Source organism: Sorex araneus, chromosome X, assembly GCF_027595985.1.
Source record: "Sorex araneus isolate mSorAra2 chromosome X, mSorAra2.pri, whole genome shotgun sequence".
Lineage (NCBI taxonomy): Eukaryota > Metazoa > Chordata > Mammalia > Eulipotyphla > Soricidae > Sorex > Sorex araneus.
Window position 1 is genome coordinate 236,282,509 of NC_073313.1, and position 72,089 is coordinate 236,354,597.

General features: G+C 37.1%; 1 protein-coding gene across 1 annotated transcript; it reads left to right on the forward strand.

Moving 5' to 3' along the window:
• Nucleotides 1-32,125: 32,125 nt before the first annotated feature.
• On the forward strand, nucleotides 32,126-58,548 carry CD28 (CD28 molecule). Its single transcript, XM_055123300.1, is given in 5 exon segments — nucleotides 32,126-32,205; nucleotides 50,680-51,036; nucleotides 51,293-51,313; nucleotides 51,316-51,416; nucleotides 58,420-58,548. Coding segments are annotated over 5 exon segments (663 nt in total). The 5' UTR covers nucleotides 32,126-32,150.
• Nucleotides 58,549-72,089: the final 13,541 nt, after the last annotated feature.

The window sequence follows — 72,089 nt, forward strand, 5'->3', positions numbered from 1 at the left end:
TGGACAGTGGACATTGGACTTTAAAATAGATTAGATGGAAAATTAGAACAAGGAAGATGAGAGATAATGGTAAAATGGTAAGTTTGGTTCATTGTAGAATTTGAGTGTAATGCAATCTTCTAAGGCATTAGAGATTATTAAATTGAAGAATCAAAATCTTGAAATCAAGATGATAAAGGAGATGTACTTAATGATAATGACTGGATAGGCCTGGGTACTGAAGTCTTGTAGAGGGACTTCTTTATAGGAATAAATGAAAAAAATATATGGGGGATCAGTCTGTATAGGAAGAACATTAAATCACTAAGAGTTATCTCAGAATTAAAGCTGGAGGAAGGCTCAAGGTATAAAGAATTATAAGTAGTGGAATTCAGGGTTGGATAGGCTCCAAAGTAGTGAGCAATATGAATAGCCAATGCTAGAAAGAATGCTGTGGATAAAAATGATTATACCTGGGCATTAAAGGCAGAAGTGTCATGTTGGAATAGACAGGACTGTGGGGAAAAGGGAAAAGTTGTTTCAGGTCATAGAACAAATGAAGGCTAAATGCAGGAAGGCTTATTGAGCTCAGTGGGTATATGAGGGGTGGGATGTCACAGGGGTTATTTTGTTTTTTAGTTTTCATGTATAAAAGAAATTAATGCCTGACTGCTGCTGCCTTTTAGAATTCTTTCAAAGCACTAATTTATACTGGTAGTATCCTGGGAGCTAGAATTCATTCTTGTACTAATGCTTTGATGCTATGAGAAGTTGCCTGTACCTTGTAAATGTGGGGAAATAGTCAAGCATAGTAAAATGCAAAAAGGCAGATAGAAACAGATCAAAAAGTTATAAAACAAAACTTGAATTTGCACCTAAGTTCACCAGGCTTCGTTTACTTTTCTGTTATACCTCAGATTCTTTATCTTTGAACCCTGATCTTAGAGCTTTTTATCTCAAAACATTGCGCCTTCAATTTAAAAATGTTTTTTTCCATAGAGGTACAAGTAAACTAAAATAATTCTGAACCGTTCTACATGACTTTCCATTCATTGCTTTTATAACACACAATAGCAATTCACTGATTTGAGAAGAGATAATTACCTATGATGAAACCTGTATACAAAGTTTCCCTCGCTATCTGAAAATAGAGTGCTCCTACAAAAACATTTGAAGGTTTACGATTAACAGAGGAATTACTATTAACTTTTATTTAATAATTAAAAGTTAATTACTATTAACAATGAATTACTATTAACCTTTGTACAAAATTAATATTGTCTATTATTAGAGAATTAATATTATTATTATAATATTCCCTATGTTTCCAGAAGTAAAATATAAATGACAAAATCATGTCCCAAACACAAAACCCAAAATCTCATTGATGTGTAGTAAATTCAGGAATGTTACTATAGATACACAGTCTGCATAAAGTAATTCCCATGGAAGGGGGATGGCTATGCTATGTTCCCTCATCTGAGAGCTCAATGCTGCTATAATGACATTCTACAAAATCAACACTGAGCTCTAATTTTGTGTTAAGACTTTTGGAATAAAAGACAAAATCTTTGTACTTATTTCAGTTACCAAAAAACAGGTCTTTCATAAAAATGAATTTTTGTAAGGTCGGCTTTCAAAAAGTAGGGAATGCTCCTAAGGATGACCTGGGCAGTCTTCTATTTCTTTAGTTAGAACAACACAGAAGCCAAGTTATCATAAGTTTCTAGGTGAGAAGAAAAACAAATAAGGGTAATTTTTATGTGATTAAAGTTTAGTAATATCAGGCTACATATGCTCATAGTGTCCATTTCCAAAAATTGCCTATTACTTTTTTTCTTTTTAACACACTTTATTGAAATACTATGGTTTACAAAGTTGTTCAAGAGGACCTTTTTGTTGTTGTTATTGTTATTTTGTTTTGTTTTTTGCTTTTTTGGGTCACACCTGGCAATGCACAGGGGTTACTCCTGGCTTTGCACTCAGGAATTACCCCTGGCGGTGCTCAGGGGACCATATGGGATGCTGGGAATCAAACCTGGGTTGGCCACGTGCAAGGCAAAAGCCCTACCCGCTGTGCTATCACTCCAGCCCCACAAGAGGATTTGTTAAAGGAATTCAATGTTCCAATATCAATCCCACCACCACTGTCACCTTCCTTCCACCATTGACTCCATTTCCCTAACCACTCCTCAAGCCCCTTAGCAAGTCCTTTATAATTTATTGTATATTGCTTGTTACCATTAAATGGCTAATGGAATGATCAAAAATTTATTTTCGTAGAAGAAAATTTGTCAAAACTGTTGTATTTCACCTTAAGGGACATTAAGTTCTTGACTGAGGTTTTACTAAGCTGTTGATGCAAGTTAAGTATTCTGTGTTAATGTTTTTGTTAGTCAACATTGCTTGGCTTTCCATCCAATTAACTGGATTATATCCCATCCACTCTGGCAAGCTACTACTGGGATGTCAGCATTGTGAAGTTTGAACATGTTGTGAGGCTGCAAATGTGGCTGCATTCTTGAGAAAATCCAGAATAATTTACTGGGCAGTTAACTGGCAGTTAAATATTTAACTGGGTGGCTGTTGGATCTTCCAGCAGTATCAAGAAAGGGAGGAGGCCTCTCACCCCACTCCGAGAAGGCCTGGAGTTTTCAGCAACAGAATCCCGTGTACCTGGAGTTTTCAGCAGGTTAGATCTTCCGTGGTACTCAGTCCTAAGATGGTGCCTTCTGTTATTCTTCATTGCTTATTTCCACTAGTGGAAATTGTCAGCTCATCAAAGGTATCGCTGAAAAATTTAAACAAAGAGAGTCTTTATAACAATGTAAATAGGATTAAGGGAAGTAACAAAAATGATGAAGCACCTGGGGTACCCCACTGCACCTCAGTGTTGGGATGCTATTACTGCTCTCAGGCTTTATGGGAACAAGGAGAGTGACTAGTATCCCAGAACCCAACAAGGGGGAGGGTCATCCAACAATAACTTTGACCATCAGTGAAGGAATGTGACCACGGCCCAATCTTCATCAGTCAAAGAAGGAACATAAAGAACAAATATCCCAGTCTTCTTCTTTCACAACCAATTGATGGAAGCTAGAAGGCAAAAAGTGCCTTAATAATCACTTCAGCTTCTTGAGGTATGAAAATTTCAAGAATAGATTTGGAGAAGAAAAATAAGTAGCATCTTTCTTCTTCTTTTGACTTTTCTATACCCTAAAAATTAATGCATTTTAATTTTTTTCAAGAATAGCACTTTATTAAAATTTCAAGAATAATTAATTTTTTCAGAATTTTAATACAATTAAGATTCCAATTTTAATATTTAATATTAATATTTAATATCAAGCCACTGTTTTGGACAGTGCTAAATAAACAGAACACATGGGGGGAATAATCCAAATAAATGGCAATAAAACATAACACTATGTTTATGTTTATGTTATGTTTATGATATGTTTATGATTGCTCAAATTAAATTGTAAGGGAACTCAATCTAGCAACTAAGCTCACAATTAGCCAGCCTTCATTAGACAGTCTCAGATAGCACAAAAGCCATGGGGAGGAGTGTCTACTACCATAGGATAAGAGAAAATTATTGTGTGGTTTCCGTGGACAATTTTCTCCTCTTCCTTAAAAAGAAGATTGGGAAGAAAGAGCCGGCAAAGATGGTAATATAAAGTCTAGCATGTGTGTTGGAGGCAGTTCAGGCTAAAAAAAAAGGATGATGACATGGGGTCACACGTGCCTATTTGTTCTTCCCAAACTTACCAGTCAGAAGAGTCTCTGTATGGTTTTGGAACCAAGTGACTTCATGACATTGGAGGGCATTGTCTCATTGTCTTTTTTCCACCACATTTCCCTTTCATTTATTCATTTAACTTCCATTTAGGAATTATGCTCTCTACAGATGCTGAAAATGCAGATGAAAATTATGCAACCTATTCTTGGAGCATCATAACAAGAACTGCTAACAGCTATTTTGCATATCGCTTAAGGAAAGATATATTTTCTCATTCATTTTTCATGGAACATTCCCAAGCAAAATAGTCAACAGATATTAATTTTATTTTAGAGATTAAAAAATTGAGTTTAGCAAGGTTAAGGGACTTGCTTTAAGCCACAAAAATTAGTTGTGGAGTAGGACTTAAATCTTTGGCTGCAGAACTAGGATCCTTTGCTCATTCCCATGTAACCAGCCAGTGCTAGACAGGCCTGTGAACAAATAATTACAGTGTAATGAATGAGGTAAGTGCTAATGGAGGGATGTACAACGTGTTAAGGGAGAGGAAGGAGTGACTAAATAAGCCTATGTGTATGACATTTGTGCAATTTCCCTTCTTCATTGCCAGAAATGAGCATAGTGGAGTCTTTTCAGGGCGTACTTTATTATCACTATACATGGACAGATATAGAGCTCAATTCATGTTGCCCAGGTGCCCCTCCCAACTATAACAGCACTTAAAATAATTTTGTCCTGACATCTTGGACTGCCTCCAAGAGCTCTGTTCCAACTTTTGGACAGGCAGAAACAGGAAGAGGATGTCCTAATGTTCCCTAACCAGAGAACTAAGTTGGAATTTGGAATAGTTTTGTGATAAAAATCATTGTTAAGATTCTATAACTCCATACTGCATGTATTAAAACTGTATTACATACCAGTCACATTTATGTGACTAAAGTCAGTTTAGAGATTGGTTCAATTTCTTTACTTCCACTTCCATAGTTTGCGGCTATTATTTAAATGATTGTTTTCTTTTCATAAATTGGAACTTTATGCCTCAATGATTTCTATTTTGCTTTTACTTTTTCATAATTTAGTAGCAACATATCACAGTTTATGCTAATAATACAAAGTAAATTCACATTTCTGTTCCTTTTGTCTAGGTAGAAATTGCATCGATCTGGTCCTTTTTATTACTCATACAGACAAGTTGTGATATATTGAAGAGCTATTCTTTGGTTTTCAGATCAATTGATGCTAGAGTAGGCAACATAATGTTTATCTGACCAGACTGGACAGTGTAAACAGGTGTTGCCTGCTTCTGCCAAGTGATGGTCTATTCATGCCAGGATGTTCAGCACATCCTGCCATTCAGTGTAAACACCAGGTGGAAGTCTAATCCATTCAGTACAGAGTTCCTCACTCTTTCCTCTTTAATGAATGAAAATCTCTGGGAAGTCCCTGCTCAGGATTCTCTATACCTATTGAAGTCAGTGAATATCATTTCAAAATGATTCAAGAAGATATTTGGATCAGTTACTTTCAACCCTCTTATATTCACAACATATTTCTTAGAGTGATCTCTAAACTCACAGACAAATCCTAAGTGAACAAGTAGCTCCTTTCTTGAACGAGGTTACTCTCCCAGGGTTCAAGGGATGGAGAAATCCTGCCTTCTTTCCAAAGTCAAAACATCCTGCTAGAGGGAAATTCCATGGTAGTGTAAGGAAACTAGACAATTTGTGGTGACCATAATGTAGTACATACAGATGTCAAATTATAGACATGATTTGTCTATATATTATACTTGAAAATTAATCATGTTACAAACCAGTGTTATTTCAATTAAAACAAACTGCTAGGGTGCTTTGTGCTACCTATGCCTCATTATATTATTCTACGTTAGGGACTGTAAGAAAAACAAGATAACAAGTTATATCATCCTTAAAACTTGGTATAACTATTAGGTCTTAAGGTAATCTAAGTTGCAGTTTTGGCCTACAAAAAAAATGGTAATGTTAATCAGACCCAAACCAGATGCATTATCAGGGATGTTCCAAGGAGTAAGTGTAACACCGTTTACTGATTTGGCCAGGCATCGCCACACAAAGATGCATGGGCACCATAGTACTATTCTCATTGCCTTGTCTAACTTGGGGATGCTAGTAAATTATACTGGCACAGGTGGTTGGATGAAAGGAGTAATTTTGGAGAAGGGCATGGCACAAAGACTTTGTGCAAAAGAGACTATATATTCTGATAACTTATTCATAATAAAAGAATCTGAAAATTGATCATTGTGGCAAACAACTGGTTCTCTCCCTATTTAGATCTTCTATCCCTTTCCATATAAAAATAGGATCCCCAGTCTATACCTTACAGACTTGAAATCCTTGCTGGTCATACCATTAAGTTTTGGCTAATGGCCTCTATATAGAAATGATCTATATATAGGGAAGGGGCAGGTCTCCCCTTTCTGTTACTATCTTATGATTGATCTTATGATTGACTGGAAAATGAGTACAAAGATGTTCAAAGAATAGCAGTATCCAAGCATAGTGGGCTTTCAGGATAGAAAGCGCATGAGTCTCTTGAGCTGTGAGCTGCCCTTCTAGTCATAAACTATCTACTCATACACTGTTAGAAAGAGAAAGGAAGCAATTTCAATGCTGTATGAAAGCCACTACTATTTTGAGCCTCTGTCAAAGAAGTCAAGACTTTATCTTGAACCTGAGACTTTGAATTAATGTAAAATGGTAAAGTATAATGGAGGCAATTTTAGTTGAGAACATTGCTTCATTAATTCCAGTTACCTGTTTTGACTACAGGAGTCATCTCAAATGTAGAGCCAGTAGTGAGCCCTGAATACAGCCAGGTATGGCCCAAAAAACGACAAAAAGTTCTCTTTATGTATTCATAAATGTTTCCATAACAAGTTTTGAATGTTCACAGCCTTAATTACTACCTGAGTAGTAATTAAGCACTCCTACTATACTATTGGGAGAGCCTGGCAAGCTACCCGTGGTGCATTTAATATGCCAAAAACAGTAACAACAAGTCTCACAATGGAGATGTTACTGGTGCCTGCTCGAGCAAATCGATGAGTAACAGGATGACAGTGACACAGTGATACCTGTTTCAACAAATAGTAGTTTTATTCTTCTGATAACTCTGTGTCTTCCTTTTAGGATAGTGCCTTATGGGGGCTACAAAGAGGGAGAAGGGACTAGAAAATTATGGGCAGAAATCTAAACATTTTACTTAGACTCACACATCCTGTAAGAACTGTGAGTCCCTGATTACCAACTTTGTCATATATTGCTGGTTCTTCCCATGAATGAGGTCTGTAGGAATAGGAATACTTTCTCAGACATGACTACACTGTTTGAATTTGTTACTAGGACATCTGTGGAATTTCCATAATATATCCCAGGAAAGAAATTCTAATTTTTCTTTGAGCTACATTATTCTTTAGCCAGAAATACAAGGCAACTACTGTTTGCTGTGGTGTTTTGGCAGAAGTCTGGAGTGTGGCCTGGATCTGGTAAACCACAATCCAAGAATAAGGCACCATTTACGTACAAAATTGTTGAATTTGGGTAGAAACTAGGTTCAGTGATGCTTGTGAAGCCACTGTCTTGCAGGGTCAAAAAGAACTTATTTTTCAAGTCAGTAAGCTTCACTGTTTACTGGTGACTACCAAAATAATTATTTCCTGTGTGGGTCACTGGGAATGAGGTAATCTCAAGGAAAATGTTCCATTGTGCTTACTGGGCCGGGCAATGTAACAACCCCAGACATTCCTTTAAAGAAACAGCAATCGGATTGAATGGCAAGATCTGGCTCATATACTTCATGGAGAAGATTCATTTTCTAATCTTTTTTCAGGATTTTTTGTGAGATGAAAAATGTAAATGTCCACATACACTTGAACATATCTGTGGGTGCCCTTATCCTGTTGGGTCATTTAAAATTTTGTAGATTTTTTTCAAGGAAGAAGATAATGTTCTCTAATTCTCAGTGTAAATACAGAAATTTCTTGGCAAGTTTAAGTCATGGATAATGGCATGCTTGAGAGTCCATTTCATTTGCTTTTTCTTCTCAGCCCACACTGTGGTCTATCACTAAACTGAAAGTCCATCAATCATCAGTGGATATGTGTAAAGCTTCAAGGGAGATAACATCCAAAAAGGAGCCACCACTGTAAAACCAATTTTCCTGGCACTATGACACAGAAATAAAATGGTTTGTGAGAGGTTCCTGGCCAGTCAGGATGGCAGCATCTTTGAAGTGCCAACCTTTATGGTTCTAGGCATTAAACAACTCAACTTTCAACTGCTGTTCTCCCTAGAGTCAGAAAAGAATGATCTATACCAGTTGTAAGATATGGCATAGCCAATTGAGTGAACTGTAACAACTGGATCAACAGGTGTTAGGCAATCAAACCAGGCCAGATAGTTCACACAGCAGAAGAATGATTACAGATACATACTACCTGCTACATTGCCATGTCTTGCCTTCCATTTCTGGTATGGTAAAGGAGTTAACCATATTTATTAAATATAATAGAACTGCCTATACTATAAAAGAATGTTTATTTCTTCCATTCACTAAATTTTTATTGAGTATCTGCTATGTGGGCCATTGTGTTGGAATACTAACGTGTACAAGCCATTTATATAACCTGTACACTTAAGAAATTTAATATATGATGAGAGAGATAAAAATTGTCAATAGAATAACTACAAATTGTGGGCATGAGAAAAATTAAACTTTATGTCAAGAGCAGTATCTCAGTACATAAGCCTTTGAAGGGGGTGGGATGAATGGGAAAAAAGTTTTTAGACAGGAAATAGTTTGAGTTAAGAGCCTGAAGTATTAAAGAAACAAGTGTTTCTGAAGAAAACAAAATGGCATTGATGGCCAGGAAGACAGCTCAAGTAATATGCACATATCTAGCACAAAGACCTGAGTCTGATGTCCAGCACGTTTTGGTCTCCTGAGCACTGCAAGGTGTGATCCCATAAAAACATTTCAGGTCTGTAGCAGAGGGAAGTAGTGGGCAGAGTGTACCCTAATGGCAGGAAGCAAGAAATTTTGGATCTCCTATAAGCATGGAATATTGAATGAGCTTGAATGTGTCCCTTTCACTATGTTGAAGTGTCAGCTCTTATATATTTCAGATTCCTGAGTGGAAAATTAGGAAGTTAAAATTCATTTAAAATATGGGAGGAAAACAAGTGGAACTGCAGAAATTATATAATCCAAGAATCTGGCCAAAACTGAAAAAACCATGGTTGTGAGAGACCATCCAAGCCCAGTCAGAAACTGGAGCAGTGGCTAAAGAGAACATGCTTACTCTATAGAGACTTTGTTTTACTTTTTTATTTTTGGGTGCTACACCCAGGTATGCTCAGGGCTTATTCCTGGCTCTGCACTCAGGGATCATTTCTTGCAGGGATTGGGGGTGTGCCAAGAATAAAACCTTGGTCGGTTGCATGAAAGGCAAATGCCCTACTGCTGGGCCATCTCTCCAGTACCAAGAATATTGGTTTAGAAGGTCTATAGTGGTACAAGCACATTATTTTCTTTGATATATCAGGTTACAAGGCTTCTGGGAATTTTTTTTAATGGGTGTTATAAAGGTGCTGCCAGATTGCAGTACAGAGACCACAAAGCATACTTTGCTTGGTGTGTGTGTGTGTGTGTGTGTGTGTGTGTGTGTGTGTGTGTGTGTGTGAATACATGTGTTCCATTGTGGGTATATCAGCTCTGATGGCAGCAAGGGGTATTTGTACCGTCTTATTAAAGGGTTCTTAACCAGGAATCTTATGTAACCATGAACAAGCAAAAAGTGACACCTATATTTTCACCAGCCACTCTCTAACTAAAATCTAACATTTAAATGATATATTTAGACCACTATTGCTAAAATAGTAATTTTAGCAATACTGTGACTTTATCATTAGTAAAAAGCAAGTCATAGAAATTTTCAAATCATATTATGTTTGCAACACTCTTCTCAAAATATTACTTATGTTTATCTCTACCTCAAAATTATAGTGGTTATCACACCACAGTTAAACCTTGTTATTGAATATAATGATAAAGCCTGTTTATTACTGAGTTATACAGAACATTTTAAACTGTATATCAGTACTTTTGGTTTTCTTGGCTACCCTCTGTATTTTACTTTTGCATTCCAAAAGTAGTTTTATTTTTTCTATTTTCATTTCTTTTTATTTAATCACCGTGATTGACAAAGTTGTTCATCATATGGTCTTTTCAGGCTCATATACTCCATGGATATGTTCAAACTCAATGTTTGAACACCAGTCCCACCATCAGTGTGAACTTCCCACCACCGATGCTCCCAGTTTCCTACCTGCTTCTTCAAAGCCTGCCCCCTTAGCAGGCACAAACAAATTTTATTGCTAGGTACAAAAAATGGCAAACAGAATTAGCAAAAAAAAAATCAATAATAGTCAATTTGTGATAATTATTAGATCTCACAATGGTGTTACTAAAATCATTGAGAATTTACTGAGTTGGTGGGTGCTGGTTGAGTGTTTTGTGTTATTGCTTTCACTTATTGAGCCTTATGGGCTTTTATGCAGCTTTCCCTTCAGATATGATGAGTTCCTACTAAGTTGTCAATGCTGTTGAATTTGGAGGTGCAGCCTTGTGCTCCACGAACTCCAGGAGCTATGGAGCTGGGACAATTTGGAGCATTTGCAACTTGATGAGGTTTAGTTGTGGAGCTGGACCCTTTACATGCCTGAGACTGTCAGGCCTGGGTGAGAGCTGCTGGCTTTCTGGTAGGGAGGGGAGTCTTCGCACTTTCATTCTGAGAAGGCCTCAGAGTTCTCAGCTTGGAGATTGATCTACGGTAGGGCATTCAACAGCTTGGTGTCATTTCCTTCAAGGAATAATTGTGAGAAGCTTGGGAAATGGCTCATAGGTCTGGAGTGCAAAGAGAGAGAGAGAAAGAAAGAGAGAGAGAGAATGTGTGTGTGTGTGAGAGAGAGAAACCACACGAGAGAGAGAGAGAGAGAGAGAGAGAGAGTCACTGTGAGATACACAGTACACAGTTACAAAGCTGTTCATGATCTGGTTTCAGTCATACAATGTTCCAATGTTCCAACAACCACCTATCCACCAGTGTACATTTCTCATCACCAATGATCCTAGTTTCCCTCCCACCACCCCAGCCCCACCCCAAGCCTGACTATGTGACAGGATATTTTCTTCGGAGTACATTCTTAAGATTCAGAAGGGTCCAATTCTATCCCCGGGACCATCATGTGTGGCTCCAAAACCAAGAAAGAAAGATGGAAAGGAAGAAATTAAGGAAGAAAGCAATGCCAGATTTCTCTGACATAGTCCTGCTAATTGGCTAACATAATAGAAATATGAGGGGCAAAATATCCACTGGGGGGCAAAATGCCCAATTTCATGTGAGGAATTTTAAATATTCTAATTAACTAGGAAAGAAAAGAGGCAATTAGAATAACTTTCTGTCAACCTCCCTATGTGCAGAAGCACATATATATTTCCATTTAACTTCAGGAATGGAAGTTTTTAGAAATAAAATGAGAGTGACAGTGCTAGAGAGACTAGAGACAGAGCTGAGAGTCCAGGCCTGTGATAACAGACACAGGAAGTACATTTCCACAAACTTTCGATGTAGAGTTCTGGGAACAGAATGAACACAATTTTCTGGAAACTGCATAGAGGCCTGGAGAAAGTCCATTTAGCCAGTGTGCTTTGTTTCATTGGGCTGTCACCTCCAAGTGCTGAGAGATGGACATCCACAAGCACAATGCAATCAATTACCTAGTCTCCTCCCTCAGCTGAAAGAGGGGTGTGATACCCAGAAGTCTAGATTTTCAACCCCAATAGGAAGTCCTGAGAAATCTACCTGGTTTCCCAAAAGTTTGAGGTGATGCTTAAGAAATAAATACTTCTTTATGCCCCTCTGCTGAAATGAAAATCCTTCTGTTTCTGCATCTTAAAGGGAGGAAAGTGGTGGGAAGAAGAGATGTTTGCTTCTTTCTTTAGGCATTCTAAAAATTGAAGGGGATGCTTAGGCCAATGTCTTACCAGCATCCTTTCCTCTTCTACCTCATAAACTGAAGAATGGCTCTGGAGTTGCCTCTCTCACTCATTCACATAGTTTAGTGGGAGCTTACTCTGAAGGCAAGGTTTAATAAAATGATAGCTAAAAAGCAATGAACAATGAATCAAATTCAAGTAAGTTCACAGTCTCCAACCTGGAATTGTCCTTTAGTGCTTTTTTTGCTACTACCTAGATTTCCTCATCTACAAAACACACCACTAACCATGACTCTAAACCCAGGTTTGTGGATTATGTGTGTCGATCGAAAAGTCCCTGGTCATGAAACCCTATTATTAAGAGTATTTTAAATCATGCTGCCTAAAATAAAATAAAGTATTAAAAAAGAGAAATACTCTTAGTCAATGGTTTCTATTTTCCAAGACGAGTGTGACAGTCTCAAAGAAGTTTCCTTTGTTTAAAAAAATAATTCAACATGAGGGATTAGCATTATACTAGCTTCACTTCCTACCATCATTTCCTTTTTTCCTATAGATTTTCCTCACATGTTTTTCATCTTTTGTCCTGCAATGTCTTCCTGCCCCAAGCATGAACACTTGCTTCTGTCTCTTCCACCTTAAATAAATTTTTCCTTCTCCTGACTGCTGCAGAAGGTGCCCCATTAGACACCTGCTGCTTTCTGTCCCCAATTTTGGGGCCTGACTTTTTTTAAAATTTATTTTATTGAATCACCATGTGGAAAGTTACAAGGTTCTCAGGCTTATGTCTCAGTTATATAATGCTCAAACACCCATCCTTTCATCAGTGCCCATAATCCACCATCAAAAAACCCCAGTATACCTCCCACCTCCAACCCCCACCCCCGCCTGCATAACTGAAAAATTTCACTTCCTTTTCTCTTTACCTTGATTACATTCCCTATTTCAACACAAAACTCGCTATTGTTGTTGGCGTTTCAACACACAACTCACTATTGTTGTTGGAATTTATCCCCCCAAAATACGGCCCTACTGACAGGAAAGCATTTGATAATTAGTTTTCCATTGATGAGAATGAAGAGATATGAAGTTGCGCGGCCGTAGTCGCGCGGTTTAGGATTTCTGTATTTTAGTAATTAAGTTCAGGGAGATTTATGTTGGAAATTGCATCATTTCTCTTCCTGGGGCAGCATGGGGCTGAGGCTTAGTTCACAGTCTAGAGACATGGCTGCAAGCACTTGCTGGGACCAGAAGTAGTGTAGCTGGCTCTGAATCTTGGTCATTCAGCAGCAAAGCGGCCATGCAAAAGCATGCCACCCGGTCAAATCTTGGCAGAGCGCGAGCCGGTATCGGCCCCAGGGGCCTGACTTTTCGAGTAAAATGTTCATTTAGTACTAAAGATTGCCTCCATATGCAAGGTATGTGATTTCATACGAAAGTCCATGACTGGAATGATAAGCCTGTCTAATGTTGGGGTGCAACTTGTAGAATGTGGCTAAGAGATGCCATTCTCTGGCAGTTCTTTATCAGTGATGCTTTTATCTCCATAAGATCAACTCCTTTGCTTTTCTCATCCCTCTTAATTGAAAAAGAGAATTAATGAGTAGAAAAGTATTATTAATGAGTAGAAAGGAATTATTTGCTAGCCTCCTAAAACTTTAGCAATGAAAAAAATACTGAGATTTAAAGAACAGGTGGAAAGAGATTTAAAGAACAGGTGCAATCTGATCTGTGTTCATGGTTTTATTATAATTCTGGTCAGGGAGTCTTTCCTATATTCCTCCTCTGTCCTTCCCATGCTCCAATCAATCTGTATTAAAACTCTTTGAAAGCCTGAACTACATCTCTCTCTCTCCCTCTCTCTCTCTCTATATATATATATACATACATATACATATAGGTATACACATATATATATAGCACTGTAGCACTGTCTTCCCATTGTTCATCGATTTGCTCGAGCAGGAACCAGTAACGTCTCCATTGTGAGACTTGTTGTTACTGTTTTTGGCATATCAAATACATGACGGGTAGCTTGCCAGGCTCTTCTGTGCGGGCGGGATACTCTTGGTTGCTTGCCTGGCTCTCCCAGAGGGATGGAGAACTTGAACCCGAGTTGACCACGTGCAAGGCAAACGACCTACCCACTGCGCTATCGCTCCAGTCCATACATATATATGCATACATATATATATACATATATACATATGCTCTGTTGCAACATCAGAAGGTATATATATGCATATATGTATATATACACATATACATATGTATACACACATATATACACATATATATGTATATACACATAGATGTATATGTGTAAGTATATGTATACATGTGTAAGTTCGGAGCCTCATGCATGAAGGAACCGGCAGTGGAACCCAGGTGTGCGGGACCCAGGGTTGAGATCTCTAAGGCTGCTCAGTCGGGATTGGGCCACTTCCACCCAGATTCCTCATTTTCCAGTAGCTAGGCAGTCACACCCAGAAACTTCCCCCAGCGCTGTGAAATCCCATCAGTGGCCAACATCCAGAGACTATAAAACCAAGCTCCCGGAAGAGAGTCTCTTGCCCTGCATCTGACTGTTTTCACCAGGGTCTCTCGAAGGGGGTGGGTTGAGTTTTCCTCCCCACCCCAAGCAGAGCCCCAGCAGAACCCTGCCACAGCCATGCTCAAGGGCACCCTCCACATGTTCGGATGAGCCTTACGCATGAAGGAACTGGCAGAGGAACCCAAGGTCCTGGAAGTGCGTGGCTGTGATGTGGCCACTGGACATCTGATAGCCTAGTTCTCCCTCTTGGAGAACCTGGAAAGAGAGTTTACTGCTTGTACTGGGAAGAGCCTGGCAGTTCCCTCCCCTCCTCTCCCCTTCCTTCCCTCCCCTCCTCTTCCCTCCCCTCTCTTCCCATTGTTCCCTCCCCTCCCTCCCTGTTCCAGTCTCACTAAACTGCTTATGGTTCCCTAAGCCGGCAATAACTTTTAAGACTTTGGCAAATTATTTTGTCAAATAAGAATGAAGTTCTTATTTGGAATGAGTGAAGAAGGAAAGTCCCTTTCTTTCCCATAACTCATCTGGCTAATTTTGTTTATCCTCTAAATCATAGCGTTTTTGCTCTGAGAAGACTCTGTAAGCCTACGAGGGGCGTCTTCTTCAGCCTGCCAACTTAAATTCTTTGGGAACAGGGTGGAAACAGACAAGCCTGCTCATCTGAGGGCACTGTACATAGAATTGTTCAGTATTCATTTTCAAGGTTACTATTCTGCTTTGAAACCTGCTAAACAATTTTACGTTTCCTAGCATAAGCCTATAATAATTTGAAATTGAAAAACTGGACAGATTTCCTACAATAATAACAGCATGTGAGAAACCAATATTGACTAGATTCCCAATGCAGATAAATTTTCTCTGAATTTCCAATTTTTATCCTTTTCTTTTTGTTTTTTTGCTTTTTGGGTCACACCCGGCAATGTACAAGGGTTCTTCCTGGCTCTGCACTCAGGTACTACTCCTGGCGGTGCTCAGGGGACTATATAGGATGTTGGGAATTGAACCTGGGTCGGCCAGGTTCAAGGCAAACGACTTACCCACTGTGCTATTGCTCCAGCCCCCCTATCTTCTTTTTTTAATGAAGAGAATGATAAATTGGATTTTAGACACTGCAAATCTGGGTAGACTACTTAGTAATCGAGACTAGTGTAAGTTTGGAATTTTCCTCGTTGTCTCATGTATAAAATATATATTATGTATTGTGGTATTACTGCTTATATCTGGACAGATACTTAAAAGGTTCTATATTCACTTGTACCTTAAGTAAGGACATACTTTCTTTTTTCTTGCTTCTATTGCTTTTGGCTGCTTTTCCTATTCTGGTTATCATCTTTATCCCTCCCCTTACCCCATCAAGTTTCATTCCCTCCTTAATATTTCTAGTAAAAACTTAAGTCTTTAGTTTTTAAAAAATTTTTTTATTAGAGAACCACTGTGATGTACAGTTACAAACTTATGAACTTTTGTCTTTGCATTTTACTCATACAGTGATTATTTACCCATGCCTCCACCAGTGCCCATTCACCTCCACCAATGATCCCAGTACTCTCATCACCCCCACCCCACCACCTACCCCCCCACCCTGCCTCTGTGGCAGGGCATTCCCCTTTGTTCTCTCTCCTTTTGGGTGTTGTAGTTTGCAATAGAGGTATTGAGTGGCCATCATGTTCGGTCTATAGTCTTCTTTCAGCTGGCATCTTCCAACCCGAATGGGTCCTCCTGACATCCTCTACTTGGTGCTCCCTTCTCTATCTGAGCTGCCTTTTCCCCTAGCATATGAGGCCAGTTTCCAAGCTGTGGGGCAGACCTCCTAATTCTTATCTCTACAACTCTTGGGTGTTAGTCTCCTACTATGTTATTTATAAAATTTGTATATAAGTGGATCTACATGGAAAGTATCATGTTAAGTGAAATGAGTCAGAAAGAGAGGGACAGACATAGAAAGATTGCACTCATCTGTGGAATATATAGTCTTTAATTTTTATCATTCAAAGTTAGTAAAGTGTATGCATGTGTGTACATGTGTATGCTTGTGTATATGTTTGTGTATATGCACAAGCACACGCACATATGTAGGTGTACCAAGATGTGAAAGTATAATAACTTGGAAAGAAAAGTGCCGCATTATTCAAAATTTATAGAAAAAATTAAGACTTTAAAACTTGGTATCATTTCATTTTAGCTTTGTATTACATCTGACAAAAAGCACATGCTCATTAAATTTTAGTGACGGTTGTTATTTTATTTTACTCTTTTGGTTTTGGTGCCATACCCTGTGGTGCACAGAGTTTATTCTTGACTCTGCCTTGAGGGATCACTCCAAGCAGTTCCTGGGAACCATATGGCAATGCTGAGGATTGACCCAGGGTCAGCTCCATGCAAGACAAACACTCTACCTACTGTACTGTATAGCTCGGGCCCCAACACATGGTTACTTTAATTAATTTTATTATTAACAGTAACAGGTCTCAGCATTTGAAAGCAAGTTATTTTACAATAGTAGCAGAGCAAGTGTCTGGAACAGTCTCCTGGCCTAACATCCTCCACTTCCAGTGGAGATTGTATATAGTAGCTGAAACTGACCAAGCTACTTTTGGGACAAACAGAATCCCAAAAGTTCAGAACAGAGGTCAACAGCTGTTACTCCTCTCTGGCATTCTAGAGATGTGGATAGATGTATTCAGACTGACCTTCCTCATTCAATGAGTGTGGGAACTGAGAGGAAAGGGTTGGAGGAAGGGAAATACAGTAGTGGGAGAGTGATGAGAGCCCCAGGGGGGCCCAGTAACACCAGAGACTATTGAAATCTATGTTAAAGCGAACAGTTCTATTTCCTGAAGTCTGTGCTAAAAGACATGTTACGGGATAAATACCCTTAAAATTATTCCAGTAGGAGGAAAACCAGGCATGACAGTTTTCCCAAGGCCGGGACAAGATTGCACTTCCTGAAGAGGTCAGAGGTTGCTGCCTTGCCATTCCACTGATTGCACAGTAGGGAATAGAAGAGGGTCAAATCAGGTTCAAAACAAGATGTGGAGTGAAATAAATTCCTTACCTTGCCCTCCCAACCCCAGTCATATTTAATTAACATTCTTGTTCCAGAAAATAGCCAAATGTCCAAGTGGCTTCAAAATAAAATAAAACATTCAGCCCAATATAGGGGCCTTTGTACCTCAGTGTAATGCCAGCAACAAGTCAGACATCTGGTCTTCTATAAGACCAAAAGTACATGGTTCAGTGAGACTTATATTTATATTTTCAGAGAAAATGATTTGAGAATAACATAGAAGGCTCTCCTGATAACAGTATTTTTGAGTCTTAAAAGTTTAAATTGTTATAATGGTTTAGCTATAGTCTGATATGTCTATCTTTAAAGCTGGAGATTGATATTGTCTTTATCTGTTTCCCACTTCTATTTTGTCCCCAAGATTATTAAATGAATGAACTTCTTGTCATGGATTGGCCTAAAGCTCAGAATAGCATTGCTTGGGCCCATGATGTATACTTGCTACATATCATAAACCCTTGTTTTCATCAGAATTAATTCCTTTAGGATGATGTCAATGCTGCACAAATTTGTTTTTTCCTCTTGACTAGTCTGTGTGAGTATAGACTCAGCAGGCAAGAAATGAGAACCTCATATTCTTGACAAAAGAAGACTGAATTTGCAAGGCACATTGATTATTCTCATGGAGTTTTTATGAAGTCAGTGGGGAACATGTTCTTATTAACATGCTACATTTTTCTTTTAGTTAATTTTCTGATGTAGAGAATGATATGTGTGCATGTATTTCCCCTCAAGATAATCATAGAAACAAAACAAAATTTCATTTACCTCAGCAAGTAATAAAATAAAAATTGCAAATATTTGATACATTGTATATCAAATATTTAAGATAATTTTTGATTGGGACTGTGTCTCATTCTCCCATGATATAGGAATCAAAAGTTCACGTATTTACATCAGATTCATTTGAGTTCAGACTCTTACTTTGCTAATTACTTTGAAGTAGTAGGTGAAATTGCTTAATCTGTGCTTTTGTCTCCTTGCCTATAATGGGGATATTAATACCACCAACTTTATAGAATTATTATAGAGATTGAATGTGATAACATATGCACAATAAGAGTATAAAACCTGCCAGCAGCAAGACTTTAGCAAATGTTAGCTGTTGCTTTTAGCATTTAAAGTCATAGGCTTGTCTTGTCTCTGCAAGCAGTTAAAAAGTTTTTAAGAGATTATTTAATCTATTTTAGCCTTAATTTATATGCAATTCTTGATAAAGCTTCCAAGATTATGTCTGAAAATTTATCTTTTTGTAATACAGGCTTACTGAATAGGACTAGACAATCAATATGGCAGTTTCTTTTTACTTTTAGCTTCTTTTAGGTTTAGCATATTTTTTGCAGGCTTTGGTCTTGCTAGTTTGTGACACAGCTTTCTTATCTTTGTATTTGAGTATTTTTTAAAAAATATAATACTTCAAATTTTTTTCATAGCAATATCTGGGATAATTTGCATAGGTCAGATAACTTCAGATTTCATTATTTTCCACAATTACCATGTAAGTATTTGGGAAACAGATTTGGGAAAAGGAAGAGATCTGAGAAAATTTGAAACTAAAATGAAAGGCAAGCTTCTAGCTGGCATTTAGATTAAAGAAGATATTCTTATTAGGCTTACACTATTTAAGTTAGAGAGGACTTCAAGAATTTCTTATATTTGACTGGCTTTGACAATTGTAATTCTTGAAAAATCTTCAGTATTCTTATAGCATATACTTGTATATGTTGCTATTAAGGGGTTATGCCTCAAGAAAGATTACTGTGCTATTGTCTAAAATCAGGATTCTGGTAGCATGCAAATTATGAAGTAAAATCAATGTACATACAAATATACTTAACAAAATATTAGCAAACTGAATCCTACAGTACATCAAAAAGATCATGTACAATGATCAGGTAAGATTTATCCAAGGGATGCAGGGGTGGTTAATATAAGGAAAAATAAAAACATATAATCATACGATACAGAGAAAGTTCATGAAAGAAACAGTACCTTTAAGGATAAAAATATCCAATAAAAATGGGACAGAAAGAATTTCCTCAATATAGTTAAAGCTGTTCTCCATAAACTCATAGTTAACAACATATTCAGCAGTGAAAAACTGAAAGCTTTCCCTTTAAGATCAGGCACAACAAAATCTAGAAACAATCTGAGTGCCTGAGAACAGAAGACTGGTTAAAAAACTGGTACATCTACACAATGGAATACTATGCAGCTGTTAGGAAAGATGAAGTCATGAAATTTGCTTATAAGTGAATGGACATGGAGACTATGATGCTAAGAGAAATGCGTCAGAAAGAAAGGGAGAGATATAGAATGACTGCACTCATTTGTGGAATATAAAATAACATAACATGAGACTGACACCCAAGGAGAATAGAAGGACAGTAGACATAAGGACCAGGAAGATTGCTCCATAGTTGGAAGCCTGCTTCATGAGCTTGGGGAGAGGTGGTTGGAGTAGAGAAGGGATCACTAAGACAATGATGGTTGGAGGGATAGATTGGGATGGGAGATGTGTGCTGAAAGTAGATAAAGGACCAAATGTAATGGCCTCTCAGTATCTGTATTGCAAACCATAATGTCCAAAAGTAGAGAGAGTAAGAAAGAATTTGTCTGCCATAGAGGCAGCGGGAGGGGTGAGGGGGGGGAGATAGGGATACTGGGGACATTGGTGGTGGAAAATGTACATTGGTGGAGGGATGGGTATTCAATCACTCTATGACTGAAACTCAGACATGAAAGCTTTGTAACTGTATCTCATGGTGATTCAATTAAAAAACAACATTACACAAACACAAGATTACCCACTATCACCACTATTATTCAATATAGTAAGGAAAGTTCTTGTCATAGAAATTAGACAAGAAAGAGATATTAAGAGCATCCAGAAGAAGTCAGACTATTGCTATTGGAAGATGACATGATACCAGATTTAGGAAAACCAGCCCCTCCCCCACCTTGCCACCACCACCAACTCTTAGAAACAAAATAAAGATAAATAAACACACACATACCTTCCTCTCCCCTAAAAAACTCACAGTAACATGGCAGTCTACAAAATCAACATGGAAATCCATGACATCTGAGACAGATTTTTTTTAAATTCCCTTTTGTAATTGTGCCTCAAAAAAATATCTGGGAGTAAACATAAAAAGAAGCAACTGGGAGTAAACATAAGAAAAAGAAGTAAAATATTTATTAAGAAAACTATAAATCACACTAGGATAAATAAAACCCACAGAAGAAAAGGAAAACACATTTACTTACTTATGGATTGGAAGGATTAATATTGTTAAAATGACAATCCTATTAAAAGTAGTATACAGATTCAATGCAGTCCCTAAAAGATTCAATGCAGTCCCTAAAAGAATACCCACAATATTTTATATTTTTTAAATTTCATATACTTTTGTTTGCTTTTGAGCCACACTCAGAAGTGCTCAGGATTTACTCACAGATCTTTGTTCAGGGACCACTCCTGGTGGGGTTTAGTAGACATATGTGGTATTGGAGATCTGACCCAGGATTGCCCTGAGCACGGCAAGAGCCTTACCTACCTGCTTGCCTCTAGTAACATTTTTAAAAGACATAGACAAAATGCTTTTCAAAATTATATGGCATAATAACCGCCCACATCCTCCATCACCACCTTGTCCCCCTGCTCCCCTGCCCCCCAGCAAACCTAGAACAAAAGATGGGAGGATGGAAGGCTTTTTCCCCTAAATTTTAAATTATTATAAAGCTATAATAGTCAAGAGAGTGTGGTACTGGAATAAAACTAGACACTCAAACTGGGATGCAATAGAATTGAGTGCTGCAGGTATTTTGACAGCTAATCTTTGACAAAGAGTATGACCGTGAAGCAGTGAAAGTGTTTTCAACAGATGGTGCTGGGAAAACTGGTCAAACACACATAAAAAATGCTAAGTGAAATGAGTCAGAAAGAGAGGGACAGACATAGAAGGACTGCACTCATTTGTAGAATATAGCAAAACATCACATGAGGCTGACAGCCAAAGACAGTAGATACAAGGGCCAGGAAGATTGCCCCATGGCTGGAAGGCTGCTTCATGAGTGGAGGGGAGAAGGCAGATGAAATAGAGAAGGGATCACTAAGAAAATGATGGCTGGAGGAACCAGTTAGGATGGGAGATTCATGCCGAAAGTCGATAATGGACCAAACATGATGACCTCTCAGTGTCTGTGTTGCAAGCCATAATGCCCCAAAGTAGAGAGAGAGTATGGGGAATATTGTCTGCCATGGAGGCAGGGAAAGGTGGGAAAGGGGGGTTATACCTGGGATATTGGTGGTAGGGAATGTGCACTGGTGGAGGGATAGGTGTTTGATCATTGTGAGATTGTAACCCAAACATGAAAACTTGTAACTATCTCACGGTGATTCAATAAAATTTTTAAAAAATGGACTTATATTCCTATGTTATACCATGTGCAAAAGTCAAATCAAAATGGATTAAATGCCTTAGTATCTGCCTGAATTTATAAATTACACACACATATACATGCATGTATATATATGTATATATATATATATAAATTTATAGTACCGTAGCACTGTTGTCACATTGTTCATCGATTTGTTTGAGCGGGCACCAGTAACGTCTCCATTGTGAGACTTGTTACTGTTTTTGGCTTATGGAATATGCCACGGGTAGCTTTCCAGGCTCTGCCATGCAGGCGGGATACTCTTAGTAGCTTGCCAGTCTCTCCAAGAGGGATATAGGAATAGAACCCAGGTTGGTTGCATGCAAGGCAAACGCCCTACCCGCTGTGCTATGGCTCCAGTCCATGTATATATATATATATATATATATATATATATATATATATATATACACACAATGTTGTGGAGTCACATCTGGCGGTGCTCAGGGTTATTCCTGACACTGTGCTCAGTAATCACAACTGGAGGCTTGGGGGAAATATATGCAATGCCAGGAAATAACCCCAGATCGAGGGTTGACAACGTGCAAGGCAAACACCCTATGTGCTATTCTCTCTGGCCCTATAAATTATATTAAGGAAAACATAAGTAGAACCCTTTGTCACACTGAATCTATTGGCATATTTAACTTAAATTCAATGCCATTGACCAAGAAACCAGAAGAAAAGATTAACAAAAGGGGTTACATCTACTTAAAAAGTTTCTGTGTGCTGGGGTTGGAGAGATAAGTACAGCAGGTAGGGCACTTGCCTTCCACACAGCTGACCCGGATTCGATACCCCCACATCCTATATGGTTTCCAAGCACCACCAGGAGTAATTCCTGAGTGCAGAGCCAAGAGTAATCCCTGGAAAGCACCCGGTGTGGCCCATAAACAAAAGAAAAAATACCATAGACTGGAAAAATAATTTGCCCACCAATCATTGGACAAAGGTTTAATATTGAGACATATCAATCACTTATAAGACTTAACAAGAATAAAACAATCAACCCCATCATGAAATGAGAAGAAAGGATGAATAGAAAAATTGTCAAGAAAAACATACAGCCAATATGTTTATGAAACAATGTTCTGTGTTCATTAGGGAAATATAAATGTAACAAAAGTGAGGTCTCACCTCACACCTGTGAGACTGAATGCATCAAAAAGAACTAGCACTGGAGTGGAAGTGGGAAAAAAGGAATCATCATCAACTGCAGGTGGGGATGCCAATTGGTTCAATCATTTTGAAAAAAATATGATACTTCTTGAAAAACTAAGACTTGAGTTTCCATATGATTTAGCAATTCCACTTCTTGGCATTTACCTCAAGTGCCTAAAAATTCTATTCAGAAAAGACATTTGTCCTCTGATATTCATTGAAGCAATTCACAATAGCCAAAATCTGGAAACAACCCAAATGTTTAAGAACATATGAGTGGATTAAGAAGCTAGATTTTTATATGCATTTTTATATGAATACTAGTCAGTTATAAGAAACATAAAATCATGCAATTTGTTGCTATGTGGATGCAACTGGAGGGGATTATGCCGAGTGAAGTTAGTCAAAAGGAGAGGAACACACAAAATGACATTTCTCATATGTGGGATATAAGGAGACATAGAAAGTAACAGCAAGTAACCAATAGCAACAGATTCTTTGCACTGGTCTACAGAACTGAACTTATCATGATGGTGAGTGGAGGTTGTGTGGAACCCAAAGACGATAGTGGAGGGAAACAGACATTCTCGTGGGAAGTGTAGTATTGGAACAATTTGTGCATGAAACTCTATCATTGGCAGTATTGTAAATCACACTGACTAATATTTAAAAATTCAATCCATAGAAATTCACAAAATGAATCTCAGAAGAGAGCAACAAACTGAAGAGATGTCTCCCCACCCTGCACCAGGATGATTTCACCCAGACACCTTGGATGGGGGGCAGGTATGTTCCTCTTCTGCCCCCAAATAATCCCAGCAGCCACACACCTGCAGAACTCAATAGCTGCCTTGCTCACAGCCAACTTTCACAGGCTCACCCTGAACCCCCCCCACACACACACTTGAGATGCAATTCGCTGATAAAACCAGGTATGCTGGACTTGTGACTGAAATCTCCAGACTCGCACAATGGGCCCCTCCTCCCATCTCTCTGTACTTCTGGTTTCCTGGCAGTCATGCCCATGAACTGCTTCTGGGTACCACTTAAGCACATTAACTGCCATAATCCAGAGACTCGGGAAATGACTCTTGGAAGAGAGCACACGCTTCAGAGATGCTTCCGGACCCCAAAATCACCATTCACATATTAGTGATCTCTAATACAGGGGCTTAATGGCTCCAAGATGATATGCAACAATTTTCACACACTGTTCTCTATGAAAACCTTTTTGGATCATTTTAAATCAATTATTCATAGAAAGTAATACAAAATAAATTATTTAGGATCTGCCTTTGGGGAAGGCTTGTGTGGTGGCAGTAAAATTCAAAATAATGGTGGTAGGAAGGAGTAATTGTGAAGGATTGGTGTTCAAGTATTGAATGTAATCAATCATTGTGAATAACTCTATGAAAATAGAATTAAAAAAATGAATCTATAGAGAGTCCCTGCAGCTGAGTTTTCACAGGTATGCCCAGATTCCCAGCAGAGATTTATATACAGAAATCCTTTTTCTGTTTTTGTTCCTGTGCCACACCCGGTGATGCTCAGGGGTTACTCTTGGCTCTGCAGTAAGGATTTACTCCTAGAAGGTCACAGGAATGTGGGGGACCAAACCCAGTTTGGCTGCATGCAAGGTAAACACCCTTCTTGTATGGTCACTCAGACCCCAGGAGATTTCTGGAGCCTCTTGGAACGAGGACAGGCAGAGTCCCCACACTGCCAGAATGCCCAGCATTCCATCCACACCTGACTGTTTTCAGCATCCAAATATCCTAGTTCTATGACTAATCTCAGGAGATATGCAAAATGCTGAATCATTCCATCGGTTCTACAACTCCTAAAGAAAGCAGCCACATAAGACATCTTCAAATACACTACTGACAGACCAGTAGAAGCACAACAAATTCCATGAAGAAGTTGCATAGAAGTCCACTAACTCAATGAATAAAAACAATAACCCAAAATACTCAAGTTGTATCTAACAGCTTAATAAGTCCACAGACAATGACTTTAGTAACACCATTATGAGATATATGTTATAGCACTGTCGCACTGTTGTCCCATTGTTCATATCAAATACACCTCAGGTAGCTTGCCAGGCTCTGCCATGCGGGGTGGAGGAATTGAACCCATGTCAGTTACATGCAAGGCAAACAGCCTACCCACTGTGCTATTGCTCCAGCCCCACTAAATAAATTATAGATATACATAAATATATGAAACATAGATTCAATGACCATTTTGGTTGATGGGATAAATGTTTATTCAGCCCCTATAATTTTTTGTTTTGGGGTCACACTAGTGGTGTGCAGGGCTAACTCCTGGCTCTGTAGTCAGAGATCACTCCTTGAAGTATTTAGGGGACTTTATGAGGGGCTCAGATTGGAGACTGAGTTGACCACATGCAAAATAAGTGCCCTACTTGCTGTGCTATCTCTCTACCCTTTTAGCTTCTATAATGATATAAACTGGAAATGACTGCTAATATGAAGAAATTCCAAGGTGTCAGTCCCAGCACCCCTTATCATTTTTAGGTAGTCAGAGAATACTAAGGACTTTTAGGAGTATTTAAGATGATACCATTTAATCAAAGTATCATGTATGAGAGAGCAGTGTGACTCTGGGGATTATTTAAGGTGGTGTAACAATTTCTCCTGCATCGACATTGCAGCATTGTATTAATCAGATACATCCATAAGGCAGGGAAAACTAACAGACACATCATAAACTCTAAGCATCTCTCTCCAATTTTCCCCTTCCTTTTCAGAATCTGAGAGACCTTCTCTTTAAAGAACAAGGTGCAAAATAAGCTCCATTACAGCCTGGCCAAGTCCTGGAACCAGAAAGCTGTGAAAACCTGTAGGACTGCATCTTGAGAACCAGTGGTTGCTGCCAGTTCTGGTCAGTCTTCCTCCTTTTTTTTTTTTTTTTGCTTTTTGGGTCACACCTGGCGATGCACAGGGGTTACTCCTGGCTCTGCACTCAGGAATTACTCCTGGCGGTGCTCAGGGGATCATATGGGATGCTGGGAATTGAACCCGGGTCAGCTGCATGCAAGGCAAATGCCCTACCTGCTGTGCTATTGCTCCAGCCCCCAGTCTTCCTCTTTTTGAACATTCCCTCTTGGCTTGAAGAAATAAATATTCTCTAGCATGCCCCAGCCCTATCCCATGATTTTTCTCACACTGATGGACAAGAGTCTACTTGTTGGAATGTTCTGCTGACATTATTCTATCTTAACTCACTGATTGTATGAAGCATAAATAACTTGCCCAGTGAGGTACTTTTACGGTCACTTTATACACGAGGGTTAAGGCAATAGTTTTAAAAGATCCAATGGCTATAGAAGGATCTGACTTGGATTTAACTCCTAAGCCCATGGTTTTTAAGTTCTTTGATCTTAGTCATTGAAGTCTCCAAATAAGTTTTCTTTTCACTCTGTTATTCAAAATGGTAAACTGATTCTGGTTATGTACTGAGTTTCAGAAGCATTGTCATCTCCTGAGAACCACACTGGAAACACAGAGGCCATAGAGGGGAGAGAAGGGAAATGCTGAATGTTTAGACATAGTCCTTACTTGGGCTGTGAATAGTAAGTGAATATTAAAGGAAGTAGATCACTGAGTTTCCTATATTGTTCATCTCACAGAGGATAGGGAGAACAGAGAGGAAGTTAGGACTCAAAGTCAGACTAGTGACAAGGTACATTTGGAGCTGCACTAGTCTTAGTGTCCTTAGAAAACCTAAGATGGATAGATGAAAAGATTATGTTGGTTAGAGTACAGAGAGAGAGAAACCTGAAACTGCAAATATTTTTATTAGGGGTCAGGAGAGCAATAGAAGTGTGCTTCATTCCTTCATTAAATACAAAACATTCACTTTGTAGTAGGCAAGGTATACAGATGTGAATGAAAGACATGAATTACATTCTTGGAATGTTTACTGTCTAGCAGAGAACACAGACATTAAACAAATTATGACACAAACAGCATGGAGCTACATTTTCATCATGCCATCCAACCACATTGTATAAAGAGTGGATGGAAAATACAGTGGGTAGGATTTAGTTTAGATGAGTTGAAGGTAGGAAATGAATATGCGTAGGTGAAGGTTACTGGAAAAAGCATTTTTAAAGGAGATTCTATTTACTTTGAACCTGGATGCATATAATGAACTCATATTGAAGAGAAACATGCTAATCAGAGAATGTTCAATAATGAAACACCCAAAAGAAAAAAACTATTTCTCCCTACTCACACAAAAAGTGGTATTATAAATAAGTGGGGTTCTCCCTGCCCCCTTGCTGAGAAGTTCACTGATATCAGCTGAGAGCCCTATTACTAATTCAGTTCTGTCACTGTTTACCTGCAAGAATTTTCAGGTACCAGAAGTTAAGGGCTCTGTCCCACAAGATCCCCCATTTTGAATTCCAATTCTTGGTTGTTATTTGTACTTTTAACTGTGTGACTATGAACTGGAGTTCTTGTGAAACCCTCTTGTGTTTAATAATTGGCTAGAATGACTCACAGAATACAGGAAAATGCTGTTACCAGTAAATTGTTAAATGAAGGCTGCAAATGAGTATCCAGCAGAGGAAGAGATAGGTAGGATGAGGTCTGGTAGCATCCTGAGGATAGGAGATTTTGTCCTTGTAGAGTTAGCATGCGTTATCCTAGGCTGTGATGTGTTCATCAACCCAAAGCCCTTTGAGCTCTGTTGTTCAGAGGTGTTCTGTGTTGTGCATATTATCATATAGGCATTATTGCTCATTAACTCTATCTCTAGCCTTTCTTCCTCTCTCAAAATGTAAGGGGAGGGGTTTATATTGAAGTTTATAATAATAGCTTGATCTTTTTGGTGGTCAGCCTCATCCTGAAGTTAGCCAGCAGCCCACCCCAAGTTGCTCAGTAGAACAAAGCAACTTTGTTCATATCACCCAGGAAATTCCAACTGACTTAGGAATTTTCTGTATTAGAAATCAGGGTTAAAGATAAAGTATTAGAACAAAAGATACTCAAGCACCTTTATCTCTTAGGAAATGACAAAGGTTTTAGGAGTTCTTGCCAGGAGCCAGAGAGAAAAATACATTTAAAAATTATATCAAAGTATTAAAGCCTTGAAGTGATTTTTTGGAATCTTACCCCAGGCTTACTTGCTATTACATTTCAAACAGCCTATAAAATATAGGCACTTGTATTCTTTTTAATTCTCGTGACAAGACATGTAATCAAGTAAACTTTGTTATATAAATGTAAGCATATTTGTTGATTAAGGTGATTCGTTGATAATACTCAAGTCTTTGACTTCCAAGAGAATATGTAGTTTTAGAATTTAGAAATGTGATAGTTCTCTATTAACATTCAGATGCATTTGGCATGGAGGGGGGGAGGAGGTTAGGAAGGTCCCTAAGCAGTTCTGAGGAGGATTGGTGACTGTTCCTGGGCTATTCTCAGCCAACTGAGAACCCAAGGATGCTGTGCTGCTCAGGCCTTGTGATGCTGTAAATTACTTCGTTTACCCTGGAAATGCTCAAGGCCACCCCGTTTAAACCCAGTGATACATGAGGGATCATGTAGCTCTGGGGTTTGAACTTCAGGCACATAGCAGTTCTCTCTTTCAGCCTCCAGCTGCATTCTTATGAATTGCAATTTGGTAATGTCTCCCCACAGCTTTCCTGGACAATAACTCCATATCTTCTTTATACTCAAGACACTCCAGGTCTAATAAGACATCTGCTACATAGCACAATCCCTATCCTTCTATCCTAAAGGATATACAATACCAGAGAGGGCTGACAGCTGGTGGCAAAGAGGCAGAAGAGAGCTTTATGTAGGAAATTAACAGTTGAAATAAGAAAGATCTTGACTTTAATTTGGCTCCACTGCTTTCTCAAAGTTTTTCTTTTTGTATTTTGGTTTTGGGGACATATGTGGCAGAACTTGGGACTACTTCCTGTTTGGTGCCTGGGGATTTGAGGGAATTGAGGATTTAATTTGGGCCTCCTACATGCAAAACACACACTTTAGTCCTTTGACTTCTTAACCCTCTCTAGGGTCAATTCTCTTATCTGTAAAATGGGAAAAATAAAAGTATCTTTAGCAGTTGGGTGAGTATTGAATGATATCAGGAATGCAAAGTGCTTGCTATTAATCATTATTGTGGGAAATTACTGTTATGGGAAATGCAGTAGTCTCAGTTTTCTGTGTACATGATGAACTGGAAGTCTTTTCATTTCATCTCCAGTATTTATACTTCACAGTATGTGTAAATACCTTGGGTTTTCAAGAACAAATGTGAAGGGGTGTTAATAATTTAGTATGCATATTTAGTGTGATGTGTTTTTTTTCTTTTAAAAAGAAAGGCAGGTTTGGGGATAAAGCTCAAGTGTTTTAGAGCACATTCCTAGTATATGTGAAGCCCTGAGTTTAATCCTCAGTGCTGCATGATCTCCAAAGTACTACTTGGTATGTTCCTGGTGGACCCCGAAGGACTTGGGTTGGGATTCTGGAGCCTCCATGTACCACCAGTCCATGCATTACAATAATTACTATGCACAGAATTTGAATGTGATGCTGTACTGATATCCATATAAATATACTTGGAGTATTTATTATCTTGGTATTCAGCCCTTTCTAGCCATTCATAGAAAATTTTGAGGGGGTCCTTCATTTCTATATACTTACTATCAATAGAGGATTTTAGCATCTTTGGTTCTTGATCTGGGTAGTCTTGTGACTCCAGAAAAGGGATAAACTTTAGAAATGGCACTTAACCTCTTTACGTTGTTCCTCATTAACTTATCCCTGCAGAGAGACACCAGGCACTGAATTAGATGCCAGTTCCTATAACTGGATGGAAAGTTAGAACCAGAAATGCTGAGTCCAGTTATTTTCTAGGATTAAGGGCATAAATTTATCACTTACCTTTCTCAGAAGTGTGAGCAATCACATTCAAGGATAAATTAGTTCAAGAACAGAAAGATGAGTCAGTACAGGGGGATGACAAAGACTGTGCTTGCAAGAAAATTAAGATGTGAACAAAGGTGTTTTATCAGAAGTGGAAATGCTTGTGATATGCCATTTATCAATCAAAAGGAGAAGCACAAAATCTTTCTCTACCAATAACTAGGTCATTAAAGATGTTCACTTCAACATTCAAAGATAGTAAAACATAAGAGATGAACAGAAACTTTCTCAAAGATGAAATACAAATGGCCAAAAGGCACATGAAAAGTGCTCTGCCACATTAATCATCAAGTAAATTCAAATCAAAACAATGAAACTCAGTCATGAATAAATTTGTTACTCATGATGATCCAATAAAAATTTTGAAAAGGTTTAAATTGTTAAACCACTCTGAGATGATTATAGTATAAATATTATTCATCAATTGTCAATGTTTATAACATAAATGTCATGAGAATAATTTCAAGCTGAAGTAGATAATAGTATTGATTGAAAACTGAAATAAAAACTTTTTTTTCTTTTTTTTGGGTCACACTTGGCTATGCAGAGGGGTTACTCCTGGCTCTGCACTCAGGAATCACCCCTGGCGGTGCTCAGGGGACCAGATAGGATGCTGGGACTTGAACCCGGGTCAGCCACGTGCAAGGCAAACGCCCTACCCGCTGTGCTATTGTTCTAGCCCCCATAAAAATGTTTATTAAATATGTAAATATCTTAATAAATCCACTTGAAGGAGCATGGGCCGAAATATAGACATAGGTAAATTATGAAGAATATTTCTAGCAATTATAAAGGTAAAAATGAGAACCAGATAGATAGTACAGTGGGCCACTTGCCTTGCACAGTGCCAACCCAAGTTGGATTCTTGGCACCTCATATGGTCCTTTGAACTCTTCCAAAAGTGCAGAGCTGGGAGTAAGTTCTAAGCACCGCTGCATGCAGCCTCTGCCCTCCCACTCCCTCCCGGAAAAAGGTAAAACTTTATCTTTTTCTAATTTTTATTTTGGAATAGAACCTACTTTTATAGTTAAAATTAAATAAAACAACACAAATTAATTTTTAAATTAATATACATTCAAATTAAATTAGGATAGTAGTAACTTGGGTATCAGAAACACAAACAAATAACTGAAAGGAAATTTCAAGAATACTCCAAAGAGAAAAAACAGGGCCATCCTTGTCCATGTAGTGACCTAAATGCAGACAGCTTTGCCATTGGAGAGGCCTGTAGAACTTGGATATTGGCCGTCAGGATCCTGCTATAGAGTCTCTTTTCATGCTTCTTAGCCTTGAGTGGAGTCCTTGAGTGAAAGAGAGAATATAAAATTTCAAGGGAATTTTGGGGACTTTACTGACTCTCTAAGGACAAGTATTTTTTTCTTGCTCGTTTTTGGTCACACCCAGTAATAGTCCAAGGTTTCTCCTAACTCATATGCTTGGGGTTGCTTATATCTCCCACAAGCACATTTGCTCTAGCCCTTTGAGTTCTCTATCCAGCCTATATGAAGTTTTTTGACTTTCCCTTTACTTAGAGAACATCCTTCAGCTACTCAATGAACTGGGTATTTGCAGCAGGTTTACGTTTTGCACAGTTCCTAGAAACGAATTGGGGAAAGCTTGACATAAACTAAATAATATTGCTGAATCTCCAGAGCTGCTTAGGTCCAATGCACAAAGTGCAAGAACTAATACTAATATTCGTGTTTCCTTCCAATGCTGATAGAAACATTTCTCACACACCCAATAGAATTCTTGTTGTTTTCTTTGGGACATAGTCTAGTTAACAAAACCTCCCCATCCACAAGTGACTTTATTTATCCATTATAACATCTTGCTTATCTATACTTAAACTCCTGAAGTGTTTCAAGCACCCATTTTTGCAGCTCTGATACCTGCCCAGAGAGAAAAATTCTCATGAGCAAATCATAGAGTGACCATCAGTCTTCTACAATGATGAGAAAAGATTTGTCTTGAAAAGATTAGAAAACGTCGAAAGTGGTCAAAAAAATCTAGTGCCCTGTATGAAACACTATAGGTACGTTCCTTTACTGCCTTGTGGTTTGAGTGCTCTGAGGGAAGAAAGACTGTGGTGGCCCCAGATGACAGATATTCAAGGTTTGGCAGCTGTGCCTTCAGTTCATCTCACAGTTGGGGCTCTTCGGAGAAGAAGGGTTAGAGCCCTGGGTTACTGCTAAAACTATGATCTTCACACTGCTTTTGGCTCTCAACTTCTTTTCCTCAGTTCAAGTAACAGGTAAACATGTTTTGATTTAATTTCTCTTTCAAGTTTATCTTTTTTTGTTTGTTAGTCTTTGGAGCACATCTGTCAATACCCCGTGGTTACGTCTGTCTCTGCCCTCAGGAATTACTAATGGTGGTGACTGGGGGACCATATAGGATGCCAGGAATTGAATCTGGGTTGAGTGTGTACAAGTCAAGCACCTTACATGCTGTACTATCTTTCTAGCCCCTCAAGTTTATCTTTTGAGGTCATTGATTGACTTGATTTATTTTAAATTTTAACACCCTTGAAAAATATGAATATTTGAAAACAAATTTTGCTCTAACTTGGCAAAAGGCTGTTCGGAAAACTTACTGGTTCTCAGGCTACTATAGTATTTTAACAAGCACCCTTTGTAATTAAATAAGGTTTACTCAGTAGTGAGATATCAGGGTACCAATAAATTTTAGGGGATACATCGTTTCTATTTTTGAGATTTAAGAGAAGTGTTACTAGTATATTGGTTCTGAAACATCTGAATTTAGACTTATTGGATTCATATCATAGATGTATTTCTTCTTACCTGAAGGTAGGTGATATTTTAACTCTATGTGAGCTTCTTTATCTGTAAAATGGTATCATAAGAGTCTCATCTGAAGGTGATTGAGAGGATAAAACTGAAAGGACTGACCCAGTTAGTGACTAGAAAAATAAAGTTAGTTGCAATTACTATGTTTACCTGAATTGAATGAGTACCAGAATAAATTTTTGAGTCATCATAGAAGCTGGCATGAGGCAAATATTAATAAATTAGTTTTAGGGACCAGAGAGATAGTACAGGGGTTAAGCGCTTACCTTGCATCCTGTCCACCCTGGTCTGAGTCCCTGGTAAAACATATGGTCGCCCAGGAACTGCTAGAGGCAATCCTGAGTACAGAGCCAGGAATAACCACTGAGTACCTGGGTGTGGCTTTAAACAAAAAACAAACAAAAATACTTTTCTTTTAAAATTCACTGATTTGTTTTCTTAGATTAAAATTTTATATATTTTGAATAACTATGAGGAAGAGAATGATAAACTTAACATTATTATAATCATAATGTTACACTATTCTGATGAAGTCTTGAGAGTTAGAAACATTAATTACTCAAGGATAATCACATGCTAATGGTTGGAACCAGGGTTTGTGTAGCTTATTTTAGAGTCTGTTTGCTTGATCTTTATGCTATTCCACTTAACGTGATAGCTTTGTAATTTCATAAATTCAGATATATTCAGGGATAAGTTTTCTTTAGAAAATTGTGATTCCAAACAGAAAGAGCCTGTTACTTTGTTGGGCAGGATTGTGGTTCACTTTGTTCCAGCACTTAAGAAAGGTCTCACTTGGCCCCAAATTTGAACTGATAATGGCCAACAGGCACGTTTAAGGATAGTTATTTTCTATGTAGAGGTACATAGAAAAGCCAGTATCTTTAATTTACTTTTCATTAATTTTGGTGGTACAGAGATTGCATTATTTGTTGTTCTTAAAGATCATGTTCTTAGATACCAAAGGGTGTTATTTTCCAAATCACACAAGAGCAATAATTACATATATACTCCTTTATTTCATTGCCTGATGTGCTAATGAGCACACTTATAAAGTCTGTGTATTCGCAAAAAGTGTATAATGAAGAGTATGATCTCCTGAGGTGATAGTTTAAGCCCTAGTATTTAGTACTAAACATTTAGAGCTACCAAATAAATTTCAAGAGTCTTTAAAAATCAATTTTTAAAGAACTTTAAACTTTATTTAAAGGAAATCTTTTAAAGGTATGCAATAAGGGTTTTTTTTGTTTGTATATTTTTGGGGCACATTGGCAATGTATAGGGGTTACTTCTGGCTCTGCATTCAGGAATTAGTCCTGGTAGTGCTGGGGGGGGGGTATGGGGTGGGATATAAAGGATACTGAGAATCAAACTTTGTGCTATCACATGAGAGGTTAACGCCCAACCTATGTACTATCCCTCTGTCTCTAAAGGGTGTTTTAAAAGAATGTTTAATAAATGGATAGACATAGAGAGTATCATGCTAAGTGAAATGAGTCAGAAAGAGAGGGACAGACATAGAAGGACTGCATTCATTTGTGGAGTATAGAATAACATCACATGAGGCTGACACCCAAGGACAGTAGATGCAAGGGCCAGGAGGATTGCCCCATAGCTGGAAGACTGCTTCATGAGCGGAGGGGAGAAGGCAGACGGAATAGAGAAGGGATCACTAAGAAAATGATGGCTGGAGGAATCAGTCGGGATGGGAGATGTGTGCCAAAAGTAGATAATGGACCAAACATGATGAACTCTCAGTGTCTGTGCTGCAAGCCATAATGCCCAGAAGTAGAGAGAGAGTATGGGGAATATTGTCTGCCATGGAGGCAGGGGGTGGGTGGGAAAGAGGGGGTATACCGGGGATATTGGTGGTAGGGAGTGTGTACTGGTGGAGGGATAGGTGTTTGATCATTGTGAGATTGTAACCCAAACATGAAAGCTTGTAACTATCTCATGGTAATTCAATAAAATTTTTTAAAAAGTATTTAAATATCTTTAGATAGTAGAAGCTAGGCATAAACAGCAAAGAAACCTAGTTTGAGAGAAAATTGTTTGAAATTGGTAATTGTACACAAAGTAGTTTTTGTTGTACTTTGTAGACAACCATCTGCTGTCAATTAAGTCACTGTCCCTTTGAGATTTTTTTAAAAAGTAAGATCTTTTATGAAACTCAAAGCCATATATTTTTTCTTTAGAAAATTTATTAAAGTTAATAGCTATAATGGCAGTTCACATGCATGGAAACTTTGTTTTCTCCTTCCAGCTGCAACTACTTTTTGAAAGTCAACTCACCCTGGTTATATCTTTTAAGATTTGATGCTGAGTGGTCATGTAATGAAATAGATGGGACTGAAGTGAAGATTTATGAAATGTCTCCACCAGTAATAAAATATATAAAAATAATTATGACATTGAGTATAATTTATTCTAATCCACTGCATTAAAAATTTATCTTTCATGAAGAAATTATAAATGAACAGATTATTCAGTCAAAGTGCTACTGTTCTCTCTGAAATTTTGAAGGACTCTTGTTATTTCTATGTTGAAATATGTATATACATAAAAAGTTATTTTATCTATTAGTTTCACAATTTTAACTAATTGGTTGACAATATTGCTTGAAATACATAACTTGTTGAAATTAGCTCTACCTTAATCTTCGTGATTCTAATGGGTCATTGGTAGAATATATTAAAGAAAGATGATTTTGGAAGAGTGAGCTACTTCTAAGAGAGTTACTTTACTAGTACTACATGTTTTCTACCCAGTTTGGGAAATCCATAAAGAGGATTTTGATGAACTTTGGTATATGTTCAGTTTAGAGCTTTAAGTCCTTAAAAGAGAAGAAAATATGATAACTGATAGGAAATATGATAGCTGATAGCTATATATGTATAATGTATAGTACAGGTTGTAGATTTTTTTCAATCAATATTGATTACTTTTCAGCAAGAAAATTCTCCATTATGATGAGAACAATCAGAATAACATAATTTATTTTCCTAGGGCACTTTTTTCCCCTTATTTTTCCCAAACCATAGCAAATAAACTGTCAAATGGTCAATTTGGGCACCATTGATTTTCCCATGTGGCTGCATTTTCCTCACCACTTCTATTACTGAGAGAGGCACAGACAGCAACCAAACTAAGTATTTTAATAAAAACTCACCATAAAAATCTAAGTCATTAAAAACTTTATTTTTAGCTTAGCAAATGTCCTTTCTGAGGTAGTTTGAAGCAGAAAGTTTCTTACAATTTAAACTGCTCTCAAGTTTGGCTTAGAAAATTAGGGCAAGGTTAAAAAAAGGGAGAGAAGGTAAAATGCAATGTAATCAACAGATTGCTTTATCTACATGGAATCCAATATACTAATAGCCAATTTATCTGACAATTAAAAAACAAAACTGTGTTTTGTTATTTCAAATAAATTTGGTAGGTAATGTGTAAGTGTTGCTTAAGCATTTGTTTCACTCACTACTGTATCCTACAATAATACTTACATTTTTAAAAAAACAACTCTCTGAAATGACTTTTACAACTAGAATTGTAAAGTTCATATAAATATATCAATTCTGAGAAATATAATGAGTTCTTTTCACAGATAGGTTAGAAACAGAAATGAATCTGTGCCGAACTCTGAAGTGCTCACAATTAGATCTTCGCTATTGGTTAGGGAGGGAGATCTTTGCTATTGGTTAGGGAGGGAGGTCTATTTTTTTTAATTAAATTTTTTTTAATTGAATTACCATGAGATACAATTACAAAGCTTTCAGGTTTGAGTTTCAGTCATACTGAAATGAAATGATCAAACACCCATCCCTCCACTAGTGCATATTTTCCACCACCAATGTCCCCAGTATCCCCCTCCCCTTCCCAACCCTCCGCCTAACTCTATGGCAGACAACAGAGTCCCCCATACTCTCTCTCTACTTTGGGGCATTATGGTTTGCAATATAGATACTTAGAGGCTATCATGTTTGATCCTTTATCTACTTTTAGCACACATCTGCCATCCTGACCATCAGGGAGGGGGATCTTGATGGTTCTCCTTCTTTAGGAAAAACACTCTGTTCCTTTGTAATATCTTTATTCTATTCGCATGAGGGATGAAATGTTATGTGTTATATGACTTTTATCACGTGTGGTTATATGACTCCAAGTATTTCTGGCATGCAGTGCACTAACATTTATGAAATCAAAAATTATATGGCCCCATATTCCTGAAGAAAATTCCACTTGTGGGTTATCATTTCTCAAACCGTTGCCCTTTATCAACTAAGATAAACTCATAAAGTTAAAATAAAAGTGTTGACAAGATTATGTAAATTATTGTAGACTTTTTGATTGAGAAAGATATTTCAGATTCTATATAGGTACTGTATGATTGGTCATGGAAAAGGAAAACATCTTGCATTTTTTAAAAAATCATCCTGATTAAATTTTGTTTACCTCTTCCTTTAAAAAATGTATTACTTATGGTATCTCAGAGACTAATACTTTTCTCTCAACTGACAGTTCAGCTGAACACCAGGAAGAGTGATAACCAGGCAGTTTCATGACTGGCTAAAGGAGACTCTGGCTTTTGAAGCAGGATTTTTTTCTTTCTTTGACTCTTTTTTGTTCAGTGGCATATTGCTGTCACACAGACTTTAAAAAAATGCACCTAGAACATTCTCAGTCTGAGAATCATTGCATGAGAACTGATCCCAGAAGTGAGAGGGATGGTAAACCAGTCCCCACAGAGAAAAGCAGGTGTCTAACTTCTTGCTTGTTACTCTCATTTTGATGATTCTCAATTTTAGAAGAGAGGGAAGGACCAAGAACTACTCTGTGGCTTGGAAGAAGATATGAAAAAGACAGTTTAGACACCTTCGCCTTGAGTATTTCAATGCTAACTTCATAGGCATCTTAATTTCTTTGTGTTTCATTACTAGGTTTCACGTGCTTATGTTTTCATAACATAAACAAGCACTGAAAGAGAAGCTGCACGAGAGTGGAGAATTTCCTACCAAAGTTAAAGCTGCCTCTTTTCTCTGTGCCACCGTTACTATTATATTTTTAATGTGTCATTATCTAAGGGACTCTGGCTGCCTAGGTAACCAGGTTAATGGCCTAAACTGGTGTCATAAGAGCCACCCACTCGAAGTTCACTTTGACCTCTGATCTAATCATAGGCCCCTTTCTGTGGCATCTGAGTCACCTTGTTGGTTCACAATCTGTCAGTCAATGTAAATACTGGATGTTCTATTATATATACTGCAACATATTTTTAATTTTATTTATTTTTTTAAAAAATATTTTTTAATTAGTGAATCACCGTGAGAGTACAGTTACAGATTTACACATTTTCGTGCATGTGTTTCCCTCATACAATGTTTGAGAATCCAGCCCTCCACCAGTGTCCATTCTCCACCACCAATGAACCCAGTATCCCTCCCATCCCCCAATCCCATCCCCCTAACCCCACCCCATTCTGTGGGAGGGCATTCCCTTTTGTTCTCTCTCTCCTTCTGGGTGTTGTGGCTTGCAATAGGGGTATTGAGTGGCCATCCTCTTCAGCCTCTAGTCTATTTTCAACATGCATCTCCCTTCCCAAGCAGGATCTTTTTAAAAACCTACTTTTACCCTCAAGGAAATTAAAATGATAATTGTGAGATTTTTTTTCTATACACCCTCTTTTTCAACTTAGAACCTTGGGATATTCTATTTATATATACTTATCTTATGAAAAACAATTCTAAATATTCTAGATATCTATTAAATTTTAAATTTAACCACAAAAAATTAGAGGTAGGAGAGAACATAGCATTTTTCAATTCATAGAAGCTAATTGTGTGGATGCTTTTAGCAGATAAATAAAAAGATGACCTTGCAGTATTTCCTGGGGGGATTTTAGGTTGATCTTAGTTAGACAATCTTCTCCTCCCATACTCAATACGGCTTAGTCCTAATTTTTCGAAGACTCTTTCTTTTTTGGAAATTCCTTCAACTCCTCTTTTCTATGTATCTAATCTGACTCATTTCACACTTTTTTACTTGGTGCTAGATCCACTTCCCTAAGGAAGCAGTCTCTTGATATTTAGTCTGTATTTTGGACTTGTAAGAGAAGTTTCAATGGGAGTGCAACTCAGAATAGCAAATGTTAAACTTCATCTTTTAGTGGCTATGGTGTTGGATATAAATAAAAAATGGAAGTGAATTACAAAAACTTAATTGGTGGGAAAAACTTATTGTGTAATTAGCACATTCTCTGGTTTCAGAATCTACATGATTATTTGAGAGGATAATATATAATAAGGAAAGAGGCAAATTAATTTGTATATAGTGTTCTTCTAATCTGAATGTTCCCTATACCCTAAATGCAAAATAAGGGACCTCTTTCCTCCTCAGTTCCCAAAATTATTATTATGTGTTGGAACATTATCTATTTTTTCCACCAGTCTATGACAGGAAGAGTGGTGTCTTATTCATCTCTAACCTCAGTACAAGGCACATTTCTGCAGACATTGTAGGTGTTCAACAAATATTTGCAGAAAGGAGAAATGAATGAATTACTTCTGAAATTAGGAAGATTGAAATACTCTAGCAACATTCATATAGAATAGTAAGTCTTTATGAGGAGCTGTACTTTAAAATTGATTGGACGAATCTTGTTAAAAATAATTGCCAGCTAACTCTTTTTTTTTGTACTTGCATTGTGTTCTACTTGATTTTCCCCATGTTAACCTATTTATTTTCCCCCCAGTTTCTATGAAATTATTATGCTTCTTATTTCATAGATGGGGAAACTGAAGTACAGGCAGGCAGAGCAACTTGCCAATAGTTGATTAGCTAGGAATGCCTTAATCCAGATACTCTTAGTCTATATTATAAGAAAATATGTTCTTTATAATGTTATGTTTTCTCAGGAAAGAGAAGAAATACAAATAATGGAATTAAACCAACAATTCTGTTTTGGGTTCTTAGAATAGGTGGCCAGCCTGAGTATGTGGAGGCTTGAAGAGGTTGGGTAGAAGTCAAAAGATAAAATATTACAAGAGTAATTTAAATATTTATCAAGACATTGTGAAACAACTAAAATTGGGGTGGGGGGAGCAGGATTGTCTAGGATGTTTGGAGAATAATGACAAGAAACTCATATTCTAAGCCATTACCACTTTGCATGGAAAAGAGAGGATATTAGACTTTGGGTGATGAAGGTGGAAAGAGAAAGAAGGTGTTATTATGAGGTATGTTTTTAAATGTAGGTATTCCCAGATTTGGTTTTGTATGAAGGTGAAAGAGGGAGAAGGGTTCAAAATGATGCTAAGGTAAATCATGGTTATTATAATCAATACTGATACATACAATAATTAATTTAAATTTGCTGAAGAGTATACCTTAAACACTCTCATCAGAAGAAAAATTGTAATTATATATGATGATGAATGTTAAACTGCACATTTTGGTGATTGTAATATATATATAGATATTTTTAAAAATTATGCCAAAGATTTTACTTATCAGGAGAATGGTGGTTGCACTAATACATGTGAAATCAAGATATTATCATAAGACTATTTTTTGAAAAAGAGAGTTTAATTATAGTCAAGTTGAACTTGAAATAAAGTCTTAAGTAATAGAGAAATGTTTCATACAAGGCTATCACTATAGAATCTGAGCAAGGAGAAAGTATTTAGGAATTACCATCTTTGCTATGAAGTTCAAGTCATGGGAATGGGTTGCCAGTGAAAGGAGAAGGTTTAACTGGAAAAGCAGTATTGAACTAAACTTAAAACATAGCTCTAGTTAGAAGTCAAAAAGAGTGAGGAAACATTAAAGAGATAAACTATTTGTAGAGATAAAAGGGAAATGAGGCTAATGGAATATCAGTAAAACCAAAGTAGGAAAGAATCTTTTAAAAAGTAGCTGTTAACAGCATTAATTAAATAAGGGAAGAGAAAGTAAATAATGATTTAGGAAGACCATTGGTTTTGCCTAAAAGAGGGCCAACTGGGATTTTTGTGTTTAAACATAATGTTGGGGAAGGAAGCTAAGACTTCAAAGATTCTGTCTAGGAGACAGAATAGAGACCATGTAAAGGAAGAAAATCACTAGATAAAGTGAAGAAAATTAAGAAATTACACTTTTTGGCATACTTTCTCTATCTATATGGCATTTTACACATAATAAATGCATTTTGTTTATAATAAATATTTCCCAAGTGAGTAAGTTATTGTATTTGACATGTGGAAGATGTCATGTGCTGGTCTTAAGAGAAAGAGAGAAGAGAGACTGATTGGAAGAGAGAGGAAAATAATATAGGGATATGGGGAAGAAAGGACGAAGGAAAGAAAGGAATAGGAGGGAGAGAAGTAAAAGGAAGGTGGAGACAGTTTTCTTGAGAAAATGAGGGATATTTCCGGATTGGGAGATGAGAGTATTAAAGAGAAGAGCACAACTTTCTAAGAAAAGTGGGGAGTAAGAAAGAGAATTTATGGAGATAGGATATTAGGATAAAGCTGGTGTTGAGTGATTTATTATTGGCAGACCTGGTATTAAATACCCACAAATATAGAGGCCAGAGAAATAGTACAGCAGGTCAGGCACTTGTCTTCCACATGCCTGACCCAGGTTCAATCCCTAGCATCACATTTGGTACCGCAATTCCTGTCAGCATTAAGCCCTGTGCATCACCAGATGTGGGCCCCAAACCAAACCAACAGCAACAAAAAAGTCAGAGCAGGCTAGAGTGCTTGCTTTGTAAACAACTTATCAGGTTAGATCCCTAGTACTACATATGGTTCCCCTGAGCCTGCAAGAGTGATCCCTGAGCATAAAGCCAAGGAGTACAAGGAGTAAGTCTTAAGCACTACTGAAGTGGCCTCAAAATCAAACAGAACCACCAAAAAACCATATATATATGTACATATATATATATGCATTGATCAATAAAGACCACTAATGTAATACATACCTAGACTTTGAAGACTTAGCCCATGTATGCTTTAAAGTTATTTGAGTGTTCAGAAGTGCACACAGTGATAAGGCTGAGCTTGGACTCAGGGCTGAGGTACAAGGTCACAGCCCCGTTCAACGTCACAGCCTGGGATTTAGTCCAGAAAGTTTAGTTCAGAAAGTTTATATCACATCTCTGTCTCTTTGTCTCTGTCTCTCTGTCTCTCTCATTTTTAAGAACAAATATGTGGCTGCTTGCCCTTGGCTTTGGAAAGGCCATGCCTGATACTCTGATACTTTTTTTCCTTTTATTTTTTGAGACGGAAAAAATGAAAACTTCTGATTTCTACTTAAGTAAGGGGTATTTTTAGAGTTTTAATCTGTCACACTATAACTCAATTTTTCTAGGCCTTCATTTCTTCATCTGATATATTAAAGGGTTGGATTTGAAGTCATCTCAGATCTATTTTTGGATTAAAATTATTCTTAATTGGAATAAATTTCTCTAGTTTTTATCAACTCTAGCAAAGAAGTTCAACATCCTTTCTGAATGCTCTTATAAAATGACAGAAAAGGGAAAGAATTGAAAATCAGACATCTATGAAATCTCTTAGAGGCTGAAAAAGTAGGATCTTAGATATTGGTGTACTTAGAAACAGCTGCAGAATTTGAGGGGAATGACACTGCCTTTGCTCTGTCCTATATTCTTATGTAATGTTAAGGTTCATTTTGAAATATTTTCAAAATTCCGGACCATGATACTTACCCCAGAAAAATCTCAAAGTGGCCCTGACAGCTTTTCGGAAATTTTAGGTTTTTAGGAGAATGAGACAGAATTTATTTTAAGAGTTGGTTTGAATGAGACTTCTGAATGATAGTAGCTGAGGTGTAAAGCATGGCTTCTAAATATGTCTTCTAGATTAAAACATTTACGAGAAAATAATAAGAAAGGCTCTTGACATCTTTGGCATATCTTTCTTTTAACTGAGTTACTAGCATATTTATACTGAAAACTGTAAGATCTGTATTTGGATTATAGGCAATCTGAGCAAAAAAATTTACCGCTGGGGTGTGATTTGATAACTTTTAACATAGTTAAGATACTATGCTATGTTATTCTCTGAGATCGTTCTTCTAGATTTGGGGGTGAGGGAGGATCAGTTTTTCACCCAAGGTTATATTGCTTTGGGTTTAGGAAGTTTTAATCCTCGAGTTTCCATAACTTGCTTTTCTGGGAAGCATCTATGAGTGATAAGGATGGACTATTGTACAGACAATGGGGTTTAGCTTTTCAATAACCAACATTATCAAAATACAGAAGACTTCCTGATGTACATATCTATCTCTAACTTTTGCAAGATCTAGTCTCACGGAGCTTTCCTCCAGGATACCTCTCCCTTCCTAATACTTATCATATCTACAACTGAACTCAGCAGCTATTTCCCAAACAAATTTCCTCTCTTTACTTACCTAATTCTGTAAATAGCACCTTGATTTTGGCTCTCACCCAGCCAATGAGCTCTGTTATTTTTGATTCTCATTCAGCATTACCAAGTACAACTAAAAACCACAAAGAACCAATGTCATATTTATCTTTTTCATTCCACCTATGCAGTTCAGGCCCTAAAATTCTGCATGGTGCTAGTGCAATAACTATCTTGATCGGTATCTGTGTCTCCTTGTTCTAAGTCAACACATTGCATAAAGTTACATTAATGAAGAGGCACTTATGACCCATTCTCAACTCAGATATCTTCAGCATCTCCTGATGCCATCCTAGTAAAAATCCTCTGCCTTTCATAAGCAATAGAGGCTTCCAGTAATACCAGTCATCTTCTCCTATATTTACTCATATAATGAAAATGCTTAGCTGGTCTCCAGTAAACTGCTACATTATTTGATCCATCACTTTCTAGTTTTCAATAAAATCTTGCATTAATATTTTAAATTTTCATATGAGTCAGTTTAAATTTGCCTCAGATTCCATGGTTCTGCTAAAGGTAGACCATACACTAATGTCTCCAAAATCATTTTTGGAAACTGTCAGTGACTCTCAATAGACTACACATACCTTACAGGACTTTAAGATATAACTAACTGTATTCCTGTCTTGACATTTTTCTACAAGGAAGACAGTGTTTCTTATATTCTCCTGCATTACAATAATCGAGTGCAATACACCCCATTATCAATTTGCTGAGTGAGTACATGGCTGTTTGGAGATACCAAATAGCTATTCTCTGACACATCAATATTTTCAGAAAGTACTCATTGATAATATTGATTATTTATCTTTCTCAAAAATTATTATCTTAGGTTTTAGGGCCCGGATAAGACTTTTCTCACTATTGAACTATGTGAACACTAGGTTACTTTCTGGTGGCTGTAGTAAGGCAATCTTAAAAAAAAGAGAGGGAGAGAACAAGGACTTATATCCTCTACACTACAGTAATTTCTTATGTAGGAACAGAGATCAGAAATACTTTAGCTAGTAAATCTGGCTTTTATTTCTGGGTCTATTGTTACCCATAATCTTTTATACTTGTTTGAACCAAGGTGTCTATGGATTTTGTTTTAAAATAATATCTGAAATAAAATAGCATGAAAAAACCCTTTGTCAATAAATTTGTATTGTAGATTAACTAATGTCTGTATATGCACAGTTTTGGGCAGGACTGCTTGCCCAAGTCCTGACTGTTTCTTTCTTCTGCCAAAAACATTGTTTCTGTCATTGTGGACCCCTTTATCCAACTTCACCATTGTCTCATCCCCTTAATCTAAAAGTCCTGCCCAAAACTCTGATGCGTCAAGTTATAGATCCTATCACAATTGCTCTTGTGGGTGCAAAGCTTTGCCAAAAGTCATTTCATAAATAAGCCCTCCTATTGCCCAGAATACAATGTACTATTTATTTCCTGTTGGAATGGAACATTGTATCTGTATCTATACTTATACCGTATAGATATATCTGCTCCCTCACTTCTATCTGTACCTATATCTGTATCAATATCTATCTCATACTCATTCAAAGCCTTATTTTGAGGAAAGACTCTCCTTAAATCTATGTGAAAATAGGAAATCAACAGAAAACTATATTAGTAGACCAGAGTTATTTTGAAAACATAATCTGTCTTTACTCTTTGCATTTTAATACAAATTTCAGAGTCTACAGCCAAAGCATGACAGATCATTAACAGTTTGTTTTGATATTTCTAGTAGATCCCAGAGGAAAGTGAAAGATGGTACAGTCTGATGAAAGCTTAGTATTCCTTATTCTCACATCTGGATGAGACCAAGATTATCAGAGTTATCAAGCTAGAGTTATCAGAACCACATATGGTTGAGTTTCCCTTTCCTCCCAGAAAGCACAGTTTGTCTTAAAGTTTCCTGAGAAAATACTAAATTGACCTATGAAGCAGCCTGTCACATAAGAAGCCTCAAAAAGTGCAAGCAATCAGGTGGTCATGTGTTGGAGGGTATCCTGGATCTTAACAGGAAATCTCATCAGAGAAAAGTTATGGTAACTTAACCAACTCTGTGGTTGAAGTGGGGAAAGGGGAGAATTTTTGTGTGCCAGGGAAACACTCATGATACAGTCCTAAACATCACAGAGCAAGATGTTCAAAAATAGAAATATTTCATTCCACTGACTAGAACAGAATATGCTCTGTTCTATTTGGTCAGAATTTTAAAAAGTAAATAATATGATTAGGATCTCACAACCTGAATGTTTAAACTGTAAAAAGAAACTAATGTATTGATGTGGGATCTAATAAAATTTTAAATGGTTCTAAAGTAAAATTAGGGTTGGAAAGGTGTTTTACTGATAGAGCACTTACCCTGCAAGTTTGAGAACCTTGGTTCTATTCCTGACACTGAAAACAAAACCAAAAAATCTAACAAAAACACTAAATGAAAATACTGCTAATTAAATATGCATGATATGTCTTTACTGGTAAATAAAGTAAAAACCCTGAATGAAGGTTTGAGGCTCTTCCTGTTTTTGGAGCGAGCAGATATCATTGGGCTACACTAGCACACAACAGGGACGAATGGAGATGTTACTGGCGCCCACTCGAGCAAATTGAAGATCAACGGGATGACAAGTGACAAGTGACAAGTGATGTTTTTACTGCTTCTTTAACTTCCCAATGCAGATGTTAGTCTTGAGTATTGCTTCCTCCTCTCTGATTCACGTGCCTTTATGTGCCAATTTCTCTATGGTACTATGCTAAAGAAAACAAATGATTGAATATCACAAGTTTAACTTGCAAATATCTGTAACAACCAGAGTTTCTGAAGATTAGTGAGGTTTAAACTGAAAGATCATGTATTGATTAAAGTTTATATTTAACCCCTGGTATATTGGGCAAGCTGACGTGTCAGTGATATGATTATTGCTTGTGGATCTGAAATAATTTATAAGAAGTCTTTCATGTAATCATATTGTCTGTAGATCTTATCTGAGATCTCTTTAAACTCTTCAGGAAGTCTCTGAAGTTATAAGCAGAATTTTTGTGTATGTGCACTAGAAGCAAAGACAGTTTGGAACCAGGCTTTCTCTAAATGTGACCATATCAGATCAATCTTGCAAAATACAATAATTTGTTCTGTCACTCATTCATGATTAAAATATACTCCTAGAATCATAAAGAAATAAATTATATATGAGTTATTTCAGTATTTATGTGACCTTGTTTAAAAAGTTATTTAATTTTCAACTGACTTTTTTAAAATGAGGAATTAGCTTACATCATCCCCAAATTTTCATCTAGTAGAGCATATTTTGCAGGATGGGACTTAAGAAAAATTGTGTAGAAAATGATTTAGTCTAGTCCTCTTCCCATTCCACTTACTTCCCTATTCAATGCTCACACTAACTTCATTCAAATATCTAGTACAGTTTTTAGAAGATGTAGAATCAATTATAGGCCTTGTGTTGGAATTTGGGTGCAATCAGCTAGAGGGAAAAAAAAACCAATAGATTTGGAGCCAAGAGATGTGAGCTCAGGTCCTAAGGGTCACTTACTTTTGTAATTAGCAGCCCTCTTTGATGATTTGCTAAAATGTTCATTAAGATATATGTATAGCTTCTTTATTTCACCTAATTCTCAGCATAAAATGGGAGTTCATATAAGATAAAATAGGAGGAAAGGTTTTGAAACCTTAAGAATATGGGCTATTATTACTAATTTAAGTAAAAATGTTTCCCACTTTGCATTAGAGACCTCATTACTCTTTTGAAACTCAAGTATCATTTGGGATGGAATGTCCTTTTAGATTCAGGTTCTCTGGTTCCTAGTCTCACCTTTGAGGTAGATTCTGCTCTACCTGTGTAGACTTGACTTGATGACTAAACAGAGTAAATGTCCCATTTATAACAAAAAAGGGAAAATTACTTTATGGTAACTAAGTTTCTTTCCACCTCATTCTTCTGGAAGCACAAGCAAATTTCAATTTTCCAGAAGTCAATTACATATATATTTACAGATTATCTGTGAGAAATCTTTTAGCTCTCACCATCTTGCTCATAAGCAGCAGATAAGTAGTTCTCATCTCCCATCTTCTCTCATGTTGCCCGTTGTCAAGGAGTTGTGAGAACAAAAAGTTTGAGGTTACTGTTTCCTGTCTCCACGCCTTAGCTGGTTTAGCTGCTAGGAAAGACTTTGAAAAGCAAAGCACAAAATTCATTACCAAAACAACTTGTCAATTCAATTAGAAAATATCAATTAAGTCAATCTTTTGATACCATAAAAGCAAGTACAACTGATGTGCTGACCGTGTTTCTTGTTTAATTTTGTAGATTTGATCTAGGTATACCTTATCTATTATCCAGAGGGAAAATTACATATTTACATAAATTACATATATAGGTATACTAAGACCAAATTGGCTTAAGAAGTATGCTTTGTACTTCTAGCATGAACTGGAAATCGAAAAGGAATCAAACTTAAATTAGTATGAAGGAAATGACCACTGCCTTGAAGGATTGGGCATACATTGAACATGCTTTTACTAATAACAAATTAGCTTAAGCCGATTTCTTTATGTTAGAGGGTGAAGTGAGGTGGGAGAGTGGGGTTGAGGTTAAGGACTGTGGAGAAGATAGTACAAGGAGAGAAAAAAGATTAGTCTAGGCAGAGGAAATTGGGAGGTAAGGAAGAGTTTTGTATCTTTGCCGATCTAAAGGATTATAGATACCTATACTTTGCTTGGACTGGAGCAATAGCACAACAGGTAGGGCATTTGCCTTGCACGCAGCTGACCCGGATTCGATTCCTCCATCCTTCTCGGAGAGCCTGGCAAGCTACGGATAGTATCTTGTCTGCATGGCAGAGCCTGGCAAGATATCCGTGGAGTATTCAATATGTCAAAACATAGTAACAACAAGTCTCACAATTGTTGTTACTGGTGCCCATTTGAGCAAACTGATGAGAATTGGGATGACAGTGGCAGTGATACTTTGCTTGACCATGTATTGTGGAAGGAAATAGTGACCCTCAGTAAGGAACACATTGAATATCTAACAGCTAGCCTAGATACTGAGATCTTGGGTTGTTCTTCCCTAAGAAATTTCTGCTTATAACTGAGATAGAATGTAATCTAGAGAGATCTACTCAGTCTAACAATGCTCAAGTTTGAATTCATAAGTTTCAATGGACATAAAAAAAGTCTGATCACAATATATTATGTGTTGTATAGGAAAAAATAGTTTTAGGAGAGAAAAAACACTGCTCCTTTTTTCTGAAAAAATCAACACTAAATCAACCTCTAGAGAATAAATGGTGTTTCCAGACATCTTTAAGATTATTTGCATTTTCTTTGCAATATTCTCTTAAGCTGCAAGGATATCTTCTTTATATCACAGATATCCAAATTTGCCTCAATTTTTGAGCTGTTTATTCTGGTCATGTAATGAATGAATGAGATTCAAGCAAAAGGAAAACACTGTTACTTACTGGTTTGGTCTGTATGGCCAAAAGCAGTCATTTTTAGCCCTCTTCTTCCTCCCTCACTTACCACATCTAAACCAATGCTGAGTTATGCCAATTTTAGCATGTAAATATTTCTTGTGTTTATCTACATCTTTGTAACCATAGTTCATGTCCTTAACATCTCTTGCCTACACTACCACAACCGTATCTTAACTGGTTAGCTAGTCTTTATAGTTTTGTATTCGTTAAATTTATCTTTTTTATTTTTGCAAAAATAATTAAATTAACAATCACTTTTCTGTTTTAACTACTTCAGTAATTCCTCACTTGTAGGAGAGAGCTCAAACTCTGAATTATGTTTCTTTGTTGGTCTTATCTTTTACAACACATTGTCTAGAAAATCGAGGCATCTGTAATTCCCCACGTGACTCTTTTGCATTGCCTTATTTCCTAGACATACACTACTCCTTTTTGCTCATCTTTCCCCCAGTTCCCTTCTCCACCTTCACTCTCCCATCTCATTTGGCCCCAAACACAAAGATTCATCTTAGCCAGGCTAACATCCACTTGCTGTAAACTTTATGAAAAATTTTAAAATTAAAAAAATTTTTTTAAAAAAGTAATGCAGAGTTCATGCGTTCTTCAATCAGCTTAATTAGTGGCCGAATAAATATCAGTACTCCTACATTAAAAAAAACCCAGAATTCAAATAATTAGAAATACAATTTCTGGAAGATTCAGTAAGCATAAGTATACATGTTCAATCTGTGCTTTTTGAAAAGGTGGGGGATGTTGGCATTTCTTGCCAAGATTGTACTTTTCCTTTGAAAATCAACCAATGATTCTTTTTAAGCAAACAAAACAAAACAAAGTTATTTTTTCCCAATATATGTTAAACTTTGTAATTATTTCTATGTTCTGGTTACAATGCTTGTAGGGAGTATTTGTTGAAATAATCAATAGATTATTATAGAATGCAGGGGAAGGAAAGAAGAGATAGATGAGAAGGTATGAGGTTAAGAACAAAAGGATTCAGGTACATTGGTGGTGTTAAGGAGAAATAAAGTTAAATATCCAAACCACAGAGTTAACAACACTGAAATCACAAGACCCAAACTTTAATAACAAAACCTAAAAGAAGCTTATCAAGATGGCAGGCTGTGGCAGAGGGGCCATAAGAGCAGAAACTTGGGACCACTGGTGGAAGGAAGTTGACACATGGAGGAATTAGTGATGGAGCATTCTATGTCAAAAATTCAATGATGAACAACTTTGTAATTCCTGGTGCTTTAGTAAAATAAAATTTGGAAAAATTGAAAAGATTTGTTCGTGTCTCTCGTATAGCTTAAAATTTAGCTTTGACTTATTTGTTATAAAGTGAGGATGTTGAAGTGGATAGTTTTCCAATACTTTATTTATTGTGATAGCATGAAGAGTGATGATGGCTTAGAGAGAATTCTTGTTGGTCTCTTCTACATATTGCAAAATAATGGAACAAATACGTAAGTTTCTTGAGAAAGCTTTCTCAGAATCTGCTGCACTGATAAACTTTTTGAGTTAAGTTTTTGCTGACCTCTATATCCTATTCTACGAGTGATTAATAAACAAAGTCAAAAAGTTGCAAAACACTTTAATTATTTCATAAAAGCCTTTTTAAACTTTAAGAACAAATCTTTCAGGTATTAAAAGTCATTTCCAAATGTACCTGTCACCAGTAAATTAAAGCAATTAACATGATCAACATCCTAGAACTGAAGTGTACATTGGAAAATTTCAAATACCTAGCTGTGGATTTTAAAATGAACAGAAAGTCACATTCTGCCATCTTAGTAAAAGCTGAATTTCCCATCCAAGGAGGATAAAAATAATATTGAAATGTAAACTTAAGCTGTCAATAGAATTATCTTCTAATGAACTCCTTTATCTTCATCTACCATGAGAAAGCCTCACTGAAGATTTTTATAATTTTGTTAATATATATGTTTTTGTGATAAATTTTTAAAATTTATATGGTCTTGTTCTAAGCAAATGATTTTTCTTCTCCAGAAAACCAGATTTTTGTGACGCAGTCACCCATGCTTGTTGTGTACAACAATGCGGTCAACCTTACCTGCACGCATACTCACAACATCTTCTCAAAGGAGTTCCGGGCATCCCTATATAAGGGAGTGGATAGTGCTGTGGAAGTCTGTGTTGTGAGTGGAAATCAATCCCATCCGTCTCAGCCTCAGTCAAATACGGGATTCAACTGTGATGTGAAATTGGGCAATGAAACAGTGACATTCTACCTCTGGAATTTATATGCTAATCAAACGGATATTTACTTCTGCAAAATTGAGGTTATGTATCCTCCTCCTTACATAGACAATCAGAAGAGCAATGGAACCATTATCCATGTAAAAGGTAACATGCACTTCTATGAATGTACCACCCTAAATTAATGATCTTTAACATATTCTTGAAAACTAAGTCATAATCAGTGGTGGGGGTGGATGAATTCCAAAGAGGAGAGACAAAAGAGCAAGTCTACATGTTCTAAGTAGTGTATTTTGCATATTTGGAATCTTCTTATGTTTTTCTATAGTGTTTAGAAGGAAGGATATTAGCCCTAATGCTATTCTGATATAATTTAATTTGCAATTTGCTCTTTTTTTTTCAGAGACACATCGTTGTCCAGTGGCCCACCTCCTGCATCTACTACAATATTTTGGATACTGGTGGTGGCTGTTGGGGTCCTGTCTTTTTATAGCTTTCTAGCAACAGTGGTTCTTAGTATTTTCTGGGTAAGAAACACAGTCTTGTTTTTGTTTAATCTTTCCATTGCATAAGCAATCTGGTCATATTCAAGAATTTTGCCCATGTGGTTTATTTTCTGCTTAACATCTGATTATTATTATTTTCTTTTCCCTGCCAAGTTTGAATAGATTTTATGCTGGTCTGTCCAACTTTATCAAAGATAAAAATCTGATGTTGGTTCTACTTTCCTGAAGGCACTGATTAGGTAGTCAGGCCAAATAAGAACTGAAATGAGTAAACTGGGGTAGAGATATTAGGAACCATTTTATTTCTTTCCATTTTTGCAACATAATAATGACAGATAAAACTATTTCAATGCAGACATGTATAAAATCTAAATAGTTTAAGGCCCTAGACAACTACAATCAACAATAATTTTTGACTCAGGGTTAAAAATCATGAGAAATTTGGTTACTGAGATTATACATTCAAACCAAGCAAAGAAACTAGGTCTATTTATCTGAGTCATATTTTTATCTCCTTCAATGCAGGTAAATTTTGGGGGCCAACGATGTCACTGTCATTATGAAACCATAATGAGAATTAGACTTTTCTGAGCTCTCACCGTTGAATTGGAGTTTTGTTAAGTTTTCAAATGATCACACAAGAAATTTAGTGCATTTTAGAAAAAATCTTTCTTCAATTTTTAATTTTTTATCTAGGCTTGAGCACTTCTTGGTGGCCAATCTACTATTTTTTTCCTTTTGGGTCATACCTGGCATTGCACAGGGGTTACTCCTGGTTCATGCACTCAGGAATTACTCCTGGTGTTCCTTTGGGGACCATATGGGATGCTGGGAATCGAACTTGGGTCGGCCACGTGCAAGGCAAATGCCCTTACCTGCTGTGCTATTGCTCCAGCCCCAGCCAATCTACTATTAAGAAGAATATTTACCTTATACACTTAGGTTGGGAGTGGGGGTGGGAGAAGATTGGTTCACTATATGCAAGACAAGTTCCTTAATGCCTGTACTATTTCTCCAGTTCCCTAGACACTTTTCTAGGTGCCTTTACAGAGTGGTATAGAATATTGTTTGCACTGATTACATATTTTCTTTTAACATTTTCTAGAAGTTAAAGACATTTAAATAAGAGTAGTTTCTTTAATAATATGTTTCACAAAAATAAGAATTATTTCTCTTTACATTCATCATTCATTAAAGTACTGGTATTAAGTACTTTGGGATCATAACCAATGCTTATCAAATTGATTAGTTAAACCTCTCAACTTATTGACTTAAATGTGCATACCTGAATTATACTAATCATATTTAAGTCATTCTTCATATATTTGATCAGTGATTTCTGGAAGCTTTTGTGATGGGAAGAAGACTTGGGTTCACAGTCATCAAATCCTTTTTAAGCCCCTGTTGACTTCTGGATAATTCTTCACATATCTCTCCCATTTTAGGAGGGTCTAGGAAAAAGATGGACATTTTTCAGGTTGCCTGTTGCCTGGTTAGTACCTTTTGTGGATTTGGGAACAAAGTAGTTGATTGTTCCTGCAAATATTATATATTTGAAAGTTTTTTGAGTATTTATCTAGCTTGTCTTATACAAGTTGTTTAATACTTCTCATGTTCTTTCAGATGTTGGTTTAGTTCTTTCATTTTTTTGAATTTTCTGTTCTTAGCCAAGGTACTATCCAGCTTTAGCCTCTGTAATGTTTCTCAATGCTTTTAAAATTAAGAATTTTAGTTCCCTCCCCTCCGCCCTCCCTCCCTCTCATTGGGACTCTCAATTTCTCAATTTAAAACCCAGGTGCAATGGCTCTATGTGTATCCTTTCAGGACAGATGCTCCTTTGTAATGTGATGACCTAGGTCAAATTAATTTATCAGATTTACAGGAAGTAGTTTTGGGAGCTGCTTTAACTCTCAGAGGACAGAAGGGTAAATCTCATCATTGAAAACACTGTAAATAGAATTAGAATATCAGTTACTGAATTTGGGCAATAATTTAGTAAGTGACCTGAATTCCCTTATGAGATAAAAGCAACTTCTTATTTCGATTTAGGCAGTTTAAAAAATTTACTTTCAACTTCAAAATATCATTGGCATTATGGATTTTTTTGACTGTACTATTAATTCCTATTCACATTAATCTTACTTCTTATTAAGAAAACCTACTTTGGTCTTATACTGGTACCCTTTAATTGGTAGTTCCCAGAGTTTGGTATATTTTATCTTTGTGAACTCTCGTTGATTATGGTATCCATAAGAACTGCCTATTATTAGCGTCTTGAACCCAGGTCTTGTACTCTCTGACCAAAATGTGAAATAAATGCACAGCTGTATTTCATAGACTAGAGAAATATTGTTATGCTTGGTTCACTTTTCCTTGCTTTTGTTACTCTTTCAGCATTTAGAGCTAGCAGAACTAGGCAGACAGAATACTGAAGATTCCCCCCAGGTTAGCCATTTCCTGGGTACGTTTCTGGGGTCCTATTTTTGTCTGCTCTGCAATGTATCTTGGTGTAAGCTGCTGTTTTCCGGAACTTCCTGAGAGTGTGTGAGGTGCTACTGTAAGCAGTTATAGTTGAGTGGGTTTCTGGGAGCAGCTGCAGATTCTTTTCAGTTCTTGACCTACTGCTGACATTTGAGTAAATAAATGTCCCCTATGCCAGGTTGCCACAGTCCAGCACCTGTTACTCTCACTCAATTCACTCAACTAAACTAGTAAATCTGTTCTCTTAGTCTGAAGGAGTCTTTAAAAAAAAATCATGGTCTTTTTCATTTTCAGTCACAAAATAGGGAGTGTGGATAGTGTGTTGACTGGGAATACATGCCTTTAAATCCTGATTTCCTTGTCTTTCTTCCTTCCTTCTTTCTTTCTTTCTTTCTTTCTTTCTTTCTTTCTTTCTTTCTTTCTTTCTTTCTTTCTTTCTTTCTTTCTTTCTTTCTTTCTTTCTTTCTTTCTTTCTTTCTTTCTTTCTTTCTTTCTTTCTCTCTCTCTCTCTCTCTCTCTCCCTCCCTCCCTCCCTCCCTCCCTCCCTCCCTCCCTCCCTTTCTTTCTTTCTTTCTTTCTTTCTTTCTTTCTTTCTTTCTTTCTTTCTTTCTTTCTTTCTTTCTTTCTTTCTTTCTTTCTTTCTTTCTTTCTTTCTTTCTTTCTTTCTTTCTTTCTTCCTTCCTTCCTTCCTTCCTTCCTTCCTTCCTTCCTTCCTTCCTTCCTTCCTTCCTTTCATTATGTGAATTGTCTTGTCTTGAATCTTGCTGCTGTTTCCAGGAAACTAGTGGGTAAGATCTGGAGTGGAAGGAAAAGAGAGGAGTCACCCATCCTGAAATCACACATCTTTATTTATTTAGAAGATTTTTTGTGATTAAAAAAATGAAAATGATTTATTTTGATTGATAAAGGACAGGATATATTAGTCCCTCGTACAGAGCACTTACATGTACAGATGCTAGATATACATTGACATTTAGGTTTCTCTACAGTGTTCCCACGCATGTATATGTTATTTATATATCACTATGTTTACAATTAGGATAATAACTAAATCCATCATCTGAGAACAGACTAAGGGTAAGCACGAATGCTTATTGCAAAATTTTTCCTAATTTCTGTGTGAAACCTGAAGAAACTTAGAGTCAACATCTTCAATATCTTCACTGTTGGGTATCTTTAACAGACATAATTTTGTTTGGGTGTCTTGAAGCAAAGGCTGTCATTTGGGAGTCTGACAAGGGAAGTCCTCAAAGTTGGAGTAAGTACTAAGTTTTCTTCCAAGGTATCAGCTGTAGCCTTACACGTTTATTTGAGACAGATAATTCCTTGCCCATATTCTTGCCCTACCATAACCTTATATCCAAGAAAACTTTAGTTTTATATAAAAAGATGTATATCCAATATATTTAATGGACAACTTCTCTTACCTGCCTTGTTTCTATGACTGTAGTACTATGAGTACCCCAATCAGGTGTGTTGAATGCTGCCCTCTTCTAAGTTCCAGCTAGATAATTTATCCATTATTTCAAATTCTCAAGTGACAAGAACCAAATTTATTATCATTTTCAGATCTACTTCTATTGCCTTACTTTATGCTTGTGGATAGAACACCATTGCCTTAGTCACCCAGGCTTGAGTCATCAGTCATCTTTGGCAATGAGCAAGAAGGGGGAGAGAAAGTCTAAAAATATTAATTCAGATTTGGCAATGATTTTGTAGCTATTTCTTGTTATTTCAATGTTTTTCATAATCTGATTTTTAAGATCAGTATTTTTCTTTCCATATTGGCACTTATTTGGGACTGAATAATCTTTGTTGCATGGGGGTTGTTCTTTGCAACATAGAGTCTTTAGCAGCATCTGATCTTTATCCTCCTGTCCTACTAGTTGTACTACCCCAAATATCTCAGGATGTTGTCAAGTATCCTTTGAAAAAATGGGAGCTGGTAGTACCAATAATGAGGGTTTGGAGGTTTGACTTTAGCAATTATATGGGTAGTTGTCAATGACTGAGATTTTAAAAAATGCTGGAAGATGTAAACATTTAGGAAAAGACTTCAAGCTTTGGTTGAAGGGGTTTTTGACATCTAGCTCAGAGATATAAATTCTCATGATGGGTAGATTAAAGTGAGAATATGGATAAGATTATTGATGGCCAAAGGATTTAGTGAGAAGAGATGACCTACTACATAGTTGTGAGGAACTAACATGAATGTTTAGAAAGTAAAGAATGAATGTTCAAAGGAGGCAGGGAAGGAGTAGTTAGAGAGGAAGAATCATGAATCACGTGAATCACGTGAATCACAAAATCCCGTTGATCGTCGATTTCTCGAGCGGGCTTAGTAACCTCTCCATTCGTCCTATGCCTGAGATTTCAGAAGCCTCTCTCCACTTGGCCTTCCCAACAACGCTGTGTTGGAGGCTCTTTCAGGGTCAGCGGAATGAGATCTAGCTTGTTACTGGATTTAGCATATGAATACACCATGGGAAGCTTGCAAGGCTGTCCCATGTGGGCAGAAAACTCTCAGTAGCTTGCTAGTTTCTCCCAGAGGAAGAAGTAGGTTATAAGATCGCTTCTGGGAGCTTGCTTTTAAGTCTGGATGTTGCCCGTTGATGGGATCACACACACTTGGGTACCTTCATGCATGAGGCCTGTCCGAACGTGTGGAGAGGTGCCTCGAGCATGGCTGTAGCTAGGTTCTGGTGGTCTTTGGCTGCCGGGAGCTCTGTTCGGTGTGGGGAGGGAAGCTGGAGCCCATCGCCTCCGAGGGGCCCTGGGGAAGACAGCCAAGCATGCGGGCAAGAGGGAGAATGAAAACCACAATGACATCATTTCACAGAAGACAGAGGAATGGTGCTTCAAAAAGAAGAGAATGGTTCATAAAATAGAATGGTGCTAAGAGTTCAGGATGAGAACTGAAAAGACATCAACTATATTTAGCAATAAGAATAGGGAGATTGTTGCTTTTCTCACATTTAACATATATCATACTCCTTTAACAAGGTAGGGGTGAAGGAATCTAGAAAAATGAGTCTAGGGATGCAATTGTTATGCTTTATTTTTGTTTTATTTAGGGGCCATACCCAGCAATGCTAAGAGGTTACTCCTGACTCTGTGCCCAGAAGTTACTCCTGCTGGTGCTTAGGAGGACCATATGGGATACAAGGGATCAAATCCATATCAACCGTGTGCAAGGCAAATGCCCTATACACTGTACTATTACTCTATCCCCTAGAGATAAAAATTTAAGCTTACTAATTTATATAAATGCTCATGTTATCCATGTCCAGGCTATCTCCTTAAGTATCAGGCATGTATGCCAGGAAATAGGCACATGCTTGCTGGTTTTCCTTTTTGCTTCCTTCCTTCCTTCCTTCCTTCCTTCCTTCCTTCCTTCCTTCCTTCCTTCCTTCCTTCCTTCCTTCCTTCCTTCCTTCCTTTTGTTCTTTCTCCATCTCCCTCTCTTCTTTTCCCTTCCTCTCCTCCCCTCCTCCTCTCTTCCTCCTCTTCCTATTCCATTTCTTCTTCTTCTTCTTCTTCTTCTTCTTCTTCTTCTTCTTCTTCTTCTTCTTCTTCTTCTTCTTCTTCTTCTTCTTCTTCTTCTTCTTTTTCTTCTCTTCTTCTTCTTCCTCCTTCTTTGTGTTCCTACCGATTTCTGGATTCAGAATTTTCTATTATAAAAAACCCTTTTTTATAATAGAAAAGAATTTGTATGGGTCTTTTATTAAATTTTATATTCACTATGATCCAGAAGAAATGCTAAGCAACATACAAATATACCATAATTTGTTTACCAATATTCCCAGAAAAGGATATTTGGGTTGTTTCCACATTTTGAATATTATAAATAGAATGGCTATAAACATTCATAACCATTAACTAAAATGTTGCTTAGAATTCATAATGAGCGTTACTCCTGCTTGAGGTTTAATATTGCTCCAACTTTCTTCAGCCCTAAAGAAATTTACAAAGAAATTTCTACAAAGCTAGCTGAGTCTAAAGGCGTGACTGCATAGTCATAAGATTAGGAATATAACAATAATTTTCTAGAATCAGAATTCTTCTTTTGGGGGGGCTTTCACTTCTATGTTCATAAATTTACTGATTTATCCAAAGTCTGGAGGGAAAATATCTCTTTGGCTAATTATGGGAAATAGCTTGTTAAGCAAATGACTAATGTAAGAAGATTGCAGTGGGGATGCTTAAACTGTTTCAAAGGGGGAAGGGTCTTCAAGATTACTTACTTAGCAACAGATAAATATGTAAATTAGATATACTTTTGGAATTCAAGTCAATCATTTAAAGCTACATGAGTGTCTATCTCTAAATTTTTTTAATTAAAAATTTTCAAGTTAATTTGAAGAGTCTAACTAGTTAGGTTTGATGAGTCCAAATACAAGTTGAGGGTGTTTATAAAGTCTGGTGTACTCAGTCTCATTTGATAATACATGTTTTTGAATAGGTCCACCCAAAGTCTGAAAATTCATTCCATGACATGTTCTGTTCCTCAGTTCCCTTCATTTGACTCTTCTCTTTTCTGCAGATAAAGAATAAGAATAAGAGAATGCTTCAGAGTGACTACATTAACATGACTCGGAGGAGAATGGTGCCTGCTCCCAAGTACTACCAGCCTTATGCCCCAGCACGTGACTTTGCAGCCTATCGCTCCTGACATGGACGCCTATCCAGATGCCAGCCGGCTGGCATCTCTTCACCTGTTCCATATCACTGCTCTGGATAGGAAATGACTGCCTGACTTCAGCCAGCCACCAAGTCCCCTGTTAGGCCAGCAATGTCAATTTTTTTGGAGTGACTAGACCAATGAACACCATTTTGAGACTCTGAAACAAAGTTTAAGAATATTACTATGGCATGACAAATTTTGCAAGGCCACAACAAAATTAAAATTTACAAAGTATTTATTGACTTGATTGCAAGGGTAGGATAGTAAACAAAAGAGTGGATTTGGTTAGCCTTGAAATTGTCTCCCAATTCCACTCTGTTCTCATGCATTCATTCAAGCATAGTATAATATTGAAGGACTCTTTAGAAAGAGAAGAATGGTTTAGAAATTATTCCTTTTGATTAAATGGTGGGATTATGGATGTGATACATTAGAGTGGGGGAGGGATAGGAGGGCTTAATCTTTTGGGAAAAACATGTAAACACTGCCTCTTACTCATAAAATGAACCACTTAGTTTCTATTTAATGCTATTTTCCTTTTAGTCTAGAGATTTTACTTCTTTCTTTAGTTAGACACTATCAGGATGAAGACTGGTTGTGTTTAGTCATTTAGTCAGAGCAAAGGGAGATAAATTCACTTACTTTCCTCACTTCCTAGAATAAAGTAGTCCCCTTGTGCCCTAAAGGAATGAATCAGAAATTCATTCATTCAAATAATTCATTCATTCTTTCATTCAAAAGAAGGCCTCTTGATGTCAATATGGTTTGAATACAAGGAAGGATTAATTGTTTGGCAGGTCTTCCAGTCAAATCCTAGAGGGTCCTTTTCTGTTCCATATATTTCAGGTTTGTGGTGTTGGTCTCTCTGTTGTCTTGCATGGAAGTCAGGAGGGTTAAATGAGTGAGTATCTGCAGGAGAAGCAGTGCTCCTGTGTAGAAGGAGGCTGTTAGCATTCATTAGGCTAGGGGGGAGCTTCTTCTGAAGGCAGGGTGGTGATATGATTTTTGCTATGTGCTGAGGGAATTCCTTTAGGGAATTGTGGGTAGAAGGCACCTTGGTGAGAGTGGATGTGCAGGGACTTTGTGCACTTCAGTGGTTAGAGTTCCAGAGCTATGGTATGGCCCATTAGGTGTTTATGCATCCTGGAAGTATGTTAACGTGGGAAACAATTTTGGAGGGCATTTGTTGAGACAGCATCAAAATTCTCAAGATATTTTGTGAGGCATGACACAAAATGACTCTGGATATTTTTCTGCTTCCAGTTAGGGTCAATTGGAGTACATCTGGGGACCTCAGGTTTAAGCTCCACTGTTGCCTTTATGTTTTGTTCCTATTTCAATGAAATACAATATTAGGAAAACCTAGATTTTAGAGACAGTGAGTCCTTTGGTTCTTGATTGGCTACTGGTTGGCTTCAGTCAAGCCATTGCCTTTTTAAAATGATGATTAACTATAAAATGGAGATATGATCATTAGTACCTGTCTCTGTACTATAATCTTCATAAAAGTTTGACGATTATTGTGTCCTTTTTATGCCTGTTTCCAGCATTTGTCACCATACCTTCTATTAATATTGTTGCCCTATAGATAAATTATATATGCAAATTAAACTTGGAACCAATCTGAGAAAGGAGAGAATATTGCAACACAAATGAAAACCCACCACCCAGAGATGAGACTTTAATTGTCTAATGTTTTTTTGTTTCTTGGATAGTTCAGCTTACAATGAAGTGTATGGCATTCTTCACAGTTCCAGCCACACAGAAATAAGTCTTCTTTAATTTTTCTTTTTTATTATGTGAAGTAAGGGAGGAGATCCCGTGCTTCCAGACAGAAAATGCTGTACCTTGGTAAAATTTTAAAATGTATTTTCACTCCAGTTCATTAATTGATTCACAGAAGAACAAATTCAGCAGGGTTTGGGTGAAGCAAAACTGGTTGAGTTTATATTGGTACAAGCGCTATGTTGCCAGTCTCTTGACCCACAATGTTAACAGTTTGGATTTGAAAATGGCAGATTTGGAGAATTTTTAGAAAGGGCAATGGCAAAAAATAAACAATTAAAAATGGAAATATTTGGTAATATGTGGTTTTATTTTCAGGTAAGAAAAATAGATTTTCAACAGATGAATCATATTTTTCTGACTCTAACAGAACCAAAGCAGAATTGACAATGGGGAAGTGCATTTTCAATATTAGTATGAACCAAGAAATGGTTTAAAAGCAGAGGTTGGAGCAATGCTTTTACCATTTCAAACATGGTAGTTCTGAAGAAAACAATATCCTCTATTGCCATTATTTTAAAACTATTAAAATTAATAGTATTTTAAAAATAAGTTTTGTTGTTAACTTATTTGGTGCAGACCATTCCATTTTATAGAGACCTAATGTACAATATGTTCTGTATATTCAATGGTAATATTACTGACCTGTATGTGCCTATTGTAAATTATTTGCTTTAACAATGTCTTTCAGTGCAGGCATTGCATGAATTTTAGCAATGAATATTTAGATTTAATTTCTAAATATTTAGAAATAATTTAGATTTTTCAAATATTAGTTTTCCTTCAACATAGGCATCCTACTTCTACTTTGCTTAGTTTTAGTCACAACTTCTCACCTGATCATTGTTTACATTTCTAAGGTGGCAGGCTGGGCTTTACATTCTATGTGATGTGAATAGTCAATGAAAGATTAAACTTCTGCCTTGACTCCCCTAGTCCCTTCAGTTTACAAGCTAAGTCACTGTTCTTAGGGCTATTTAATATGAATGTCAATGGCTAAATGGTTATGAGTCCTCATTTTAGTTGCCTAATGTTTTGGGGGAATCACAGCAGGCTTGGGAATAGATTTTAAGTTTTTAACTCAAGGACATGCTGATGTTTTGGGGTGATACGAAGGATGAATCTAGAGCCAGAGTCATCACTCTAGGCCTTTTTACTATCCCAGGTCAAGGAGAAGCACAAGAATTCTCTCAAGACCTGTTCTGAACGGTTTCTTGGGACTTGCAAGGGCATTCAATAAAACGCTATCTAATATATGTATATATGTGCTTTTTTGATATATGTTTTCTCCAACATCACAGGTATGTTTCTACCTCAAAGTTTTTACACATGCTCACATGCTCTTTCTGCTATCTGGAATGTTCTTGCCAGATATTTACTAGCTCACTCTCTTCTTTCCCTCAATCCCTGCACCAGTAACATCTTCTATCCTTGTTAAATTTATTTATACCTTATGTGCTTATTTTTTTTGCCTATAGTATTTCTGTATCTCATATTGTTTTACCTATTTGTTTATGATTTGCTTCTCCAAGAGAATGTCAGGATCTTTACCTGCATTGTTTATTGCCATACACCCAATACCTCAAACTGCATTAATTTCAGTCATTGCAAATAAATAATAATTATAACTGTCCTAATCATTTCAGAAAAAGTCAGTTATTTTTTAAAATTAAAAATTAAAGGAGATTTTATTGAGAAGTTAGAGGTAAAATATATGTAGATAAACATGGTAAAAGAAAACATGTTGAGTAGGTTCATTTGCACCTTAGGCATCTTAATGCAGTGAGGAAAACCAATACATTTAGAAATCATATTAAAAAGTCATGCTAAACAAGACAAAGCCAAGAGTAAGTTCATTTCCCATTGAAATACCCAGATTCCCTTTTAATGAAGAAATGTATTCTAAACATGCCTTTAGGCATAGACTCCTGAAAATGTTGTCTGTGTGACTAAAATTCTATCCTACTAATGAATTGTTGTTCTTTTCTTGTGGAGTGATTTGGTCTCAACTAATCCTATAAACGTCTATGATTCAAAAAGAGCTTAGTGATGGAACTGCTGGGGACAGACAATTTCAGTGTCTTCATCTCTCACTCTCAAGTCATAACTGAACATGCTGAGGGCTTGTAATCATTTAAAAATAAAAAAATGAACAAAATTCTGTCACTTAGAGAATATTGGAAATTTAAATCAGGCTTATTAATCATCACATTAAACAACTGACACACATACAAACACAAACAAACACACACACAATCATCATATAAAGAAGTGAAGAACTTCCAACTAGACATTGAGTTGTTCTTATAGCAGATACTGCTTATTTCATTGCAAGCTATACGTTTTTACTTAAAAGGTGGTCTTAAGAAAAATAAGTGTGCATAGTTCATTTCCAGTTTGTCATTGAGATGGAGCCATTAAATGTAATAAAGGTAAATATACCACAGAAAGATGAACTTACATGCTTTCTCCAGGAAACACTGAACTCAGCCCATCACTCATGGGTACAATAGGGCAAATCAAATCAACTAGAGAAAGTTATCCATTAAATGTAAGTTCATTATGTACTCTTTTATTGGCCTAATAGGAATAGTGTAACCTAGTTCTGTGAAAAAAGGTTCTAGTGCCTTTAATTTCCAATTAAAAATAAAGAAGTAAAAATCATAACTTTACCCAAGAGACTCCTCACCATGTTCTATTTATAGAACTATTTGAACATTATAATTGTTCATAACTATGAATTCAATTTTACCTTCTGACAAAGAACGCAAGGGTTCATTTGAAAGAAATACTTTTTCTCCCCTCTCATTTTCTCTGAAACAGAGATAATGAATAAAAAAAATTCTGGGAGATGTCTGGATTCATTACAATAGAGGCTCCAACAGCATACTAGTCAGCTGAAAAGGGTTGGTTTAGGAACCATATCCAAGTTTGATAACTTTGCTTCTCCTAATATTTCCCTGTGTCCCCTAAAATGGGCATCACAGAAATCTTAACATTTTGACAACGTTGACTAGAAAGTGCTTGGTTCTTTAGAAACAAATCTGAGTGGATAGGTTTCTCAGTTTTCTGGGTTTTGTGTTTGTTTGTTTCTCTCTTTGTTTGGTCCTAAAAGAATGTATGCATTCCTTGCAAGATTCACAGTCTCTCAGCAGTTAGATACCCAGGACACTGTCCAGAGCAGAATGTAGCACACTTTCTCAGTGTGCTTTTGCTTATTTCTGGATGAAAGTCCTAGATACCACATTTGAAAAATGTTTGGGATGAAATATGGGTGATCCAAGATTAAGTCACCATTTCCTAGCTGACTTCATTATTAAGTCCACTCTTCCCAAGCTGTGTGTTTTCAAGCTCCTGTCCCTATCCAATTTGCATGTCACAACTCTGAAAGATTTTGGAATGTTGGGGATTTGAGAAGATAAATAGTCACAGAAAGGTAGATATTTTTTTCTTTTCTATTTTTTAAGAGTAGGGGTGGATTGGAAGCTGCACACACCTATCTGGTAGAATACTATCTAAGTGGCAAATATAGATGCTCCAAAGAAGATGCTGTGAGAGCTGGGTGGAAATATCAGTTAAGACAGAAGAGTAGCAAACAGCTTTGTTTTCCTATTCTTGTGGTTTTACACAGTGATGATGACACATGAAGATGAAAAAGTGAAGCATGAACTCCAGTTCTTATCTGAGTGAGCATCTCTGCCAACAATGGAGGATATGTGTGGGTGTCACCTGAAAGAGGGGAGAGAGAGAGAGAGTGAGAGAGAGAGAGACCTATTTAAGAAAGAAGAACCACTATCAAAGATCAGCAGTGACTGATGATGTTGTTTATTTATGAATTTTGTGTTCAGTTCCCTTCCTTTTGCTACTCTTAGATCTGAAATTAGTCTTCAGTCTAAATATATAAGTTGTGACTAAGGAAGAGAATGAAAAAGGTGATCTTAAAGGGGCACCCTGACAGTAGCCACAGGTAGTCATTTCTTTAATCTTCTGGGTTTACAATTAGAATTTGATCTGTTAAATTCCAAAGTATGGAATTTTCTGGAGAGAGCCTTCCGAACAGTGCTCAGGGATCAGGGCCTCTTTCAGAGATTCAAGGTGAACTGGTCTTTTAGTTCACTGCAAGATCCCAATGATATGACATTGACTGGGCTCTTCAGGCTAGGATTACGTGAACTTCTATGGCTGTATTCAGGCATTCCTCCTGTAATGTGTTTTCCTGGGGCTAGAATTGTCAACATGCAAACCATGTGTCTTACCATCTGTACTATGTGTCTGGTATTAGAAGGGTGGAACTTCTGGGATTCCTTGAATATTGTGCAAGGATAGATAAATTTAAGGCTGAATTGAAACTTATTTTACTCTCAAACCTGGGTATCTTTTATTTCACTTGCCTTCTATTTCTTTATCCTCTCATCCTCTTGATTCAATAAGCATTTAATGAGCACCTTCTTAGCTTGGTGCTGGAGTTGTGGCAGTGAAAATCTTGGACATTGTTATCTCCACAATTACTGTGTATATGATGTAGACTTAGTGTATATACACAGATACACACATAAACACATACACATCCATTGTTTTTTTTTATTGCACCCTATCACCTAGTCATAACTATGGACACAGACACTATTTCTGTATGTAAGCTAACAGACTCTACTATGGCTTGCTGGATTTCCTGAAACATTTCTATGAGTTGTTTTTAATTAGCATCCATAACCAGGAATTGACAATCTTTTTCCTAGAAGGGTCAACAACAGATATTTAACACTTTGCACCATTCAGTCTCTTGTAGCTACTTAACTCTGCCAAGTCTGTGGTTGTACAAAATATCACCACAGATATAAGCAAATGTGCAAGGCAGCATTCCATTAAACCTTTATTTGCAGACATTGATATTTGAATTTCAGAGGACTAATACACATTGCACAATATTGGTATTCTTTGATCTCTTTCCCCTACTACAGATACAAATAAAATCCATTCCTAGCTCACGGGTTGCTCAAAGGCAGGCAATGGGTCTGAAGGCTGCAGTTTGCTGACTACAGACTTTGAACAAACCACAATTTTAGCTACAAATTATATCTGAATTCCTGCCACCATCTTTAGTTTAAGAGCTGGGAGAAATCATCTTGGATATATGTCAAGTTTTCTTGTAAATGGTGAATCTCAAATATCTGTTCTGAATAAGGACATAGAAAGAAGAATAAGGAGGAGGAGAATGGAAAGAAGAGGAAGAGAAGGAAGAGAGAGAGGAGGAAGAGGGAGAAGGAGATGGAGGGCGAGAGGGAGAGGGAGAAAGGAAGAGGGAGGGGAGGGGTTGAGGAGGGGGGAAGGGAGGAGGAGGAGAAGAAGAAGGAGGAGGAGGCAGAGGAGGAAAGAAAAGGAGAAGAAGAAGGAGAAGGAGAAGGAGAAGAAGAAGAAGTAGAAAAAGAAAGAAAAGAGAGAAAAGAAAGACAAGAAAGAAAAAGAAAGAAAGAAGAAAGAAAGAAAGAAAGAAAAAGAAAGAAAGAAAGAAAGAAAGAAAGAAAGAAAGAAAGAAAGAAAGAAAGAAAGAAAGAAAGAAAGAAAGAAAGAAAGAAAGAAAGAAAGAAAGAAAGAAAGAAAAAAAGAAAGAAAGAAAGAAAGAAAGAAAGAAAGAAAGGCAGACAATTTACTATCAGGGAAATCAATTGGGAAATTAAACTGTTTCAAGGTGATGGAGTTTCTCGCATTGCTAAAAGTTTAAAAACTGTGTGTATTACAGATATCAAGATCTCAAGTACCATTTGTCGGTTAACTTTTCAATACATTAACTCCTAATCTCAAAGGAAACAAAATCAATTTCAATTCACAGCAGGTAGTGGGGGGAAATGGTCATAATGAGCACAACCATTTTCCCTGATAATTTTTTTCACATAAGCAGCCCTTGTATCCAAAGTTGGGTGGATGGAGCAGAGTTCTAAAGCATCTGGCTAAGAATTGGACTCCTTCTGTTTATATACCACACTTTTTCAACTTGTACTAGGTTGCCATTTTATGGTTATCAAGAGTGACAGCTCTGGAATCTAAACTAAGGCCCAACACTTCATAGATAACCATAGAAATTATTTTTACTCAGATAAGAAAGGCCCTGACCAAACACTCACCATTCCTTCACCTCCCTTTGACACTCTTCTCTATAGCAGCTGGTTACACCCAAGGTACAAATAGTCCCTGGAAGCTGCCCAGCATATGTGGGCACACCATCTGGGCAATTTAAAAATAGGGCAAAATGTAGCATTTAGCCTGATCCATCCAGCCAAGATCAGGAAATTGCCTCCAAAAGGTCAGATGATTAATATTATTGTGCCAACAGTCTAGGATGTCAGTAATGAAAGAAAAAAGATTCTGGCAGAATAAATTTATCCTGACTTTATTGCATGGCACTGAAGTTTGAGTCTGGGTGAACAGTGGCAGAAGTCCCAAGATTTTTCTTTTTCAGCAATCAGGGCCTCTGTGCACATTTATACACCATGGGTCCTGGACAATGGCTCTCTAGCCAAGGGAATTGAGCAGTTGAAATTCACTCAGGATCCTTTTATTAAGCTACACACAGACAAAAGCAGGCTAGAGAGTGAGCTTCCTCAAATGTCCACACCAGGAGTTACTGAGGTCCTGTCAGAAAGCTTGCTTTCCTACCACTTGGTTCCTAGATTCTTTAGAAAATAAATTTGAACCTTATTCTTAAAACTGCAGTTATCTAGGATGTACAATTAAAACAAAAGTAGAAAAGGGAATGGTCCATAATACCCCCAAACTATCACTCCTGGGTTTCCTTCCTTAGTCTTTCATTCCCTCAACCTTTAATTCAGTTCTCTAGATTTTCTTGACATAGATCTGGTGAGTCTTTCTTTGAGGAGTAATGTAGACAAAGCTTCGGAATTTGGATCTCAGAGGGAAAAAAAAAAGCAAATATATTTTTGTGACTTGGGGAATACTGACCTTAGTATCAATTCTTGGGAAGATTCTGGAGCTTTTCATTTTTTATGGCATTTTTATGTCTATGTATTCTTAATTCTACTCTTCCTTAGTTATGTCTATGTGAGAGTCTAGACTAAATAACCTCAAATCAGAATTTTATATGAAATTTTATGCATTATATAACTTCTGAGTTAATGTTACCCACACCCCACTGTCATTTGTCTTTCTCCTATAAATTATATTTATTCCCTCAAAGATATATAATTATATAGATATTAATATACTTTGTTTAATATTGTCAATAGGATTATTTCAATAAATTTACCTTTCATATAATAAGTAACATAATTTATTAAAATTACTTCAATTATACTTTAGAAAATAATAATTTTATTTGTAAGTTTGGGATAGAAATTGTAAAACTATTGTGAGATTTATAGAATTTTAAAAATATATTTTAAGTTGAAATATATCTTTCAAACTACAATCTGAGGAACTATTACATTATCATTTTTCAGTGTTTAGAAAGCTCTGATTGCTGGTTGCAATTAACTATTGTGTTCAATTAAAAACATCATTACTCAGTCTTTAAAAATAACTGATAGAATTTATCATGTTGATAAATATTTTTTTAAACTTTGGCATTTTCCAAATAATTAACTTCTCAATAATGTGAATTTTGCATGATTAAACAATGCAATTAACTGTGTCTTAAGTATGAAAAATGCCTTAAGTATGTCTTAAGTATGAAAAATTCAGTTAATTGTGTCTCAGTATGATAGGAACTCAGAAAATCCTAACTGAATAAATGTGGATAGATGTAGCTACTTCCATTAGCTTAGTATCTGCAAGTTTCTTTGATCTTTGACAGACTAGATGAAATATGCTAGGAAAAGACTTGGAAAAGTTGAAGATGAATAATAAATATTTAACATTTCTTAATTGTTGAAATCATCATCATCATCATCTTGTTGATCATCGAATTTCTCAAGCAGTCTCAGTAACGTCTCCATTTATCCTAGCCTGAGATTTTAGAAGCCTCTCCTTACTCATCCTTTCCAATGGTGCCACATTGGAAGCTCTTTCAGGGTCAGGGGAATGAGACCCAGCATTGTTACTGGTTTTGGCATATGAATACACCATGGGGAGTTTGGGAGACTCCCATGTGTGCAGGAAACTCTCTGTAGCTTGCCAGGTTCTCCCAGAGAAAGAAAACAAGGCTATAAGATGTCATGCAGCTGCTTTGAAAAAATTTCACCATATTTCTTCAAGTCTAGTCCTGGAAATAAACTCCAGGGCTGGAGAGAGTACACAGGCAGGGTGCCTTTGCCTTGTACATAGTAGGCCCATGTTCAATCCCCAACAAACTATGTGGTCCCCTCAGCCCTGCCGGGAGCGATCCCCAAGGACAGAGCAAAGAGGAAGCCCTAAGTACAGCTGGGTGTGGCCCCAAACCAACAAAAACACAAAAAGTAAAAGGCGGTTGGTTGTGTTTACATACACACATACATGGATGAAAACGGGGTGAGGGGCCAGGACGGTGTCTCAGAGGGCTGGAGCTCAGCTCCACATGCAGGAGCCCTGGGTTGAAATGTATTTTATTAATGTACATTTAAAAGACATTGTTCATATTTTCAAAAGCCAAAGCTGTTTATCATTCTTTAGTGTCAAACAACTGTAAAGCATTCAGTTATTTACTCTCCACTTGCTGCAGGACAGCTCAGGGAGTGGATAGATAATGACTGTGTAAGTAAAATTGTGATTGCTTTAGTCATGGGCATGTGACAAAATTCTATTGAAAATTATTCTTTCAGATATGCTTGGGGAAATCTCTGGGAAATTTTCTCCTTGCTCATAGAAAGAAATCTGTGGTGGGACAGAGACATAGCTGAATAAAACACATACTTTGCATTCAGGAGACCTGAGTTGATTCCTGGCACTGCATGATTTCCGTAGCACCACCAATAGCATCTCGTCAACACTGCTGGAAGGGCCCCATGGTGCTCAGCAGACACTATGGGATGCTGAAGATTGAATCCGGGTCGACCTCATGCAAGGTAAACGCCCTACCCGCTGTACTTGACTCTGGCCCAATAAGTGGGCTTTTATCTTTATCTTTATCTTTTATCTTTACAGTGTTACTGTAACTGCAAACTAAACTACGTCTAGAACAATAGTGCTCTAGATTAAGAGGTGACTAAGTCTGGGAAGGACATGCTGAGTCAGGCCTAGCTAAAAGACAGAGTTAAAGGGGATAAAGAATCTGGGTCTTGAGATTGCTGAGCTACAGATTAAAGTAACACTGACATTATCCTTCATTGAATTTCTTACAATGTGTTATAACAAATAATTTTTATTATTTAAGTCTCTTAAATAATAAACTTGCATAAAGTTTATCACATTCAAATTGGTAACTCCTTTATATCTAATGATTCGAGGATACAGAGAACTTGATTCAATACTGTGTTCTATTAATATGTTAAGAGATTAGTCTCAATAATTTAACGTTATTACTAAATTCAGTACAGTACATACATATTTACACATGAAATGTGGGATATTTTCTTTCTCCCTCCCTGCCTTTGTTCCTTCCTTATTTCCTTCTTGCTTTCTCATATTACCTATTGTTTCTTATTGACCACAAAATAGCAGAAGATACAGGGTCTTCACAAGAGGTTATTAAGTCTCCCTTTCTCTTCCTTCCATTATATGAATTAAGAATAAAAAACACCTCTTTAAAAATGGATAATTTGTAGTCATGGTGGTACCTTCTTTATTTCAACTGCCCTCTCTCCCAACACTTTGGGCAGGCTTTCAAATGTGGACCAATCCTCCTGGTCCTTGTTTCTACAGTCCTTGGGTGTTAGTCTCATACTATGTTTTTTTGTCTTCTTTCTTATATCCCACAAATGAATGCAGTCATTCTATGTCAGTCCCTCTCCTCTGGCTTATTTCATACAGCATGATACTCTTCATGTTCATTCATTTATAACAGAATTTCATGACTTCATTTCCCCTAGCCATTGCATTGTATTCCATTGTGTAGATGTGCCATAGTTTCTGTATCCAGTCGTCTGTTCTCAAGCACTAGGATTTTTTCAGATATTAGCTATTGAGAATAGTGCTGGCATAAACATAGAAGTTAGATAGCATGTATGTTGTGTGTTCTTTGAACCCCCAGTTCAGGATATATTCCCAGAATTGATACTGCTGGGTCAAATGGGAGCTCAGTTTCTAGTTTTTTGAGGAATGCCTACCTTTTCTCTCCGCATCTGTACCAGCTATAGCAGTTCTTGTACTTTTGGATGTGTACTAGACTCTGTGAAATATCTCATTGTTGTTTTGATTTGCATCTTCCTGGTGATTAGTAATGTAGAGCATTTTTCCATGTGCCTTTTGGCCATTTGAATTTCTTCTTTCAGGAAGTTTCTGTTCATTTATTGTCCCCAGTTTTTTATGGGTTGGGTATTTTTTTTTTTTGCAAAGCTCTACCAGTGCCTTGTATATATTTGATATTAACCCCTTATAAGATGGCTATTGGGTGAATAATTTTTCCCAACCCATGTGCTGTCTTTGTATCTTGGTCACTGTTTATTTTGAGGTGCAAAATCTTAGTTTAATGCAGTCTCATCTGTAAATCTTTGCTTCCACTTGCTTGGTCAGTGGTGTTTCATCTTTGAAGATGCCTTTAGCTTCAATGACATGGAGTGTTCTGCTCACATTTTCCTTCATGTATCTTATGGATTCAGGTCTGATATGAAAGTCTTTAATTAATTTTAATGTGACCTCTGTGCATGGTGTTAGAGGTCTGAGTTCATCGTTTTGCATGCAGCTGCCAGTTTTCCTGGCACTGCTTGATGAAGAGGGTTTTCTTGCTCCACTTCAAATTTCTTGCTACTTTATAAAAGATTAAGTGATCATGTATTTGAGGGTCTGTGTCAGGATATTTAACTCTATTCCATTGGTCTGCAGGTTTACCTGTATTCCAATATCGTTCTGTTTTAATCACTACTGCTTTGTATTACAATTTGAAGTTGGATAAGGTGATGCCTCCAATCCCCAAGGATTGTATCACTTCACTTGTCACTTGTCATCCTGTTGATCCTTGATTTGCTCAAGCTGGTGCCAGTAATGTTCATTTGTCCATATCCATTTGTCCCTGTCAAGTGCTAATGTAGCCTAATGATATCTGCTCACTCCAGGAACAGGAAGAGCCTCAAATCGTTCATTCAGGCTTTTGAAGAAGTCTGACCATCTCGTTGGTGGGTGGCCACGTGGTCTTTTGACGTCCCCTGGAATCCAGTCGGTGACAGCTCTAGCAGAGCAGTCATCTCTGAATCATATTATGTGTCTGGCCCATCTGATTTTTGATGCCTTTGCAAATGAGACAGCATCCCTGATTCTTTTTATTTTTTTTTGCATTTTGGGTCACACCTGGCAATGCACAGGGGTTACTCCTGGCTCTGCACTCAGGAATCACCCCGGCGGTGCTCAGGGTACCATATGGGATGCTGGGAATAGAACCTGGGTCGGCCACATGCAAGGCAAATGCCCTACCTGCTGTGCTATCCCTCCAGCCTTAGCGTCCCTAATCTTGACCTTCGATGGAGGTCAGAACTCTGGATTCCTTCTTTTATTTGAGTGAAATGTGATACTTCTAGCATAGCTCTTTCAATTCCTCTTTGGGATACCTAAATAGCATTCTCATCCTGTTTGCATAGGCCCAGGTCTCTGAGGTGTATGTTAGCACAGGAAGAACGGTGGAGTCGAAAAGATGTGTCCAGAGCCGGAGGTTCTTCATCCTCTTA